General features: G+C 47.0%; 1 long non-coding RNA gene across 1 annotated transcript; it reads right to left on the reverse strand.

Annotated features, from left to right (window-relative positions):
• Nucleotides 1-5288: 5288 nt before the first annotated feature.
• Nucleotides 5289-59000, reverse strand: LOC116840120 (uncharacterized). The gene is made up of 4 exons (XR_004377309.2): nucleotides 58866-59000; nucleotides 46759-46828; nucleotides 40281-40626; nucleotides 5289-5336 (listed from the first exon to the last, which is right to left on the reverse strand). It is a non-coding gene; the product is annotated as an uncharacterized LOC116840120 (long non-coding RNA).
• Between the last annotated feature and the right edge of the window lie 1948 nt (nucleotides 59001-60948).

Genomic DNA, 60948 nt, shown 5'->3' on the forward strand with positions numbered 1-60948 from the left:
GCAAACCTCGCAGATCGCCTTATTCCTGCGTCCCGCCCCCGCCCTAGGCTCGGATGGCTCAGCGGGGAGAGTCGGGTTTGTCTAAGCAGAGGGGTTTTCGAGAACGCTGCTCACTGACATGTCCGGGGGGGGCTTGCACCAAGACTAAAGCTGCGCTGGGCTCCCCCGACACCCCCGGGTAACCTCGCCGCCTTCCAACGGACACCGGTCTTCGTTCAAACAAGCTCAGCTCCCTCTTTCCCCTCGCTGGCTGCGCGTATGTCCCCAGGACAGTCCTGACAGCTGCGGCTGCTGCCCGGGGTGGTCACCTCCTAACCAGGGGGGCTTCTGATGGGAAGACAGAAGTAGTCTCTGCGCTACCAGCTCTAAGTACGCAGGGGTAGGGCTGAGAGCACCAAGCGCCCTGGGAACCTGGCATTGCCACGTGTACTTGCTACCGAGCGCTCCGAATTGCAAGGACCCGGCTCCCTTTTGCAGCCAGAGGCGTCGTGTGCCCCTAACGTGTGTCTCGCCTGCTCTCCTGCCCCGCTCTTCCTTCCCCTGGAAGTGGCTAGCTGCCCCGGACCCGTCAGGAGTGGCGCGGTGACACCAGCCTCTTGTAAGGTGACTGGCTGAACCCAAGGGGTGAGAACTTTTTTTTGTAGCCGCTGCCTTTGTGTTACCAAGACACTTCATTATTAGAGCATCAACTCGCGAGCCCCGGCTCCGTGAGTTGGTCCCAGGTCAAAGTGTGACACTTAACCAAATAGCAACCGCCAGTGACTTTTGATTTATGCAAAACGGGTGCATTGCCTGCCGCTTAAGGGGGAGGGGACCCCCGGCCCCAGAAACAGCCCCAGAGACCGTAAAGTGCAAACCTGTCATCGCTAAGCCAGGCTGCAGCTCAGAAAATGTGGCATCAACAAAATCAAAATAAAAGACAAGTAAATGCAAAGTTCTTCTTACCTGAGCGCAGTCCCGGGTCTGCCTTGGTTTTGGGAAGCCCCGGAGAGAAACGCTGCTGAATCTTTCGTGCTTATTCTCTCCTTCTGTTAGCACGGTGTCTTACAGACTTCAGCAGCAAGTTGTCTCTAGGTGCTTTGGAAGCTTAACTTTGAGAGCAAGCCCCTGAGTTCCCGTGTGAAGGGACTCTGTGTCTTGCACTAGGGGCCAGGAATGGCACCCCCGAGCCCTTGCAGCAGGGAGATGCGCACTCCCCGGGAAATGTATATATGTAGAAAGAAGGGTAATTTGAGTGCTTATACCAAGAACCAGGATTGTTAAGTTTGCAGTCAGTCTGCTAAACGGTGCCAAGTACAGAAGGGCGGGCGGCCGGGCGGGCAGGCGGGGGTAGGGGGAATAAAGAGCAATTGTCAGAGGCGAACAAAAGGCGGAGGTGGAAAGGAGCTGAGAATCCCATGGCAAAACCCGTCAGCGCGGACTTGAACTTGGGACTTTGTCTGACAAGCCGGGGGAACGCTCTGAGCCTGAGAACCTCGCTGGGACCAGGGCACATGGGGGTGCTCTGTCTGCCTGTGCTGGGGGGGGGGGCGGGGGCGAGAGTCACTCTGGCTCACAGCCCCCTGGCAGCGTGTAAGGCTTAAAGCACTGAGAGACACTCACCCTAAAGTCATGGCGTGGGGAACAGTGGCCCTTCTCCCAAAGCAGCTTCTACTGGGGGCGGAGGGAGACCTCCACCACCACTACCCCGGTCGATTTCCACACCCTTCTCTCCCCACCCTCCCATCTCCGCCTGATTCAGGATCACTGGCTGGTGTGAAAAGTGGGGCCGACTCAGCTGAACCCTCCAGCGCGCTAGACCCATTGTCCCTTTCCAAGGCGCCTCTCCTGGGGAGTGGGGGGTACTCTGGCCCCGGAACCCAGCCTTGGGGTGCTGGCTTTTGAACCTGGGCAGAAGCGATTGTGTGAGGGAGTCTCCCTGTAGTCGCAGGACACAGAATGTAGCCCGTAGGTTTGCTAAGACAGACAAGCACATGCCTGGCCTCTGGGGGGCTAAGGCGAGACTCGGTTCTTGGGGCAGGGGAGGGGGGTTAGTACTGTAAAAAGCTGCCGGGGCTGAGCTGGCCTCTGGTTCTCACAGTCTGAGTCCCAGGCTGGATTCTCTTCACGTCCCAGTCTGCTCACCCATTGCAGCTATTCAGCTCTTAATTGAACGTTAATGGCAGCTGCGGGTGAGGTCATCGGAGCCGGCTTTTCTCACACATTTTTCATGCAAATCCGCTAAACTCTAAACAAATTTGAATAAAACCTCTTTGTGCGGGCCCTGTATGGGCCGCGCCGCGTGGTTTTTTTGTTTTGTTTTCTTTTTCCATGGGCCAGTCGTGCCTGTCTCAGCAAAGCTCGGCCAACTTTATTTGAGGAGCCGGAGCATGTCAGCGCGGATTGTTGCGTATCATCTTTTTTTCCCAGGAGAAAAGGGATGTCTGGAGCCGGCTGCAAACTGCCTTTCGCGATGAGCCGCGCAATGGGGGGTGACGGGTGGGGGGGGATTTGGCTATAAATAGTGGAAGGGGTTTGAATCGCTGCCATGGGCCTCGTTAGGATCCCTCAGAGGAAGCCAGGCAGCGAGCAGGAAACATGTCCAACAGCGGCGGGGCTTGTTTGGCAGCTGGGTGAGGGGAGGCGCGGGGCTGTCAGGGGTCGTTTGGTGGTGTCGCTTGACGCCCCGTAGCCTAAACTCCACGAGGGCAAAGCAGGCCGGCTCCACCCTCCCCGGCCCTCGGCCAGCCTCGACTCTACCAGCTCAGCCATCCAGCCAAACGCCGGCCAGTTTCCCGAAGCCCCCGCGAGCTGGCTCCAGGCTTTCCCGCGGGTCTGAAATAGTGGAGACTATTCACTGGGGCTCGCCCTGACTTCCCCTGTCCCCGGGGCACCCCGCGCCCGTCTCCTGCTGGGGCCACGCTGGGTCTCCGCTGGCTCCATCCCGGGGCTGGATCCCACAGCCATGCCCGGAAAGGGGGTGTGCCCCTGCCTGCCCTAGCAGGGCGAGTAGGCCTGTAGCAGGGAACCGGGACTGGTTCTGTTTATGGCACAGCCCTCCCCAGAGAGAGGGCCCCAGCGTGAGCTGGCAGCGGGCACTGGGCGAAGGGGCAGGGCTCGGTTCTGGCCGCTCTCGTTCACCCCTGTTGAGTCCGGGACAAACCGACCGAGTGGCAGCGCTGGGCAGCCCCGCAGACCTGGAGAAAGGCTGGGTGAAAAGCAAGGCAGATGCAGCCATGTTCCAAGGCCGGGGGAGGGGACTCTAGCCCCTAGGGCCCCCATGGGACAGCTCCCATGTGGCCACATCTTCATAGCTTCCCTGAGCAGCCTCTGACCGCTACCTTCCTCCCCGCCAGACGCAGTGCCAAGGATCCCGGCTAGGCGCTGCACCCCAGCAGCGGAGGCCTTCGGGGGTGGCGCAGGCCCCTGAACAATCCGGCTTTCCAAGGGGCAGCGCTGTCACCAAAGGGCTCGATTCGGGGCTGGCGATTCTCAGATTCCCCAAGCGCACTTGGGGGTGGCTCCCCCATGCCCTGTAGAGCCACTGAAGGCAGGTCGCGGGGTGGGGGCGGGAGTTAGCACGCCCAACCCTCCCTGCTGCAGGCAGGACTCGTCTGTATTTGGCCGGGTTTTTGCTTCAGAAGCCAGACTCAGGCCCCACCCCGGCACACAAGGCCGCGTGACTGCAGGTCGCCTCCCGTCCCTCCCCCCTGGGGAAGGCCAGGAGTGAACAACAAGAGGTTAAAAATATAGAGAACCCGTGTTAGCTAGAAATCACCTTCTTCATGTAAGGGGGAGGGGGGCTAAGGAGCCCCAGGGAGGCAGGTCAGCAGCCCTCCCACCCCCCAATTCCTCTTTCACGCGCTGCTCGGGGAACACAGCCGAGGGGCTGCTGGGCTCGCACAGAACAATCTCAGGCGTGTTTTCCAGGGTCCTCTGCCAGGCCCCAGCACAATGCAACGCAGATTAGCCTGTCTTCAACCCCCGCCCCCAACCCAGCCTTGAACTTGGCCTTGCTGCGCCCCTTCGGCGTGTGCTGGCGGGGGTCATCGTGGGTGTGGGCCCGATGCTTTGGGTTTAGGGTTTCACCTGGGAAATCTGCCATCTCCGGCAGGACGGCGAGAACATGCCTGAAATCGGCCCCATAGGGGAAACCCGCGGCTGTAAGGCGGAAGGGCTTGGAATCGTTGTAATGACCTTCGTTATAGTCTTTCCTGGGGACTGTTTGCACTGGGTTTAACAGCTGTTTTCCAGCCACTCAGAACGGGTCCAGAGCGAACCCTGATTATTTAGCAGCCAGGATTTCGTTCGTTCTTGGGGACGGGGCTACTTTTGTGTGTGGGATCGTGCAGAACATGGGAAGGGGGGCGGTTCGATTCTGATACTACATTCACCGCGCTTCTGTGGCTGGATTTATTTGTGGGGGGGGACCCCGCCCGTTATATTCCTCCCGTTGCTCGACTGGATGAAAACACACGAATCACCATGACAAGTGAATTGTTTATTTTAACCATCGCTTTGTTTAAACAAGTGGTGGTGGTGGGGGAGCGAATGTGTCTTTTACAAGAACAAAGACATCTGAAGCACATCAGCCGGGATCTACACAACCACAGGTGGGCATGTCTGCACCTAAGAATAAGTTTGCCTTGAAGAATCAGTATCTATTCAAAAACAAACAAAAAGAGGGATGAAATAGGCTGGAGGAGGTGGGGGACAGGCACGCTTCCCTCAAGCCTTAGTGAAAATACTGCCCCACATACACAGTTTATTCTATAATGACTGGGAAGCTTGCAACAATAGACAACACCGTTTTTACAAACACACAGAAGGTACCGTTGTCTCGGGGGCATTAATACGGTGCCATTCTCAGTGCAGCAAAGTAGGCCAAACTTTTCCACATTGAGTCCAGTGGTGCTTTCTCAGTACTTCACACGCCTACCGTCAGACATACAATAGATTTGTTTTTTCCAGTCGAGGCATTTGCTTTCCGGTCTCTCCCAAGCTAGGCCAGGCAGTCTGAACAGGAGCGAGGAGGACTGTGATATCCAGGGGTTACAGAGCAGCAAAGGGGACCACAAAAGATTCACCAGAGATGCATTCATTGTACAGTTGACAGCAAGTTAAAGTTTTCTGCTGCTCCACAGATCTCACCCTCTTCAACTGCAATCCCGAAAGCCCTCGATGGCCAGTGTCCAAGCAGCCTCTTCTCTGGGCCATTTGTAAAATAGTTGCCTGGTACATTGATCGATGAGTAGTTGTATGTGAAGCGAAAAGTCCCTGGCGGGTTTCAGCTGTGGTGAAGTTTAACAAAGAAACGGAAGGCGTCCAACCAGTTGCCAGTCGCCAGTCACAGGAATCTACAACAAAGCAAACAAACCCCCCAACATTATTTCCCACACCAATAAAATCTTCACACCTAAAATCACATCAGCAAGGAAGTAAGCCAGCTGCGCCTGAAGCCTCTCAGCCATGGATGAAGCCAATGCCAAAGCACAGTGATTGTTTCACTGAAACACTCTCCGTGCCAAGGAACAACACCCACTCCCGCAAAATGTTTGCCATGGCCAGAGTTTACACATTCAGCCCAGTTCTGCTGCTTCGAGCCTTTTGCTTTATAGGGTGAGCAACAAGGCCCCTGTGCTACTGAAATTCTGGGCTCCCCTCAGGCCCTGTGGCTGGCTCTTTCTCACTGTCACTTTCTTGGTGAATCTCCCCACCTCTCTCTGAGAGGGGCTGAGGAGCTCTGAGCTCAGAGATCCTGCATGTGGCCAGTCAGTGGGAGGGGTCACTGTGTGGCCTTCCTCCTAAGGCTTTGGGGCATGGGATTACTCTGCATGTCAGAGCCTCTAAAGAACCAGCCCTCTGATGTTTTAATCTTCATGTTAACATTCCCTGGTTTCTAAGCCCTTGTCTTTGACAGGCCCTTCTGTAAAGTGATATAGAACTATTTAGGCTGGATCAAAAGCCATTATGGTCAGGAAAAAGGTAATTTGAGCTATTTTCCCTGTTCTTTCTTATCCGTCTCACTTCTTTCGCGTTGTTATTTTCTGCCAGTCACAAGCCCCTAGCTACTGGGACTGCCTGCAAATCCAGTTCCTTTCCTTTGCCAATTTCTCTTGGTAGGCCACATCACACTGGTGATGTAACCCGTGGTTGTAAAGCCAGGTTAGGAGCAGAGCTGGGTCAATAATTAACAAAGAACTATAATTCAGCTAGTTTCAGCTCATTTCTTCACCAGCTCACAATTTCTTAAAATATTCAGAATTACCCATAAACTAATTTTTGTGAATAATTCTTGCTATATGTCTCTTTTGTGAGTTACCGGAGAGAATTCGGTCTTTCATTGGACACCTAGAGAACATTTTTGTTCCTTGAGTGGATGAGCAAGTGTAATTGTTTGATTGAATCATGTGAACACCCAACATTTATGAAGCCAGAGTCTGATTTCCAGGGACCTTCACTTGAAAATCACTCTGTCCAGGAACATCCCCTGCTCCTAAACACCTTTGCTAGAATATTCATTATGAACCAGATTGAAAGTTCATTGGCATCAATGGAAAGATTCCTCTTCACTTTAATGGGGTTTGGGTCAGGCCCAAATTAATTCTACATTAAAACCTGAAGGCTGGTGGAAAGTCTTTGGTACTGGCCTACCTTTGCTCAGAGGTAGAGTGGTAATAAAACAGGTGTGAGCAATGCAGCGTAACTCACACCCATCTGACATGCAGATCCCCCTGAAATCACTGGGCAGAACCTGCTTACTCCATTCTGCACTGGGCCCACTGTCTCTCACTCCAAGCAGTCCAAACAGGGGCTTGATTCAGAGCCCACTGAAATCAATGGGCATCTTTCCACTGACTGCAAAGGACTATGGATGGGGTCCTAGGTGCTCAGTTCAGCTGGTGATCCCTGATCCCCTTCCCTGCTCCTCCCAGTGGGCATCTGTTTGTGGACATGGCTCCACATTGATTTGGATTTTGCTCCATTTCCCATGTAGTTACGTTAAGCTCTTACTAAGCAGAGCGAGCAGCTTCGTTTACTCTCTTGCCTCTTTAAAATTTCGTGCTTGCTGTGCACCCAGGGCAGCTGGGGATTGCCACTAAAACTGAACAACTCACTAAAGAGGTCATTTTCAAAAGAGAAAAAAAAAAGGGGGCGGGGGGAGAGTCTGCACCTTAGTGGTCAGCCGGGAAGAATTTAGGCAGCCCAGCCAGAAGATTCCAATCTCCACCTTAGGTGGAGGCACCACTCTGCTCCCCCTCCAACCGAAGCAGGCAGGAGCAAACACAGGACTGATGTTCTATGTTCCTTTGCCCCTCCACCTTGGCGGTCGGCCTCAGTCTGCTGCAGCCTGCAGGGCTCATCTATTGTGCAAATAGAGGAGGCACTTACTGGTAGGGGATAGAAACCCACTCCTGAAAGCCGCAATGCCATCTGCTGCTATCCGCCATCTTGAGTAATGTGAACCTTTGTGCATCTAATACATGTGTGTGTGGGTGGGGAGATTGGACAGACTCCTCTGATTTCAACCCCCATTTCTTCCAAGGGGCTTTAGAAAAGCTGAGGTCTATTGCAAATACTCTGTCCCTGCACATTATTCAGTGCCATGAACCTTTGGCTATCTATATCAAGAAAACACGCGAAAAAGAAACTGCATGGTACATTTCCAGTACAGGCCTGGGACTCTTACTAACCGGTGTTGGGAAACAAAAAAATTCACTAGGGACCTGATCCCAAACCAGTCAGGTTTTTCCACTTGCCTCAGTGGGTTTTGGATCAGGCAGTAGGTCAGGGTTGAAAAATAGCTTTGTTTTTCCATAAAAATTCACAATTACTGTTCCACTCCCTGCGTTAGCCTGGGACTGTGGGAGACAGCCAGGGACCTGCTTCTGTTACTTTCTATTGTTATAAATCAGCTGAATGTTCTGCTAACGTTTGTGGTTCTTTACAAAAAGAAAAGCACCTTCTCCATTGATGAGGCCCCAGCATTGCTGGTAACATTGCTGGGCACAAACCCCAAACTAACAACAAATAAAATGCAGGGCTTACCTGCCTAATCAGATTTTTTTTCCTTTGTCAATTTCCTATTCATGCCCTTTGGAAGGATGGACTCTGCCCCTCCCCTTCACCTCACCCCATCGCCCAATTCATAGACTCATAGGGAGAAACTTTCTGGACAATTTAATCTCGCTGGGGTGTTACTTAGCAAAACCCTTTTCACTGTCAATTTTTTTTCACTCTGCTTCCCCTGCCCCTTATTTTCCTTCCAACCTCGATTGAATTTTGAAAGCCCCTTATATCTTTCTTTTTGTACAGACACATGCTGCTTATGCAAATAAGAGTCTTTCATACTGGCTCCCTGGCTCAAGCCCTCCAACTTGAATGTGACCAAAAGCTGTGTTCTCCCCTGCTAACTCCTTAGCACAATTACACCTCCATTCTGCTCCAGGGGTCTGGGGAGGGAGAAACCATTTTAAACTAATAACACGTGCTGTTTGCCTTGGATAATTACAAGGGAGCTTCAGCTTCTAAGAGCTATGAAATATTCCATTCAATGGGGTAAGAAGGGAGGCTGCGAGTGTTATGGCTACACAGCTTGTTTTATCTTGTGCACTAGAGGTGTGTGTGTGTGTGTGTGTGTGTGTGCACATGTGTGTAAAAAGACATTCTCTGACTTGCTAACTTGTCCTGTCCTCATGTGCCTAGGCGATCATTTATATTTTATAAGAAGGAACTTTTCTGCACTTTGGGCTGTTTGAGACACAGAAATGCAGCTGACATTTTCTTATCTTAAATGACAACTTCCTGCAAATATCAAGATAATAAGACTATCGGTGATCTGACATCCAAGTCAAATGACAGCAGGGTGTCTCTCCACACACACACACGCAGTCACACACACGTTGGGGAAGAAGAACCCAGCAAGGGACCCAACCAGCAAACACCAAGTGATCTAGCCAGTCTGACCGGGCCCCTGGTTTGAATAGACATCCTGCAGTCATTGTTCCTCTCCCTGCCTGGTCTCCTGGGGAAGTCTATGCAGAGGCGAGGAGGCGGAGGGGAGCTTTCACCAAAGGCACCCAGGAATGTGTCAAAAGAGGGATAGAAAAAAGAAGAAGAAGAAGGGAGACAGAGAGTGGGAACGTCAAGGACCCCTGACTAATGAATAGCAAGTTTGCCCTTGAACCTCACTGGGCTTTGCCATTCCCAGGCTTCAAACAAGGGCTGAGGCATGCCTGAGCCCAGCTGCGGGGGGACTGGGCTATGGTTCATCTCAGACACTTTGACAGGCCAGGTCTTTTCCCTGCATAGCTCAGACTTGCCTAACTGCTCCCCTAGCAACAGCTCAGTGCAGGAACGTAGGCAGAGGCCCTGTCTGCTGCATACAGAAGCAACGAAGAGGAGGGGAGCTGGCTTGCAGAAATTAGCTGGAGACTGTGTTAACCCATCACATGCTGAGCACCCTTCATCATAAACCTAAGTGTCCTCCCTCTCAATATGAGATATATTTATTTCCACCACACGAGGCTGCGTGGCTGAACATTATTGGAATGGTGGCTGTTCTTTATTGGAATCAGGGCTGCCAGTCTAGCAGGATAGTAGGAAAGGAAGAGATGGGCCAGCTGATGATAGGAGACCATGGCATTAACCCACACCTGGGGGGAGAAGGATTGCCCCTGCCGCTTAATGGCTTGGTGCTAGGTGAAGTCACATTAGGTATTTGGGTGTCAAGTGGATCAGTCTAAAGTTGAAGCTTCTCACATCATTGTAGCCAGAATTGTACAAAGCAGCCAGTGGCCACTCTCCCCTTAACTAGTGATGTATGGACTGTAGAGATGATAAATGTCAACATGTGCTGCTCCAGCAGCCAGACTACTTAAGTCAAAATGACACTTGGCAGTCTGGATCTAGTCACCTGTGGAGGCCACCCCATCATATTAGAGACAGGAGCAGGTGAGGCCTGCTTCCTGCCGTGCAGACTAGATGATCCCTCAGATTCCTGGCCAAGCTCTTGGTTGGACAAAATGTGGGTGCCTGCCTCTGCTCTTACCCTAATTTGGATGCACAGCTGATACTCAGCTCTGGCATCTGCCACGTGGCACTGAGAGAGGGAGTTCTTTCACTAGCAGAAAGGAAGAGTCAAGCTGGGTAAGAGATGTTTTGACTTGCCAAGGCCATAAATTCAGGAAAAGAGACTGAGATCAAAGAAATGGAAAGTGGAAATGTTAGCCTCAGGGATCCTAACTCAATCTCAGTCCATTGGTGGCGAGCGCAGGCATTGCAAGCAGTGGCAAATGTCCAAAATAGAACCTCAATAACCACCCTCGTAATGATCCCATTCAGGCCACTGGTAAATCAATGACATGGGGGAAAAGGCTTGGTAATGTTCTATATTTTATAGAGTGTCTTTCCTATGCAGACCAGGAGAGCAATGCTTTGCAGAGTTAGTTACAGAGACTCATACAGGCAGAAAGGGTGAAGCTTTGTACGAGGAGGAGACAAAAGGAAGAGGATGCTGAAAATGGAAAATTATGCAAATAAGTATCAAACAGCGTAGTTTCAGTGAGTGGGGTGGGAGGAGACAGCAAAGGGAGGGAAGGAAAAGGCAGTGATGAGGAAGGTGAGTGTGGGCATGTGTCACAGAGAGGAGGGATGCAAGGAGGCCAAACACAATGGGATTCCAGTCTCAGCTGCGGCCTCTAAGCACTACTCAGATATTAATAGTAAAGAAAGAGAAAGGTTTTAAGATGAGAGGATTCAAACTTTAGCACTCAAGTGAATTAGATCCATGGCTTCTCCCCTCAGTGACTCTCATTACTGCTTCTTCAGTTTGCTTAGGCAGGGTGTCCCTCTCCTGCATCCAGGTGAACGTCTCCATCTGATCCTGCTTTGCAGCCCTGCTTAGCATTTCCTGTATAACCCCACTGCTGAAGTCATGTTTCCCTATGGCTAGCAGGAGAATGCATTCGTTCCTCTCAGATTAGCCGATTGTTAACTCCATGGTTGACGAAGATGCTTTTCCTGAGGCTAACCATGAAACCCATGCTGAAGTTTCATTTAGCACAGTATGCAGGATCTCAGAACAAAAGTAGGCTGGTGAGAGCATATCACACCTAGGCTAAACTCTGGAGGCTGGCCAACCCCTGGCTGAAATTCCAGGTGATGGTGACTATCTACAAAGCCCTAAATGACTTACGGACCAGCTACTTTAAAGTCCAGCTCTTCCTGTCTCACCTGCAGCATCCATGCTGGTCCAGAACATTTAACCCACCTGCCCCAAGGCTGAACCTCAAGGGAGATGGGTGAGGCCTTTCTTGGGAGAAGGTCCTTCGGTCTGAAATTCATTTCCACTAGAAATAATTCAGAGCCTGCGGTGGGCTCCATTAGAAAGCATTGCAAGAGGCAGCCATTTGTCCAGGGTTTTTGTGATTTGTGGCAGAATTTGGAGCAGCCAGCGTATTGACTATGTCTCCCCCAGTTCTGTGGTATTTGAAGGGAAGGATGGTCTCAGGGCTAAGATGCTGAAGCGGGATTCAGGATGCGTGCCCACTTCTCAGCTTTGCTACAGACTGTTTGTGTGATCTTTGTGCCTCAGTCCCTTTTCTATGCAATGGGGACAGTGGCACTTTCTTACTTCATAGGGAACGCAGATCCTATGGTGATAAGGGTCAGATAAACATACATGTTTTTGTCAAGGTTTTAATCAATGAAAAATAGACTCACATTCCATGGAGAAGGGGGCCTTATAATAAATGTTTGTAATAATAATAATTAGTCTTCTGAATGGTCTCAAAGTCCCTTCAATATAAATGGTACATCAGCCTTCCCTTGTCCATCAGTATGGCTTTGGTCCACAGCCATCCTACCTTGGGCTATCACTTCAAACTGAGCAGAATCAGTACGTGTCTGAGACCAAAGTAAAACTCAGGGTGCTTCAGGAATAGGCAGGGTTGACTGTGTAGGTGTTCCAGCTGAGTCAGAACTGACTTGATAACCAAGTACAATGTGGGGCGTTAGGCTGGCTTTCTGCAATGGATCATGAAGGCTCTTGTCACTTGTGGTGATTCAGTGGGTGTTAATCCCAGTGTACTGGCCCCATTCCAGTCTGGGAGATTACATTCTAACCACTTAAACTCCATCCTGTCCCTTCAACTGGAGATGGCAATTTTCACTTTTCATCCTGAAAAGCTGCTGTGTCATGCTGCTGGTGGAGAATGGCTGCTGCTTCCACTCCAGAGCTGGCTGCTTTTCAACAATGGGTGATCAATCCTTCATGCTGAAATGTGTGGAGCCCTTTACGCCTATACATGCAGAGTTATTTTCCAAGAGGTTTTGAATACATCTTCTATAAGCTCTTCATATCTTTGCCTCTTCCTTCAAAATCTTGGGTGGATCCTAACTGAACTCGATGCCAACTCTGCCCACATATCTACACCAGCGACACTATCACAGGACCTAACCAGATCAGCCACACCATCACCGGTTCATTCACCTGCACGTCCACCAATGTAATATACGCCATCATATGCCAGCAATGCCCCTCTGCTATGTACATCGGCCAAACTGGACAGTCACTACGGAAAAGGATAAATGGACACAAATCAGATATCAGGAATGGCAATATACAAAAACCTGTAGGAGAGCACTTCAACCTCCCTGGCCACACTATAGCAGACCTTAAGGTGGCCATCCTGCAGCAAAAAAACTTCAGGACCAGACTTCAAAGAGAAACTGCTGAGCTTCAGTTCATCTGCAAATTTGACACCATCAGCTCTGGACTAAACAAAGACTGTGAATGGCTTGCCAATTACAGAACCAGTTTCTCCTCCCTTGGTTTTCACACCTCAACTGCTAGAACAGGGCCTCATCCTCCCTGATTGAACTAACCTCTTTATCTCTAGCTTGCTTGCTAGCATATGTATACCTGCCCCTGGAAATTTCCACTACATGCATCCGATGAAGTGGGTATTCACCCACAAAAGCTCATGCTCCAAAACGTCTGTTAGTCTATAAGGTGCCACAGGATTCTCTGCTACTTTTACAGATCCAGACTAACACAGCTACCCCTCTGATACTTAACTGAACCTGCTCTTTCTTCTGCTGTGATCCTGATTCCTTCACTGAAAATCTTGCATCAGTTCCTGGCCTGAGGACTCTATGCACCTCCTGAAACCGAGCTAACCATTTCATTGATTGGGCTTTGCCTTCCCCTTCATCTCTGAAAATCTTCCCTTCACTCTTTCTAGGAAAACATTCACGAATTTCTTGTTTATGCATCAATCAATAATACGTATTGGTTATCTTCCATGCTCATTCAACTTTCCCTTTCAGATCCCTTCTCTGTCTTATGGACTGGACCTCATCTATAACTCTGCCTGTCTCCTGAATTCCCTTTGCCAATCATCCATTTATCTTTGTAAGAATTGGAGTGTTCAGTGCTCATTGCTGGATGGCCTTCAGGACCCTCACTGGAGAGAGAATGGTTCATCTTTGTCCTCTTTGTCCATTCACTCAGTTGTTTTAATCAACTCAAATTCACTCAGTCCTCTCTGCAGACTTCCAAAATACCCTTGCCTGAAAGGCAGCATCTTTATTTCACCCTTATTTGGTGTCATCCAAGTCCCAAATACAAACATTGTTCTGGCTGCCATTCCTGAGCTGCTGCCCCGTCTGTGCCTTCAGTGAACACGTCCTCTTGGCACTCTCCAAACAGAAGTGGCTCAGTTATCCTTCTAGCTCTCTCTTCTGTATGTCATGTCAGGAAACCATCCTCTACCAGGTCACCAAATGGATCACTCCGTTAACCCCTTCCCCTCCATTTTCCTGTCTTTACTTTAGCCCAGGAAGGTGAGAAAAGCTTTTCATACAGTTAGATTCTCATAGTCATTGCTTCAGATGCTCATTCTGATCAGGCATGGCAGAGAAAACAACCATCTATGCACTGACTTTTAGTGATAATTTCAAACCATGAGCTTCCTGACTCACCAGTTAATTCCACCAGAGTCTCCTTCCTCCAGTAAGGTGTACAATAAAATCCTTTGCACTGATGTAATGACTTGGATATAAGAAATTAAGGCACTTTACAAAGGGCAGGTTTATGTCATACTTGGAGAAACTGAGGCACAGAGCACTGCAAGGAATTGGCCCAAGGTCACAGGTTGGTGCAAGGGGGCCCCATGCTAGTCACCTTAATAAAGTTGCAGCTACTTACATTAGTGTTGAATTTGACCCAGTGAATCAGTGGAAGAGTTGAGACTAAGAATACAGCTGTTCTAACTCCTAGTCCCCTGGTCTAACTAGGAGGACTCACTGACTTCCTCTACACTTTAATTTACCACACAAACTCCTGGTACATGCCCTGAAATTAATAGGAACAACTTGGAGGGAGACATTTTCATCTTTTGCTTGCAATTCAAACTTTAACACTTTCTCTAGGAGCTCACACCAGTTTTAAGAGATTTCTAAGAACAGAGAGTGACCTCTCCTACCCATTTCCCCCCCCACACACACACACGTTCGTACACAGAGTCATACATCCACACAAATGTATGAATACACAAACTGATGTGTAACTACATAGGCAAATATATGTACGTGACCATTACACACATGCACAAATGCAAATACACACATGGCGGCTATGTCTCCATTCTCTTTCTAATGAATGTGGGATTGCACAAGTCTCCAGAGAAATATGTCATTGTCCCCTGTTTCATTTTGTAGCTCAGTTCCTTCAGAACATGTAACATGGCTTGATCAGCCTTAATTGTAGATCAATAGAAGAGTTTAATGTTTTGCAAGGCGCTTGCCCGTTGGCTAGGCTTCAAATCTTTGTTCCAGACTCGGCACAGGCAATCTAAATTTGGGAGGGATAGAAGCTTAGCGCAGCAATTTGGCTGCCCTAGCAGCTAAAGAATGGGTAACATTTCACAGAAGGGAGACCATAGACAAATTTGAAAAAAATTGGGCATTTTAGTAACCTTTGATTAATTCTTAGTGGCTGTAAACAGATATGTCATGCTCCTTTCCCCTCTCTGCACCTCTTCCCTCCCTTCCATTCCCAGTTCTTTACTTTTCACTTTTTAATCTTTTTTTCCATTCTCCAAACATTTTTTGTTAAAGAAAATCAATAATATTATATGTGTATGTTCTGAATCCAAAACTTTTGTCCAGTATTTCACAGTCACTAGGAGAAAATGTGGTCCTGTGTCCACCTTATTGTTCCTCATGCAATACACTGGAGCAAGGCTACACATCTGGGGCCACAGTCTCACCAAAGCACTGCAGTGTGCCATAGGCATGAAAAGGAGGGCTCAGGCAAGCAATTTACCAATTCAGCTAGCAAGCTAGCAGCACGCTGGGGTGCAGTGGGGAAGACAGCTCTTCCATCCATATAAGGACTGGTTGCATGACACTCCATAAACATGCAAAGGCAGTGTGAGTAATAGTTAAGAGCTTGCTTTTCAGAATTATGCACTTGCAACTCCTTACCTAATTTGCTTATTTAGTCCCCAGGATTATATACACCAACTGGATACTGGTCCATGCAAATAACATATGTGCCCAAACATGGTCGTTGCATGCAAAAATCAAGCATACAATTGCACATACAAACATCCACATGCAGTTGCAAGTACACAGTTTGAAAACAGCTCCTAGGAGTCGCTACTGGTGGAAGCCAGTTGAGCTGTCCCTATAGATCATTGGGCAAAACCGTCATGGGGGAACACACATTCCAATTCTCCCACCTCTTCCCTGGACATCTGATACATGAATTGCCTCCGATGCACAGTAGGCTGATTTTAGGATGCACAACAGCCTTGACAGCCTGCGGTGTGGAGGAAAGAAAATGTCACTGGATCACCATGCAGGGAAACCAGTGCATCTCTACAAGCAGCCTCAGCTGAGAGACCTGCTGAGTTTTCACTGCAAATTCCCATCAGATAAAACTAGAGATAGCCAAAAGTAGATCCTTGAATCCAACCTTCTTTGAATTTTGGCTAGGTTCAGGTTCAACCTGCCAGACTGGAAACTGCCCAACAATTTTCATCCCAGGTTGGGTCCCAAACTGGGAAGGGCTATTTCTCATTTCAGTGAGGATACAGCCAGAATTTCATGAGAACCACTAACAAGGTAGCAGCTATCAAAGCTGCCCCCTAGTCCTGATCTGATCTGAACCCAAACTCCAGTCCCCGTCTTCACCCTAATCCTGATCCATTCACCTTCTCCTTGGCCCATCTCTCTCAAAACACTCCTACCATAAACCCAAACAAAAGCAAAGGAATCCCGATCGCAGAGATAAACCTTTCAAGTAAAGGCCTTTCTGTGTGGCAGGCTGACTTTGTGGGAGAAGATCTTCTATGACCACCCCCACGTATTTAATGGAAGTGCTATGTCCCCCAGCTACATAAGGCTCCACCATGCTATTGGATTATCCATCCTATATAAATACTAAGCATTACTACATTTCCTCTGTGACTCCCTAGCCTCACTTGCCCCACTTCCAGCAACCCATCCTCTGGACAGGGATGTGGCTCCTTTCGAAGCCAGTCAGAGCTGCCCCAAGCACTGGAGGGTGATGTGCTTCCTCTCCCATGGGGGCTGAACGTGCTGCTCTTACAGTGCTTGCCTAGGGAGCAAGCTTGCTACTTGAACTTGCGCCACAAGAGTGCCTAGAACATTTGATTGGGAACTGGTTCCGCAGAGGCCAGTCATCTAGCTGTCCCAACACAATGATCCATGTGCGGGAGAGTGCAGAGCAAGTGCACAAAGCCTGGAAATGGAAATCTACCAACCCCAATTCTGTAGCTACACAAACTTATTTCTAATGCACCAGATGCCATCATTCTCTCTGACTCCTAATAATGCCACATGACTGGTTGTGGCCAAGGCTTTATAATTATTAAACAGCATCAACCTGGCATCACTACCGGTCAGAGGGGAGGATTCACGATTCCAGGGCCTGATCTGGAGTGAGTGACCGGTGCTGGGGCAGAATCAGGTCCTCTTCAGAATCAGCTGACGAAGAAAAATCTTTTTTGGATTTGTATTTTGGAGCCCACGCCGAGTCTTTAGTCCAGTCCTGGACACTTCAAATTAAAACATATTCCTGCTGGCGTTACCAGAGACTAGCATGGCCTTGGCCCACAGTAACCAAGTGTTTTCCATGTGGATGGGAGAACTGAGGTAAGCTGGATAATTGTTTGGCCACCCTTGAGAAGTCAGGTAGAGAGAGCACCTATCACTGTGCCTGCAGCCTTTTCTCATCATTAGTGCGCTAGGTGCTGTGCAAACATAAACGAAGGCATAGCCCTGGCCTCTCCTTGCCCCTTTCCATGCTCAGTGACCTGTACATCATACCCACAATCTATCGGGTGAGACCTGGGGATGCAATACCCCCAGGAGAGGGCAGGCCATTTTCAATTATTCTGTTGGAAGGAGGAAACCTTGGCATCAGCTCATTAGCTCTTTGCTCAGCCACGCACTGTGCTGCCCTAGCACTGCACTCAGAGTGAAATCCTCCTACACAGAAGTCAACAGCAAAACTGCCCCCTGACTTCAGTGGGCCCAAGACTTCAACCTCAATCTTATAATTCAGGGACAAAGTAGAAACATTTCCAGCAGGAGCATGACATAGAAGCTTGTTTGTTCAGGGATGTCACCATTTTCCTTGGGCATGGGAAAGGGCGTTCTTTGAAAAGGAAAACATGCACCTAAATTCCCCAGCTGAACTCTCCAGCACCGCTCTCCCCAGTGCACCCCCTGCCATGGGACATAGAGGTTAGCACAGCATCAGGGACACATATTTTGGGGGGGAGTCTCTGGTGAAATTATTGACATCACTTCAGTACTCCCCCCCCAAACCCATCCAAAGACCCCCCTCACCCCAGCAAACCACGTTCACACTAAATGGACATCGAGGATCTTAGCCTTCACCCCATGTAGGCTCTTGTCTTTAAACAGGTGAGAAGCTATCATCTGATGGCCTGATCCTGCAGCCCCAGTGATTTCATTGACTTATGACTTATGAGGAAAGGCTGAGGGAACTGGGATTGTTTAGTCTGCAGAAGAGAAGAATGAGGGGAGATTTGCTAGCTGCTTTCAACTACCTGAAAGGGGGTTCCAAAGAGGATGGATCTAGACTGTTCTCAGTGGTACCAGACAACAGAACAAGGACCAATAGTCTCAAGTTGCAGTGGGGGAGGTTTAGGTTGGATATTAGGAAAAACTTTTTCACTAGAAGGGTGGTGAAGCACTGGAATGGGTTACATAGGGAGGTGGTGGAATCTCCTGCCTTAGGGGTTTTTAAGGTCACGCTTGGCTAAGCCCTGGCTGGGATGATTTAGTTGGGTATTGGTCCTGTTCTGAGCAGGGGGTTGGACTAGATGACCCCCTGAGGTCCCTTCCAACCCTAATATTCTATGATTCTATGATTGCAGGACCAGGTCTAAAGGCAGCCCTGGAATTATGCCAGGTCTCACAACGGGAACATTCAAGCTGAACAAATGAGTCCCAGAAGTGGAAGGAAAAGCCCCATTGCCACTTGTGAAGACATACCAAATGAAAAGGAAGTGGGGTTCCATCTTAGCTACTGAACCACCCTCCTCCCAATGATCAAGTCCCATTGGCTGTGGCGCGGATCAGCCACCCAAGACAGGTAGCAATAACTGCAGCCTGACCCCCAAATCAATATCTAAGGCCCTACAACCTGCAGCGGTTGGCTCCCAGTTTCCCAAATCCAAATTTTTTAAGGGCTCGCTTTGCTGCCAGTGAAGAATGCTGGCTTCCCCACCCTAGAGGCTGAAGACCTCTCTCCACAGAAGTACAGCATGGGCAGTGGCAGTGCAAGCTTCCCAAATGAATTACCCTCCACCACTGTGCCACTGTCCAATACTGGCCTCTGATTTTGGCCTCTCCATTGAGCCTTTCAACAGGGTCAGTTAGTATGAGAGGTGGCAGTGGTGGGTTTTCCAATGCAGATACCTGGCCTGCTAAGAGACAGGCCAAGAGTCTGAGCATTGGACACATTTTATGCAGGCCAAACAGATGTCACCCAATAACAGCACTGAGTAGCTACTAACTTGGGCAGCATTCAGGCTAATGATCCAGAAGGGGAACATTCCAGATCTCCCTGCCAATTCCCTGCACCATCTCAGTCGCCTTCCAGAACAATAACTTTGCCTTTGTGTGGTTTCAGGGCAATGGGTTTCGTTTGGTTGGGAGACAGAGGAATTGGGGCCACTAAACAACTCATTTGCAATGAAGAGAACTATCAGCAGAGCTGGCGAGATGCAAGGAACCAAATTTAGCCATGGTGTGAGCATAGTGAAGTCAACGAGAGTCCGAGCCACTTAGATCAGGGCTCACACCGGCCCATCCTCTTTATTCAATGCCGCTTTCTGCAACTCTGCTGTGGTTGTGAAATGGGCTAGTGAATCTGGATTTTGTTCCCCCTGCTTTTCCGCACCATAAGCAAAGTCCTAATAAAGCTCCCATCCCCACTGCCAGCCCTGCACCATGCTCCCAGCAGAAAAGAGATGCAAAGCCACGCTTGGAATCTGATTCCCCGGCTTTAAACGCTGCTCTGCCAGCAAAGTGCGACTTGAAAGCTCCCCTGTCACAGTTACAAAGCTCAGAACAGCCCTTCTTCGGATAATCACGCTTATCTCCAGATTAAGAAAGAGAGAGCTGCAGCTGAGGCTGGTCACATGGGCTGGGATGTGGGCAAATCTCTTTTAAACGATCCCCATATAGCTGTGACCTCCACCACAGCCAAAATATACAGCCCCTAGTTCCCACTTGAATATCCAGCTCTGGAGACATGAAAGAGTGAGTGTGAGGGAGGCGTGTGCAGGGCAATTTGGGGCGGGGGGGCAACACAGGAGAGCAGGGGAGAGACAGACTGCAAGAGGAAGGAGAAGAAGAGGGTAAAGAAAGAGATGGAGAACAAGACTAAGTAAGAGGAATATTGGGGTTAGGGGGAGGCAGCGAGTGAAAGAGATGGAGAAATGGATAGAAGGAGATGAGGAAGATGAAAAAAGGTGTCTGTGTGTGTGCCTGGGCGAGGAACGGGGAGAGGCTAGATGAGAATGAAGGGAGAGAGAGAGAGAGAATTGTGCTATGCTTCATGCACACGGATTAGTAGCCCCCAGTTTAACTCTTCCTGCTCTGTCCCTTGCTGGCACACTAGTCTGGTTACGTGACTCGAGCTGTGCCAAGCAGCCTTGGCGAGGAGAGCACGTTACCCACTTTGCTGCCACAGATTCATTAAGAGGCTTTGCTCGTATGGAAATATTTCTCCCAACAGGAAGACTCTTCTGCAGATCAACCCGGCAAAGAATTTTGACAAAGCAAATTTGTATTTCGCTGTGGGGTGGTGAGGGGCTTGAATTAAGCAGAGGCTGGATGGGTGACCGATGCAGCAAAAGAGGAAAAGTGGGGCAGGCAGGAGGAGAGGGCTCTGTTGGGACAAGTGTCCAGAGGGGTATCAGCTCTGAGGCTAGGCACAGGCAGAGGGAGGAGGTTTCCAGTTCTTTGCAGGATATTTTTCCTCTGTCAGGCCAAGTTCTTCCGTGCATTTAGAACTGAAGCATTAACGGGTAAATTCAGAACCTGGCCATTCCAGAGGGCAAGACAAACTTTATATCCACCATTTTAAGTCAGATACAGCTTGGTCATTAGCTGCACCCTGGCTCTGAGCCCAACATAGCGTATCAGTTTTTCCTATCCACTATTAGATGTCACCAGACTCTACTGGAGTTTGGAATTAAGGGTCACTTCACCTTGGGCATTAAAAAGACCAAATGTCAAGGGATCCAAAACCCATCGGTAGATGATGCAGAGTTCCTGCATAAGACACGGGTATACTGGATCTAAGTGTGGCTGGAGCCAAAAGCCACATTCCTGCAGCAATTTGAGGGCCAGTTCCCCTGAACCTATTTGAGCTTTTCATTGTGAATTTTTGTATCTGCAACCTGAGAGGAAGAACTGAGCAGGCTTAATTGGTATTTCCCTGGCTTGTCTGGTGGAGCACAGCCACCAGAGAAAGCGTGCCTGGCTTCCAAAGGGTTGGCATGCTGCTGTTGAGAGGTGGGCACAACTAGTGAGGACAGAAGCCAGACTGGAGCCAAGTGCCTTTCTCTATGCCCAGGGATGAAACTGAGGTACAGAGACATTCAAAGAGTCCTTTGTTGGACTCATGTAACCCAGCACCCTCATCTCCTGCCCTGGCCTTGACTTCTTCTACCTGAGACATCATGGACATCTGATCCAAATTCTACCGTAGCTCAGTCATGGCCCTTAGCATGTGCTGCTGATCATTCTCATGGCTGTAGTCTGATATGCCCAAGACGGCATCCTGACAGGCGGAGGGCAACATGTGAGAGCAGAACCCAAAGAAAATGGCTTCTGAATTTTCTTGGACTGAGTTCCAGCTCTGACCTGAGAACTGGTCAAAATCATGCAAGTCAATGGCAAGCTAGGCACGACCCTGCAGAACCTGGGAATGTGGGGTGGGAGGGTATCACCTTTCTGTTTGCTTAGGCAGGTCTGTTGGTAGATTCCCCGAGGCCACTGCTTGCAGGCACTGGGGGATCTGGTGTCTGCATGGCTCTCAGTAAAATTCAGAAGCCATTTTCTTTGGGTTCTGCTCTCACATGTTGCCCTCCGCCTGTCAGGATGCTATGACCTAGGCAGGTGGGCTGGAGGTGCCAGGAAGACAGGGGCGGCTCTAGGCATCAGCAAAACAAGCACCTGCTTGGGGCAGCCCATTTGCAGGGGCGGCATGGGAGCTGAGAACCAATAGGAGGTTCTGGGAGCTGTAGTTCCTTGGTTAGCTCCCTGCCTATAGAGCCAGCCCTGGAGCAGGGAAAGAACTACATTTCCCAGCATTCCCTTGGTCACTACCAACTGGAAAGGAAGGAGGGGGACTTCATGCAGCAGCATGCTGTGAGTGCTGTGAATGGTAGGAAGACCATATTTTAACATTAAAAAAACAGAACACTCCAGGGGGAGGGAAGCCCCACCCTGCCACCATCCACTCCCTCCGACTGCCCCCCACAGAAACCCCAACCCATCCAACTGCCCGCCTGCTCCCTGTCCCCTGATCACCCCCTCTCGAGACCCCTGCCCCTAACTGCCCCCCAGGACCCCATCCCCTACCTGTCTCCTGACAAACCCCTGGGACTCCCATGCCTATCCAACCGCTGCCTGTCCCCTGACTACTCCCCCGAACCTCTGCCCTATCCAACTCCCCTTCTCCCTGCCCCTGACTGCCCCCCCCCAAACCTCCGCCCCATCCAACCCCATCCTGCTCCCTGTCCCTTGACTGCCCCCCGGAACCCCTACCCCCTTCTCCAACCCCCTTACTGTGCCACTCAGACCAGCGTGTCTGGCTCCACGCAGTTCCAGACGTGCTGTTACATACATGCTGCTGTGCTCCCCCGCAGAGCCCACAGCCCCCCTCCTCTCCCCACCTCCCTAGCACTTGCCTTCCAGATTTGAACACCTCAAAATTCAGGAATGCTCAAGCTCAGTTTGGGCATCTGTTACTTCATTTCTCCCAAATCAAATATACTGATCCACTGTAACTTGCTGTAGAAAAAGTAGGATAAAATTGAGCAAGAAATGCTCACTAGTATGTATCAAGGACTGGAAATTGCTATGTTCAACCAGCCATTGACCTTGTTGTTTGTTTAAAAGGAAGTAGATGTGAAGATTGCAATTGGCAAATTCCCCATAGAAAGAAAGAGTGGACACAAAAGAATAAATAAAGACACCTCAAATTTCCCGTCATTTATGGAAGACAGTCCTTATAAATAGGCATCCAAAATCCTTCAATCACACAAGACTAAAATGTTCCACTTACGCAGGGCGGGCTGTAACGCATAGGGGAACCAAGTCCGTCCTGTGGTTGGTGCAACATCCAAAAGTTCCTGGGGAATGGACCTGCCCTGGGACATAGTTACCAGTGACCCAGGGCTGCGGCAGAAGGAGGGAAAGGTGTGGGGGGGGGGGAAAGCCCAGGGCGGGCAGGAAGGTGTAAGGGACTGGGGAGGAGGAAGCCCAGCGCTGGGGCAGCAGGGTTGGGAGGGGGAGAGCCCAGGGTTGGGACAGGGGGCAGCCAAAATTTTTTTGCTTGGGGGAGCAAAAAACCTTGAGCCGGCCCTGGGGGAAGGTTCTGACCTAAAAGTAAAGACATACTCACCATGCCAGCTTAAAATAAGCTATGAGTCAGTCCTTCAAATCACACTGCCTGACACCTGGGAATAAAGAGTAATAATAACCTGTCCCTTCCCTAACACCTTGCAGCCAAAGACCTCAGGGCAATTGACAAACACCGGGCCAAGGCCTTGAATCCTTACTCAGGCAAAGCTCTCACTGATTTTGCCTGGGAAAGGGAGGCGTTAAGACTGACATCCTGATTCATCCCTTGTATGAGCCAGGTGAACTTGGCAAGGAGTCAGGGCAGACTACGGTCTGGGTGAGGACAGCTGGATTTGTCTTATGAGTGAATTAAGATTCACAACTAGGGCTGGGTGAATTAGTCACTTGGAACCATTTATCTGATTGATTTTAACTTCTTTCGGTTCCCAAACAGCTTGTAACTTGCAAAGTTGTTCAGTATTCCAGTGTTGCCATCGCTTATGATTTTATCACAAGTCTTGTGATACTTGGTGTTTTTCTTTCAGCCTCAGATCCTGGAATCTGGTGATTAAAGAAGAATCTTTATAAAGTGGTTGTGAAGAAAAGATTGAAAATGTAACCCGAGTGCATCTAAAGGCACAGAAGACCAAAGACAAATATAAAGAATCCTACATTTAGTATTTTTTTAAAAATCTCGTGATTTTTTGCCCGTCTCATAACTTTTGGGACCTGACTAAAATTTTTGAGCCCATGGGATTGCAGTACAGATATTCACTAAACAGTTTGCTCAAACATGTGCTGGACTATGCTGGGTCATTATTCATACCATATGATTGGTCACCTATCAGTAAGTCACATGGTATTGGGGAAAGACTGGCCAAGCAGCAGTTCTTCAGAAAAAGACCTGGGGATTACAGTGGATGAGAAGCTGGATACGAGTCAACACTGTGCCCTTGTTGCCAAGAAGGCTAACGGCATTTTGGCCTGCATTAGTAGGAGCATTGTTAGCAGATCGAGGGAAGTGATTATTCCCCTCTATTCAAAACTGGGTGAGGCCACATCTGGAATATTGTGTCCAGTTTTGTCTCCCCCGCCCTGAAAGGATGTGGACAAATTGGAGAAAGTCCAGTGGAGGGCAACAAAAATGATTATGGTGCTGGGACACGACTTATGAGGAGAGGCTGAAGGAACTGGGCTTATTTAGTCTGCAAACGAGAAGAGTGAGAGGGGATTAGATAGCAGCCTTCGACTACCTATTGGAGGGATTCGAAAGAGGATGCAGTTAGGCTGTTCTCAGTGGTGGCAGATGATGGAACAAGGAGCAATGGTCTCAAGTTGCAGTGGGAAGGTCTAGGTTGGATATTAGGAAAAACTATTTCACTAGGAGGGTGGAGAAGCACTGGAATGAGTTACCTAGGGAGGTAGTGGAATCTCCTTCCTTAGAGGTTTTTAAGGCCTGGCTTGACAAATCCCTGGCTGGGATGATTTAGTTGATGTTGATCCTGCTCTGAGCAGGGGTTGGACTAGGTGACCTCCTGAGATCTCTTCCAACCCTAATCTTCTATGATTCTATGATTGCTTTAGGGTTCTCTGATTTGATGACCCATGCTTTCTAAACGGAGGAATCCCCTTTTCTGATCACAAATTATCCACAGACTTTCATGGTTTTGCAGTGAGTCTAGTGAGCAAACAGCAGAGAAAGTTTTGAAAAGAACTTTTCACGATGGCCATGAGAGAAAAAAATGTGCACATGCTCTATGCATTCACATGCAGATAGTGGCTCATACACACCCACTACCAAACTGCTACTGGCTCACATGACCACTCATGACCACGTGTACTCACAGTCACTCTCAGTGACTTCTCTAAATGCACAATAAAGCTCCCAATCCCCACAGTCATTGCCTGCATTGCTAGGAATATCTCAGCTCTCTTTCTCCCATCCTCTTGCATTACAGGTGACTGGGATGCCTGGAGAATTTCCCTGATTGACTGGTTGCTCTAATAGATTCTCACTATTTCATAGGGGGCACAACTTCCAACCAAAACACCCAGACTCTTGTTACAATAGAAAGGGACAAATAAAATCCCTGGCTAATCACAAAAGCATTCATGTAAAAAGAAGGTTATTTGACTACCAAGGTGACTTAGAAATATACCCTAGCAAGTACAGCCTCACAGTATCAAAAAGACTGCCCTTTGATTCTTAGCAATCTAAATGCCTGGACCCAGGGTATTATGAGGGTTAAACATAGGAGGAGGGAAGCTGCTGTGTGTGTATAGCACCCCTGCTTCGGTACACAGCCATTGCTGCTGCAGCTGGCAGCAGGGATACAGGAAACATCACCGAGAGCACAGCACACACAGGGGGATAGAGTCAGCTCAGCCCTACCCTGCCAACCTCCTCTAGACAAGCACACCATATTTCAGTGGAAATTGACCTCAGTGGACTTTGGATCAGCCCCTCAGTCCTGCACTGCCTCTTCTTCTGTATTACCAAAATCCACCCTTTCTCTTTCCCTACTGCTGAAACCTGGGTCATCTCTCGACTTGATCACTGCAACCTTCTCCCATCATCTACCTCAGACTGGTGAATGGAGTCGCCTCTCTCTCTTGCCACTGTAGTCATATCACTCACCCACCTCCAACCTCATCATCGCCTTTCTGTCCATCACTGCACCAAGCTTCCCAACCTCACCCCTCAGCCCCCCTTCTCCACCACCCCTGCCTTGCTGATCCATTCATCTCCTTCTCCAGCTCTCAGCTTTATCCTTTCTCTCATGCTGCTCCCTTACCTGGAACAGTCTCTGAGTCAGAGCCAGGATTCGGTGAGTGCAAAGAGATGGAGAGAGAAAGAGGCAAAACACCCATGAACAAGGGGTGAAATCCTGGCCTCACTGAAGTCAATGGCAAAACGCCCATCAACTTCGATAGGGTCAGGGTTTCAGCCCAGGAGTCTAACTTAGGCTGCAGCAGGACGGCTCAGGAACACCTTTAGCTTCATACCTGACATTTGGTCAGTCATTGTTCAGCCATGGAAGTCCCTTCTCTCTAGCTCATTAAAGAGGGTTTCTTTTAAATTTACTCATTAAAGAAGTGTGTACCGTTGGACTCAGGGTACTAACAGTGCCTGACACTATAGGTGTAGAGATGCAAAAATTATGAGCAATAAAAATATGTATGTAATTCTCTAACGGTTCCTAAAATGCTAAATATTATTAAGTCTGTGTCATAGACAGCCTAAATGTTAGGGCAGGAGAAAGGGCACTGGTGCTTAATGAGACTAGTCCAAACAAATGCCAATAAAACCTTTAGACCACACCAAATATTCTCTCTATTTCTCTGTTTGTCTGGTTATTTTCTCTTCTACCCTCTCCCCCAGCCTCATCTGATCTCCTGTAAAATATGCTCACTATTGCCAGTGGATTTTTCACACATCTCTTCCGTGTACAAGCTGGGTGTTTGCTGCTGTTAATGTTTTGTGTGTATATAAAAGTGTGTTAAAATCCACTGGAAATAAACCTCTTTTAAAGGAGTTGTGGGATATATGTGGGGCAGCGAGGAAGAAAGCCTGACAGACAAGCAGGCAGAGAAACAGAAAAGACGTAGGGAGAAGGAGACCAAGCAAATAAAAGTGGCTGCAATTTTTTGTAACCTCTCCCGCATTAGCACCTCATATGTCAGATCACATTTCCACAACTCGTAAGTCCTAAGATGCAACCTACACGCCCCTCTGAGAACTAAGGAGTCACTTTAAACCTCACCCCTTCTTTTTGTGGCTGCTAATTATCCAAGTCTGCCAGGCTGCCTCCAGCACACATCCACACTCCACCTCCAAAGTTCCCCTCCCCCTCCCCCACCATTAGAACAGCTTTTGCCAGTAGAAGGCGGACAAACATATTCATTGGCACCTTATCAGACATGCATGCAAAACTAATTAACATGGGGAGACATGCAAGCTGCCATCCAGCCACACGCAGCCGTGTGCGCGCGCGCGCACACACACAAGGCAGCCCTTGTCTGCTGGGGACATTCAAAAGGCTTTGTTGCTAATTTAGGCATCTGTCTCAGTCTGGTCTGGTCCTCCTGCCTGGGGGAGGGTTGTGGTTTTCCCCCCACCACCTCATTTGACAATGCTGGGAACATGCCTGGAGACCCCTCATTCAAATCACCCCTTGACAATGGTCTCATTGTGCGAGCATCTAGACAAGGGAGAGGATGGGGGGGGAGAAGACAGGGAGGGGGAGGGGGAATTAAAATGTAAACCCAAGAGAGTGTTTACTAACACCACCCTGCAGCTGCCCCATCTCCCCTCCCTCCCCAGCCTTAAGAGCCACAGAGAATCAGAGCGAGGGGCTGGGGAGATGGGGTGATTAGAGGCTTATGATGATGGGGAGATTACATGCTTGGGGGGGTTGGAACAAGGTGTTGATAGGCAAAGAGGGGTTATATACGCTCCAGAAGGGAGGCTGGAGGTTAGGGGTTCTTGAGAGGGGTGGAGCTTGGTGCTCCAGAGGAGAGCAATGTTATGGGATCAGAAAGGATGGGCTGGGGGTGGTTATAAGTTCAGGGAGGAGAGCACAGCATTGAGGGAGCAATAGGCTCAGCCATGCTGGTATTCTGCAGATAAAATAACATTTGCTTAAACCTGGCCTTGTGGATCAATGTCACAGCAACAAATCAAACACTCAGCATTGGGATTTTTTTGTAATCACTGCTTCTGGTTAATGCAGAGCGGGAGCAGGCAGGAAGGGAAAATCGGGGAAGGCCACTGTGGCTCCTGTAGGGCTGCACAAGGGAACAAGCTTCAGAGGTTTGTTTTCTTCCTCTTTCCAGCTAATCGGTTACAGGAGAACTTGTTAGAAAAATGCCCCATTTCCCTATGGAGGAGTCACATCTGTGATGGTTAAGTAGACAGATCTTAGCAAGGCAACCTTACTACACCTGGTGGGAGGGGTAGTGTGTGAGATATTGTTCATTGGGAAATACCCAGGGCTCTGCAGAGCCAAGGAAAAACGGGGGAGAAAGTGGGGGGGGCAAAGTTTTCCAAATAAGGAAATACACACAGAGAGAGCCAGACAAAGAGACCTCCATGGAGGGAAGGGGCCAGACAGATAGACATCCACATGGGCTGTGCATTCTATTTCTCCTAAAACCCACACAAAGCCAAATATCTCTCTACTTGTGTTTATGTTTCCATTTTCATTGCTCCAGGAAACTACTTATGGGGTTTGCACAGCACGAGATTTGGAGCTTCTCATAGAACTTCCACCCTCCAGGATCTGAAATACCATCAGACCAACAGGGGTATTAAACAAATCCAGCAAAACCCATAAACACAAACATCCCAGACATAAATAAAAATACCCCTCCTACGCAAGTGTGCTCACATTAGAGGTGAGCAAGCTATTCTTGTAGAGTACTTTTTCCTATTAATCAGCCTCCGTTTTCTCTCAATTCTCCATGAAGGGACTTTGATTGGTTATTCATGGTATGTGATTGGGCACTTGTATCAAATGATATTATTTCTGCACCTGGATTTGATGACTGAAACTTTTATAAAGAGGAGGTAAATCAAAGAGATTTCAAGATGGCTGCTTGAACAGGCTGGGGCAAATCTTCACACAAACATGTATGAATGTGCATGAGAATTTGTGAGACTTGTTTCCCATGAACATTCTTGTGAACAAAAAAAGAGGGGGGCTGGGGAAATCACATGCACAAATGTTTGTGGAATACAAATCAAAAGGGAAGCTAATGCCAAGGAAGCATGCCCGTAATATTCAAAAATGATTTTATTGACATATTTCCTCAGTTCTAACCCAGAGATAAACACATAGACATACACTGATGCACACATGGGAACAGAGATATATTAGTAATTAATGCAACACAGACACTGCATTAAACCGATAGAGATCAGGATATACTGCACAAGGAACCAAGAAAAACAAAATAATTCAATACTAAAGAAAGACAATTACAGCCATAATTATATAGGACCACATTCTGCTCCCATTTCCATGGGTGAACATTACAACAATTCTATTGACGTCAATAGAGTGATATAGGATTTAAACTGGAGTAGGTGAGAACAGAATTTGGTCCATTTGGGTCCCAATCCTGAACCCCTCCTCACATGAATATTCCTACTGAGCCAAGCGGGAACCGGGAGTACCTGAAAAGCAGCATACTTTTATTTAGATGCCTAACTATGGTTTTAAGTGCCTACATTTAGGCATCCATGTTTGAAAATGTTAGTCACAGTATCTGCAGCCCAGATTCTCAAAGGTATTGAAGTGCCTAACGCCTACTGATTTCCATCAGAATTATGTACGTCACTACCTTTGAGGTCCTGGGTATACAAAGATAGACTGACGGACAGATAAAGCCCAGATCTACCAACAATTTACACTGGTGCAGCTTCCACTGGCTTCATCGAGAGAAGAATTGGGCCTGCGTTACAAAAATTATCTCACTCTTCAGCAGACATGGCCATTTCAGAGTCTTTTCCATTCAGATTTCTGCACTTCTCTCCTGAGCCAGAGAATTCACTGCCCTGGCTCCTCCTTCCCCCAGACCAGTGTTTCCCATACTTGGGATGCTGCTTGTGTAGGGAAAGCCCCTGGCGGGTCGGGTCGGTTTGTTTACCTGCCGCATCCACAGGTCCAGCCGATCGTGGTTTCCACTGGCCGCGGTTCGCTGCCCCAGGCCAAAGGGAGCTGCTGGAAGTGATGCGGGCCTAGAGACGTACTGGCAAACACTTCTAGCAGCTCCCATTGGCCTGGAGCAGCAAACCACGGCCAGTGGAAGCTGTGAAAAGCCGGACCCGCGGACTGGGCTGGTAAACAAACCCACCTGGCCCGCCAAGGGCTTTCCCTACACAAGCAGAGTCCCAAGTTTGGGAAACATTGCCCCAGACCCTTGGTTATCCAGGAAAGTCAGTTCCAATCTCTCTGTGAGCTTACTGCAAACAGGAAACAGGTGTGCCATTTCTCCCAAACACCAAAAGATTCACAGTTCTAAAGCTGAGTTTTATACACTCCCGAAATACTTTTAAAAAAATTAGTTACTCTTTTCAAAATACTGTTTAAGATCCCACCTTAGTAATATACTATTTAGACTATTTTAAAGCTGCCCCTGATTTTTAAGGCAAAGTTTTTGAAAGTCTCTTTTAATGATCAGCAAAGAACCAAGTTCAGATTCTAGGTTTCCAAGGCAACAGGTAGCAAAAATCCTAGCTTACTTGCACCATTTTAGGCAAGAGTGAGATCATCAGCTGCTGCAGGATACAAATGGAGAATCCTGAATTCAGACCTGGCAAGCTCAAAGCTCTTCTGTTCCCTTTAAAAAGTAAAATATATTTCTCTCCTTCTAAGACCTTGTCCTGTAGAAATCTCAACATCTGCATTATTCTAGCCCTTCAAATCACGTAAAATACACGTGCATTATAGAATAAAATTTCCAATGGCCTCTATAATTGAGCATATGATTTTGTGTTTGGGCATGACTTGCATTTATTTCTAGACAGTTCGATGGCTCGCTTCCTTACTGGAGCACAAACACAGGCAAAATTCTAAAGGATGGGTTGAGACTATTTGGAAAATAGTCACTAAGGGTATATCTATACATGCTAATACAGAGAATCCTTAGACTGTAAACTCTTCAAGGCAGGACTAACGTTTACTGTGTTGGAACAGTGCTTAACACAATGCGTGTTAGTGCCTGTTTGTGTGTCTATACACACAATTGATCGTACACTTCATTCACCACTCTGAGTACAAGTTTAAACCATTCTGATCCCACTGATTTTTGTGTAATTCAGCGGTTCTCAGACTGTGGGTCGGGAGATGGAATTACAGAGAAATCAATAATCCATTCCCGCACCCCCTCCCCTGGCTGCTATGGTATTTGCTTCTAAGAACTTGGAAGGAGATGAGCTTTCCCATCCTCAGACATGAGCTCTGGACTCTCTAGGATTGAGTGTGAAAAGTAAAGCCTAGCAGCTGATCACTGCCCCAGACTTGCCATCAGATTGGTGCCATTAATCCAGTGCAAATCAATTAAATCTGCAGCCAAAATAAGTGTCACTCCAGCAGCAATGTTTTCAGCAACAAGGCTCAGCCCTGACCGTTAGGCCTTCAGGACCTGACTTTTGCTTTAGGCATGCAGCATAAACAGAACCCCACGTTTACCAGGGAATTACCATTGGCAGGTCTTTCATGTTCTCTAGTAATCAAGGCAGCTGCTTTCCTCACAGCCCACTGCCATGGTTTGGTTTGGCAGCTGATCACATCTGACATGACTAGAAGCCCATGTGGATTCTCCTTTCAATTCCTGACAGAAATGTGTCACCAACAGCAAAAGAAGAAAATAGCAAAGGCTACGGGCCAGATCCTCGGCTGCGGGCGAGATGCAGAAAGCATAAGTCAGGCTGTCGTGCAGCCTGGGTCTCCTCATTACTAGAGTGGCAATGTGAATGCTCATCCATGGGGACTTCCCTGGCAATGTGAATGCTCATCCATGGGGACTTCCCTTCTCCCTGCGTTGAGAGGCCTTGCAAACTTTTGTCCAGTTCTAAACCCCCTTTTCAAAGCAAAGCTGATGAAGAAATGGCAATAAAGAGGCTCTAGTGCCACCTGCCAGTACCCTGGATCCCTCCCCCTCCAGCTTCAGGACAGAGACAGCACTTGTTGCTCTGGTGAACGACCTGTTCCTGTTCATAGATAATGGGAGTATGTCCGTCCTTATGCCACTGGGCCTGTCTGTGGCATTTAATGCGGTTGATCGGGTCCCACCTCCACAGGCTGCTGGGGTTAGCAATAATGCCTAGAAACAATTCAACTCCTTTCTCTCAGACTGAGCCCAGGGAGTTGTCATGGGCAACAGCTCCTCTGCTTCCAAAATCCCTCACCTCTCCAGTCCCACAAGGCTCCCTTCTCCCATATCTATGTGAAGCCATCGGGAGAGCTACTGAAATGACACAGGCTTAAATGCCAGCAGAATACAGGCATCACACTGCTCCCCGAATCCTTAGCATGGACTGCAAACAGCATCATCTCCCATTCTTCTCCAGGAGTTGGCCAAAATCAGCAGCGAGGTGGAGGGCAACTGGCTCACACTGAACCCATGCAAGACTGAGATGATGCTGGCAGGAAAAGATTCACCTTTTGAGGAATTTGCCTCCTCTGTAACACCATCTCCCCTGCCACCGAATTAAATCTGTCTAGGGCTTGTGGGGTTCCTCCAGATTCCTCAGGGCTGTTGGGAGCCCAAAGGGCTGTGGTGGCAAAAATCCCACTTCCATCTCTGATGACCGGAAAATTGCATCCCATCCTATCAGACACAGAAGTGGCCAGGAATGAACCCCCTCGTACCTTGAAAGCTCCAGCTGCCACAAAATACAGTCACACAGGACATACATCCACTCCCTGCACTCGTGCTTCACTGAATACAGAGCCTTAGTCAAGGCTTCTCTCCTGATACTCAAAGCCCCTCATTGACCTGGCTCCTGTTAGGAGTAATCACCTCGCTCTCCATGACTGTGACTTCCGACAGCAACTAAATTCCACTGGAGTAATGTGGCCCAACAGGCAGGGGCGGCTCCAGGCACCAGCACGCCAAGTGCGTGCCTGGGGCGACAAGCCACAGGTGGAGCTCTGCCGGTTGCCGTGAGGGTGGCAGGCAGGCTACCTTTGGTGGCATGCCTGCGGAGGGTCCGCTGGTCCCGTGGCTTCGGTGGACCTCCTGCAGATGTGCCGCCGAATCCACGGGACCAGGGACCTCCCGCAGGCAAGCCGCCGAAGCAGCCTGCCTGCCGTGCTTGGGGTGGCAAAATACCTAGAGCCGCCCCTACCAATAGGAGGAGTCTTGTAAGTTCAGGGGATGGAACTAGACTTTGGAACTCACTCCCACAAGAAAGACGAATGAGCACAAACCACCTCATGTTCAGAACTGAAAGCAAAACTCCTTTCTTCATCTTAGTTCTCGATCAACAAGTCATTCACACACAGAGCTGGCTTTGAGGGCCCACCAAAGCTGTGACCACGGTCCATCTGGAGAACCAAAGAATTTAAAGGAGAATCTTAGTTTTCATTTTTTAAGAAAGCAGACTTCCAGCCCTTTTCCTTGCAAAGATGGTCTTGAAAATGCAAGCCAGTCCTACAGTCCAAAAGCTTGTCACTGATTTTCCTTAAAAACACAAGGTATTCACAGCTCCATTACAATCACTTAAGACTGACCTTTGAGAGCTCTTGCCAGATACAGGCCCATTGATCTGGGATCTTCCCAAACAGCAAGTTCACAGTTGGGGGGGCAGTGCCATCCAGGGGGGCCGTCAATGAACTACTCCCCTCCCTTTCGACTGCCTGTGGCCAGGCCTGCGTCTCTGCTAAGCAGCTAATGTGACCTTTGATCACAAGGATGGGTGGCTTGATAGCATGGTCTCAATGAGAGGCAGCATGGTCTAGTGGACTAATCCCAGTTTCAACCCTGACTCCCTTTGCTACGTCACATAGACAAAAGTTTACAAACTTGCGTGCTCAAAGTTAGAGATCTAAGTCTTGAGGTACAGATTCAGGTGAGTAACGGTATATACCCATGTTTTTAAATTTGAGCCTCTGAGCCAGTTTCCACTTCTATAAACTGGGGATACCAATGCTTCCCTACCTCTCATTGTGACAATTAGAGAATTGATTTGTGTCACATTTATAGGTCCCAAAATTCATCTGAATGTCTATAAAGCCCTTCAGTGGCTGGGGACCCTAGCAGCACCCAGCTTAAGTGGACAACTATCCCTGGCACATTTTCTCTAAATGTTGGCATCTACCCACAAGCAGCTGGACTGTGAGGCTCTTGGAGAAGCTAAGGAAGTCATGTGGGGGAGACCACAAGAGCCCATTACACACAATGTGCATCAGTTATAAATAATGCTGGAGAAATATTATAGTAGCACCTGCAATATGCCTACGCATAAAATAAAACACTGTCCCTTCCCTGAAGAGGCCAGGGGTGCTGCCAATCAGGGGTGCTGCCAGTCAGGATTGGGATGCAGTGGTAGAGATGGGGGAGGGATGAAGTTTGCACAAGGCCCGACTCTAGTGCGTGCTATTAGCCCTTCATTTGCATGAGCTACAAATTCACTTCTCTACACCTTCATTTAAAAACACAGTAAAAGCAGTGGACAGTAGGGGCAATGGTAAGACGTATACAATGGATCGTGGCGATGCAACCAGGGAACAGCTAAAAGAACCCTCAGGCAGCGTATAGGGGATTTGGGGGGTGCAAGAGCCCGATTAACATGCTAACCTGACACACAGTTGTATTAACCAAGGAGAATTCCTCACCAGTGCCTTGAGGATAACACTGTCTTTGTTCAGCAACTGCGTCTCCACTCCTGTCTCTCACACAGAGCCTATTGCTGGCTCTGCACAGGCTATCCTCACCCACTGCTCTGAGCATAACGCATCACAGTCAAAGCAGGGCCCACGTAAAACAAGAAAGCAGAGGTCTTCTGGGTCCTGGCAATAGGAACCCTGGCTCCATGCTCAGGTGCCATGACCTTGCAGGGCCTCTACTGCCCTGGCTCAGGAGACCACGAAGAGTGGTGGTGGCAAAATCTGAAACATTAGTGCACATGTGGAATTGCTTGGAGACATGTGTGCACTCATGCCTCCGCACATTCAAGCATGCATCCGCACACTCCCCCTGCTTCTTCTCTTACAAAGGGGAGTCCCAGCGACCAACAGCAAGAACCACTCTGCTAAATAAGAAAATGAACACAAAAGCCACCTCCCCCTTCACAACCCTTTGCCTGCAAGTTTCATAGGAATAACCCCAGAGAAGCTGAAACTTGCAAGCAAAGGGTTGTGGAGAGGGGTGTGTGGCTTTTGTGTTGATAATTTAGAGAGTGTGTGCGCGCACGGGGTCAGGGTGGGGATGTAATAAGCAGCACTTCTTGGGAAGAAATACAGCAATTCCTTCCCTTAGGGGCCAGCCCATGCCACGTGCCCCAGGCTCCTATTAACCAGAGAACTGTCTATGGTACTGGCCTTCCCAAGAACACAACTCTGGGCTTCTCCTCCAATGTGCTGGGAAGGGAGGAGCTGGGAGTCGCTGGTTCAGGAGCTAGTAAAACACAAGATGAAGCATTGTGGCATCAGTTTGCTGCCGTAGTCTCCTTCCCATCACTCTCTGCTAGAGAAAGGGAAGGGAACCCTGGCCTCTATCTCTTATGTCCCCTCTCTACTACCTCCTATCCCCCCAAAAAACTACAAAGGCAGCTCCAAGGGGAGTTTGCCACAGAGTTCCTGGTGCTGGTGATTTCTTTTGCACCAGATCATGCAGCTAGTAAAATCCCAGCCTCTGCCCAAATTCCCCTGAACCCAACAAGCTAGACACACACACACATGCATACACTGTAATTTGGGGAGGCCTCCCACCCGTCATGGGCTAAGTTACCTAGTAACTGCCTTGTGATTGTGTCACAGCAGATATTCACAACCCTTCACTTCATCTCTGTTGGCAGCTGCATGAGAGACTCATGGGAATCATAAGCATGTCTGAGTGACAGGGACAGGAGACGTGCGCCCCCCCCACCTCCTCCTGCCCCATGTATATTTGGGCACTCACTTAACTTAAACCTGTTCTGCACATCCATTGTATAACTGAAAGACAGCCCAGTGCAGGCTGCATGAATGGCTGGCACTGACAATTGTTAATGTCTTTGTCCTGGCCACATTCTGAGTTGGATAAATTCTATTCTACCTCCCTAAACTCCAGGTGTGGTTTGACTGGATGCAGGATTCTCCTTTACTCCCTGTTCCAAACAGTTGTGCAGTGTTCAGTATGGCCAACCTCAAGCTTTCAAAAATCATGAGTCAGGCTACAAAAAATTATGATATTTTTTTAAATTCTATATTTGGGTTTTGGTTTTTTTTTAATTTTTCTTCCTAGTGTCTAAGGCTTTATTGTACACTCATTTCATGTTTGCAAGCTTTTCTCTGCAACTATGACAGCTAGACCCTTAAAAAAAAGGATGCAATTGCTTGCTTCCAGGGGCTGGGGCTTTAAGAAATACACCTAAAATGACAAGACTCATGATAAAAAAGCGAGGGTTACCAGCACTGAGCATTGCTGAGTGTTTGGGAGTTGCTGTGGTCCATCCTAAAGGTGTCTGCATATCAGTGCTGGCTGGAGGGATGCCTGTGTGTGTATGTCCTGTCTAGAGATGTAGCTACACAGAATGGAAGGTGATCTGCACATGCGGGTGTGAACAGGCGAACAAAGTGTTTCCAGAATTTACAAACAACCACCCGGCTGTGGAACAGCCAATGAGTGGTGAGATTTCATCAGAGCACATCTGTCTGTCTCCTGATTAGGCCAGGTATTCCTCACTCATTCACCTGTGTATAATTAGCAACACAACCTCTAAAAGAGATAAGGGATATGCCCCTGCTGTGTAAGATATGCCAGACGGAGGTTTTACATTAAACAGGAGCGGACAGGAACAACTATACTAGGTAGTTAACATTGGGAAGCATTTTGACTTGGCTCTGAGTGGAGAACTCACAGGGGCTAGAGAAAATGATGAGCATAGGCTGAGTCCTGACTTTCCCAAGTCCCACTTTCATTCCCCTTCCTCGCCAAGGAAAGTCCCTTGCAGGCAAATCTCCCTAGTAGGCAAGGTTAGGTCCAGAGATGGGTTCTGACAGACAGCTGTGGAGAGGAAAGTCCTTAATTTAACTCAGAACTAGCAAGCAGTGCAAGCTGCTCCCTGCAAACACACAAATCAATGTGCCTCAGCCCAAAGGCATAAGGGGAGTTCTGTCTCTATGGTTCATTCAATCCTGAAAATGATTGCCCATAAGGGAGGTCCAGCCAGTTGTGATGGTATTCATCATGACCTGGATATCTGCCCACTAGAACTGGGACTTTGGACACCCATCTCATTGGTGCAATTTGGCTATACAAACTCCCTGGCTCTTTAAAAAGGCACCATCCTTAGCAGAGCCCAAGGGAAGATTCCCTCCATTCCGCAATCCCCACCAATAACAGCAAGCAGAAAATATTAGACACAGAGTAAAGCAAACACCAATGCCTAAAACATGTGCACAAACTCAGGTGGAGATGCACTGACACTTGTCATATATATGTTCTCACATGCACAGACCTCACACATGAACCTGCTCAGGTGCACACCCAACACTTATCACAAAACACAACATACATGCATGTTCACATGCTCACAAAAGAACTACCCCCAAAATCCATGCCAAATGATGCCAAGAAAAATAATGGATTGCTGGGCATGCATTAGAAATATTAGACAATGAAGACTGTGAAGCCAGCAGCAAGCCAGCTAGGCACCTGTCCCGCCTGGGAGTCTATATATTCCCTATTTAGTTCATTTTCACCCTGCTAGAGAGACAGCCAAAGCCTTGGTAACCCAGAACCAGGCACACATGCTCGCCCATATGATTTGAGCATCCGGGAACCACCATGACACAGACTGTGGATGCATGGGGAGGAATGAAGGGGGTGATCATTATTCATCATATAGAGCCTCATCTCTCTCACAAGAGCATTACTCGCTCTTTAATTGGTTCCATTCATGGCCGTCCTTCAATGCCTTCCATAAGTGTAATTATGCCAGGTTCTCTCCATCTGTCTGGAGTCAGGAAGAGCAGTTCTTTATACTGTTTATATTTTGAATCAGTATTTCTGTAGCTAGATTTATTATTAATTATTATTATTATTATTATTATTATTCCTGGACTGTTTTGAGCTCTCAGGCACGAATTCTCTCCTCACTGATACCCACTGCAACTCCCATTGACTTTAATGGGAGTTGAAATCCTGTAATAAGAGCAGGACTTGGCCCTGTCTCTCTCCTGTCTGGGATCTCCCTGGCATTGTTCATAGGAAGAGCCCAATACTTTATCAGTCACTCTTGACAGCTGCCTCACTGACACATGTGTAGGCAGGTTTCTTCACAGGGACATGGAAGACATCTGCGAGGATAGAAAATAGAGAGGTGCTTCAAACCCCACCCACCCCCCGCAAACTGCAAATCCAAGGTAACATCAGAATCATCTTTAAAAGTGCACTCAGCTGGAGTCTCTATGGTGGGGGAATGCAAGTTCAGATGGGTTGAGGCCCAGCTTCATGTGAGGGCACAACTTATACCTACAAAACTCAGGCCCATAGTTTTGTACCCGCAAACATAAATTGAGGGAACAAATCTAAGTCCATGCACCACCAGATCTGCATCCTTTGTTGGGCAACCAGAGGCCCAAACACTTATGTCTGCATCTCACATGGCCAATGAAGTCCTGCTGCCTGAAGATGTTTCCCTTGCACAATAGGTTATCTGAGTTCACTATGTTTTTCTTAGAGAGCAGAGGTAGATCTTCGTGGACCCTAACACGAAGCTGTTTGCTGGCTTTCAGAAAGGAGGAACCCACAAACAGGAATGCTGGGCAACTAAGCACCATCTGGTCAATGACGGCTCCTGAAACAATGGCTCGTGTTGGCATGTTTATGATGCAGACCAGAGGCATATTCTCATTATCCCCATCAGATACTGTTATGTGGGATTCAGAACAAGACACAACAAGAAGCAGATGGGGAGGCAGAGAAGAAAAGAAAACGGGTGAGACAGATCGACAGATTTATCTGAAGCTTAAGTCTATACCCATAAACATGGACTGATAGGTAAATAGCCACACAAGTATGAAACAAAATGATGAGAGCCCACAGTATCCAATAATCATTATTGTACCATTTTCAGCTCCTTTATAGTTTATCATCAGCATTTTTAAATGAAACATTTCTACCGATATGTTACACATTTGTATATTGTAATTCTAGCAAACCTGGTGAATATCTGAATGACTTGACCAAACAATGTGTTTTTATCGTTATCTTTTGGATTCCTAGTTTTGTGGAATGCTGTCTCTCTGTGTTGGGTGGTATGCCCCTGAAATGTATTTACAATTCACAGCATTTGTATTCTGTATTACATACTTAGGTCATGGCTTTCAGTTTCCTCCACATAAAAAACAGCACAATATTTGGAAGCCCCATCCTCTAGAACCCATAACATTATTGCTGCATTTTCAGTGTATTACGGCAAAATACTGTCATATTTTTTAACATAAAGCACAGAAAAGCGATCATCATGGATATTTGGCCCCATTAAGAAGGAAAGGGGGGGATATGTACTTTGTATGACAGCAAATGAAAAAAAATTGTTTTCTAAAATCGTAACTACAAATATGATGTGGTTTAAACAAAGAGAGAAGATGAGGAGGGCGGTTCTCTTCCTGGCTTGATTGCTCTTTAGCAAAGGGACAAATATCTTTAGAAATAAAAAGCATGGCCTACTTCCCGGGTGCAGAGCTCAGCACTTTCGATTTAATGATATGTATTTAAGTTCCTTTTAGGGGAAAGCCTTCTGAAGTCACTGGGGGGAAAAATAAACAATAAATTGGTTTTAAAGGCTTTTGTCCTTGTTGCATGTGAGTCTAATGGAGGGGCTCTCTCTGTCACCGAAGCGCTGGCTGGGCTGTCGGAGACAACTTAGACAGTGAAAAATCACGTGCGGCCTGTTAAGAGGAGCACAAAACAGCAGAATATTGGTGGTCTCTCCCCCTCCCTCAGCACAAAATAAATAACTAAATAAGTGAACACAAGGAAAATGGATATTTTAATCTGCCAATAAAACAGCAGCAGAGATGGTTTATCTCAGAATATTGTGAGGTCTGTGTGCCAAATCCCCGACGGGTTGTTGTTCCACCCACCCCACCCCTGTTATATGTCATTAAGGATTTTTCGCATGCAGCCGAATGGGCAAATGGAGATAAAGCATTTGTTCCTTTCCTACCAGCTGGGTGAGTACAACAAGGAGGATGGGAGCAGGCGCACAAAAAAACGCAGGGCAAATTAGGAAGTATGTTAATTCAATTAATATCACAGAGGGGCTGGAGGGAGGGTGTACGTGCAGATTTTCCGCCTGAGAAAGGTGGTGGCAGAGAAAGAACTGGGGCATGCCAGCTCCAGTTATTGTTCTGCCTTCATTGGAAATTAGCAAGATAACAAGGAGACGGACGTGAGGAAGGTAGCACGGTAAAGATTTAGGCAGCTCTGCAACCTACCTCGTGCCAATGCGGCCATCTTACAAACAGCACTTGATTCCATCAAAATGGCTTCCTGGCACCTAGCAGCCTACAAACTGCAGCAAAAATGGCCTGGTGTGGCAGAGTATGTCTTCGCAGGGGCTGCCCTTCTCCCTCTTTCTGCCTCTCTTTTTATCCTCCTCCTCCAGCTCTTGCTTGTTGAGGGCCCCTCGCTGAGTTGATGGTCTCGGGGAGAGGGGAGAATACCAGAGGGGACTGGGAAGGGGAGGTTAACCGGGGAGGAGCGACTCTCCACCTTTCTCTCCTGTGCTCCTTGTGCCGCATGGGAAGTTTCTTATCTTTGCTGCAGAACGTCACACAGGCTCTATGCAGGAGAGAATAAGGCACAGCCATTACTCACCGAGAACTGTACATGGGCATAATGCCATGGTTACACACAGAAAGGACAAAATAGATAATCCCTGTTAACTGATTGATCACTGTACTGCACCCCATGGCTGCAGCTCCTCAGCATATGGGGTTGGGGCAAAAGTGTAGCCCATTTGTGACTGGCTCGTCCTTCCCACCAACGCTCTCCTCTAAGGCAGAAATGCAGAGCATTTTCCTTGTTTTGCTTAGACTTAAGGATGAATGAAACTCCAAAGCACCTGTTTAAACTGCTGTTTATCTCCGGGCACATGACTCCACTAAAGCCCTAGCACTCAGGATATTTACAACAAGACTGGACAAAGCACTAGGAAATGTCCTGTATGGAACAATCCTGCAGTGGTCATTGAGGAGGGAATACATAACCTGAGCGCTTCGCATTGCTAATGCCTTGGCAACAGCCTACTGAAGGTATAAAGACGCAGACATCTCTTGCAGCATGCAATACATCTAAGTGCTTGTTGAGCCTGAAGACCCAGGCAGGAAACCTTGGCAAGTACCACACGCTATGCCCTTACTGCAAGAATTAGTGTTGGGATCTGTCCCTGTGACATACAAAAAGTATGTTTAAAACATAGACCTAGGGCCTGAATGTGCAGTTCCTGTGCTGTCCAAACTCCCAGTGCAGGCCATGCATAAAGACTGCAGGATAAGGCTATGCATGTGTGTGGCATAAACACTGTACCATAGATCCAGACATACTTAATGCTATTCTGCACAGCACCATCTCTCTAAACATTTTTATACAGTAGCAAGTCCAGCTGTAGGGTAAAGAGGTAGAACTGAGAGTTGTCCAGCAGGTCATTACAACATTTTCTGGGCAAGACTGTGGTCAAAAGAAAGAGGAGTTCACATTTCTATTATTTTTGGAACGTAAAACTCTGCCCCCTGTGGTTTCAAGGCTAGGCCTACAGAAATGATGGCTGGTTATGTCAGCGTAACTCTCTTCTAGGGTCAAATCCCATAGCCCCTTGTTTTCACTCAGTCCTTACCCAGATACAACTCCTGCTGATGCCCAAGGATTTAGCTCACAGTGAAATTAGGTTTTTCAACGCACACTTTCACTCTGAGTAAAATTCACCCCACTGCCAAGGGTCCTTAAACCCCATGTAAGTTCTTAGCATGTCATGGGGGTGGTGTATTTGCACAAACTCTTTGATATGCGATGAATTTTACCCTCTCCCTGAAATTTTCACTGCATCTGGAATCACAATTCAGTATAAGTGGGAGCAGGATCAGCTTCCTATGTATGTATATGGGTCAGCATTTTCAGCATGCTGCAGAATTTGTGAAGTCATTTAGAATGGGTAATGACAAGTTCCACAACCAGCTTGTGCAGGCATTTGCCAGTTTTACAATCCAAGATGTGGGATTTTCACATGTAGAAGGATGCACCTATACATTTACAAATTCAGCTGATCCATGTTCAGAGACCAGAAAAGAATCTGAGCTCTGCTCTGTGGATGGATTTAATATTATTAAGTACATGCAAATTCTCTCTTTTTCTTTTCCTTTAAAAACCAAGGAAATTAAATACAGTCCACCCCCAGCCCTATGTTACTGCAATGCTAGAGCCAAAAAAAAAAAAAAAAAAGTCAGAAAATGCAAATGTTAAGGTTACACCAGCAACACTGACTCAGTCACCTTGCACTTCCTGGAGATTTGATCATGTAGTCAGGTGTTCCTAAACTTTGAGGGGGGCGGGAGGGAAGGTTTTAAATAACACAGACTTTATCTTAAAGAAAGAGTGTCTCCTAAACACGTCCCCTCCCATTCAAGATTGAATACCACCCCCAAGACAATTCACAACAAGAGCTTATGTGAAAGACGACATTAGAGAAATGTTTAATGTATTTTTAGCTTCCGCAGGACATCTGATGTGTGGAAAGTTAGGCACCTGCTTATGTATCATGCTGAATTAGGGTCTTAATATGTGCACAGCTGATAGTTCTGTAAGGGAGTGGGGATATAGACGTAGGGAGTTCTGTGCCATATACGCAACTTTATTAGGCAGTTAAACAAAAGGGGCAGATGGCTAGCTCCTAAACCCTGGGCTTGTCTACACAGGAATTTAAACGGCTATAATTATACCAATATGGTTAAACTGCTAGAACTCTGTGTGGACACTCTTAGTCCAGAATAAGAATGGATTTTTCTGGTTTAGCTTAAACTGCTTTTAAAAGCAGTATGAGCTAAACCAGAAATGGGCCCTCATCTGCTGGAATAAGTGTCCCCTTGGGGAGTCCTATCAGCATAACTATAACCTTTTAAATTCACATCCGCCCTTATGCCAGTGGACCTGCCAATGTAGGCACGCTTTTTGAGTCACCTTGCTGTACTTAATATAACTCTGGCACTTTCACTGTGCCGAGAAATACTGTCACCCCCGCTTTCTGTTGATGCTAGTCAGAGCAGGTCTGCCAACCCATAGGAGTACATAGACAATGGCTTGGCATTTTGATTACACAATGATCTGTTAGAACCTTCTTTTAAAGACTAGTTTACTGTGTGCGCAAATTTTGCGAGGATGTAGGGGAATCTTCATTTTTCAGAATGAAAATGGAGGCTAAAGTGTTGAAGTATTCCTAAGGCTGTAATTGATCTCTAAATGTAGACAGGGGAGGGGACATACCTCACTTCCTAGAAGAGTCATGACCTGCATTCTCACCTGAGGACAAGTATGTCACTGAACTGGGAATGCAATGGTGGCTGCGTGTCTCTCCAAATTTGTGTGAGCATGTGTTCACACATGTATTTATGGCTATGCGTGCTCACATACATAAGTAGCATATACCTCACATTAATGCAAACATCGGCATTCATATGCAAATGAAAATACAGCCCTGTTCTGTTCCATGCTCTGTCCAAGCCTCTGACATTCGGAGATTTCTGAGTAGTACAACTAAACCTCAGATCAAACATTAGCCCTAAGGGGTTCCCTTCAGGGAAGGAGCTGCAGCATGACAGGTCTCTTTCCCCTGTTCCACCCATGTTTCCAAGTCCAGCATCCCTCAGGTTTTCTGATCCAGCAGACAAAGGGCACACACAAACACAAAAAATCTTCTTTCCAGGCGGCTTTGGGAATGGAGCTCAATTTCTTTCTCATTCTAAATCAATTGTCATAAAATATATTTGATTTTTAACAAAGCGAGGGAAGACAACTCTGCTCACAGCCCTTCCCTCTCCCTTGGCCCCCTTCCTTTACCAATACCAAGCACCTGCCATGTGTCCTCAGATGCTTGGAGAATGGGGTGGGGGCAGCAGGGGTTGGAGATGGGGGGTGAAAGCAGGTCCTGAGGATGTTGCTTCCTGATGCTGCTGCCTTTCTCTTATCTTTCTGCCATGGTCTGTCACTGGTCCATCTTCCCTAGCACTTTTGCAATCCCCTTTCCTATTTTTTCTTGTTATTAAGCTGTTATTTTTTTTGGAACAGAAATACAGTGGGATGAGTGGTGTTGCTGGTTGGTACAGAGCTCTAGACTCCAGCATGCTGTACTCACCTTGCCCAGGGCACCCCAGAACAGTGTGAGCTCCTCAGTCCCCCCGGAAACCACACCCCTCAACTGTCCCTCATAACATACATCCACATTTTGCCTCCAGCAAAACAAAACTGGGTTTCTCTTACTGTTCTAACAGAGACAGAGGATACAGACATAAAGGATATCGGAAATGCTGCACCAGAAATCTGAAGGCCAGTGTGACTCATGTTACAGATATTAAGCCATGTTATTTTAAACTGTGTCTGCTGCTGAAGTTATGTTTGCCCATTTTAGTCTGGCCATCCAGACTACTAGGCATATTTATGCCCTTCAGATGAAATGGTTTCTTCCCCTCCCTGACCCACCCGCACAGTGACACTCAAGGATGCCACATTGGTCAAGGACTCAAGTGATCATGAGGAATTTATGGATGAAGCCCAAAAGAGTAACTGGAAGGACAGCTACAGAGTGAGACACAGGGTCAGACGGTAGCCAAAGGAGGATGAGGAAGGTGGAGAAAATGTGCCTCAAGATGAAGGCTCACAAAGGGCTGGTTTCATTAGTAAAACATTCCCACTCTGTCTCCTGATTTTGGAGACAGAGTTAACCCTGTGTGGGCAATGCTGCATAACCTACACAACCTACAATTGTAGCCATCTTTTCTCAGTTGCTCTGCATCTCTTGCACACTTTGATCAGCTCTCTTAAATCCTTTCCAAGCTACTCCAATACATTATCTCAACTTCCCAGCATCTGCCTGAATTCTGCTCAGATGAGGAGATCCACCTTCCACCCCCCTCCACCTGCCACAAGAAAGATCAGACTAAGTGAAAGGAGACTTAGTGAAAAGGGTCTTTCACTATAGATCACACACCTCCCCCCCTCCCCCCGCCCACATACACACACCCTGAAAGATTAAAAAAAACCCACAACAAACTCTGATAACCTCCAAGGCTCGCTGACTTGTACCCTCCATTTTCCATTCCAGGCCTCCCACATAAAGCGAGATCATTCAGGTAGCAAGATGTATTTTTTTCCTCAATTCCTTATCTAAATGTTTAAGAAACACTAAATTTTATGACCTATTTGAACCGATGGCCCCTTACTCCTTCCAGAGGTGCATTTTATTGAGGGAAATCTCTTCCAAAAAGGAGGGGGAAATACTACACACAAATGAAATATCTAGAGGGTTGCCAAGGGCTGGAGTAGTCGTTTGTACACATAAGAGGACGTAACTCCAAAATACTCCAGGTTTTGCCTCCTGAGAGTTATAGCTCTACCCTTCAAGAGCAGAATAAATGCTCTATCCCATTGCTCCCTGCAGTGATTCTATCTAGATGGATTGATTCCACCTATTGTTTTTAATAAATCCTGGTGCATGAAAAAACCCACTGTATGGTCATCTTTCCTTTCCTGTTCTACCTTGCAGAAGTAATAACAGTGATTAGAACCATGGTGAAAGGCCTATACCGAATGTGGTGCTTTCCTGGATTTAGTGAGCTTCATATAAGATTGAGAGGCATGGTCTGGCTGGATCCCAATCAATGTATCTTCTTGGGCTATGTCTAAACTGGTGAAAATGGGACCCATCTTTCGCTACAAAAGCCACTGTGTATTTCCACCCAGTAGCAGCATAGTACAGACAGGGCTCAGGTATTTTTATTATGTAGCCTAACTCTGCTCTAAACAGGAACACCTGAGTCCTATCTACACTTCAGCTTCCATCGTTGCTACCACATGTGGAGCTGCCTCAAAAGAACCAGTGGTCCTTCTTTTGACAGGGCAGACAGAGCCTCGCTCTGTACAAAATGGTTGCTTCCATTTGACATCTGCCCTGCGGCCTATGGAAAATGAGTTGGTGATCTCTGCCCACTACTTAGCAGGCAGATGCCCAAATCTCAAACACTAGCATTAAGCAGCCCCTTTGTCTTCTCTGCTGATCGCATCCACAGGAATCAGCTGAATCTGCCGCTCTCTCTCCCGGCTGGGAGTGCTGACTCCAGGTCAGAGGAAAGGTATGTTGCTGGAGAGATATGAGAAAACTTGCTCTGCAGATGCCCGTATCACACAAACCAGTGAATAAACAGAGCAATTTAGAGTTCACGGCTTGGAATAACTCAATAAAAACAACATTTCAAATCTTCAGGTTTTGTTAATCAGAATTTAAAAGGAGGCTCTGCCTCCCCACATGCATTTTCTTTCTGTGCAGATTACAATCATTTTCTTTCAGAAAATACAAAAATTCTGCAAGCTGCTTTTCTTCCCAGTTCCCAAGAAAGTAAGAGATGCACTGCTATGCTTCAGAAGGCAGATGGCTGCCTCCTGACCTGCCTTTGATTCCCACTTCCCAGTCTATTTAGGGTAATCGGAATTATTGCTTCCTGTCTTACATAGCAGCAGCAAACATCAGCTGGCCCAGTTTCAAAAGACTAGCCGGGGAGGTTTGGCTGGCTGGCTGGTGTGTGTGTGTGTGTGTGTGTGTGTGTGTGTGTGAACGGAGAGAGAAGAAGAGTCGACGAAAGAGAGAGAGAGGATCTGGCCTCCAGAGCTAAGTTCAACTTATTCCTCTAACAACTACGTTCATTGACTCACCTCTCCTTGCTCACCCAGAGATGGCCTGTCTCTCCCCATTGCATCCCACTCCATGAATTTTCAGTCACGTCTGATTAAAGAAGAGAGAATTCATCTCAGTTAGAAAGATGTCCCCCCACACATGGACGGACGGGTGTCAAGTAATTACTGAATGTCACCCCCAGAGAAATGGCTGTAAAACAGATCTCCTATTTGAGACTACACACAAAGACACATTTCTATTATATACACCTACATGTGCACACACATAATTGTGTGTATGTTATGTACTTACATGCATGCTTCATAGCACACCTCATGCAAATGCTTTTGGATACCGGTCCCTAGTTGAAACACATGCGGCCATGTAAAAGACAGCAAGACACTATCATTTTCACTAAGAAGGAAATAAAGCAAAGTGGATCTGTATAGCCAGAGCCCAGAAAACAACACTGTCTCTTTAATTTTCTCTCTGGCTAACTCATCCTTTGCACAAATCTTTTCCTCCCCATGGCTTCTTCCAGCCTGGTGGGCAAAGTGGGAAAACATCATTAGGGAGGAAAAATAATTTAGTTTGTTAATCAGTATCCAATGGTGGGAAACTAGAGGCAGAGAGCAGGGCTGGCAGTTGGAGCTCAGGAAAGGCCAGCACAAAGCCACCATTCATGACGTGCGGGGCTGGGGTTCTCATTGAATTAAACAGACACAAAGAGCAGAGGCATTTCATGCTCTCTCCACAAGAATTATCATATCTTCCTGGTGCTAAGAAACGTCCAGCATGAGAGAGAGAGAAAATGAGGCAGGCTGGCTAGAAAGATGGTCCAAGGTACAAAAGACTTTGTTCTGGGGTTGGATTTATGGATGGGGTGCAGCAGAGGCCTTTGCTGGGGGTGACTGGCCTTTGCACACTGGATTTAATAAGACTTGGCTAATGTGAAACAGAGGGCCCAGCGTACCACGTAGCAGGGAAACCCTGCTCTGAAAACAAGCAGCATAACTTTGCATTTCACAGCTGTGGAAGAGTTCTTAGGCCAGCAGAAAATGTGTCCTCTGTGTGTGTGTGTGCGCGCGCGCTCGTGCACATGTCCACATGTTTTGGGGGCAGAGAAAGGGGAGGGTGCAGAAAAAAGACGAGGCAACATAGTTCAGTCATGAAAGTTAATTAGCTAATGTGCAAACCCCGGCTGCCTATGCCTCCTGCCCTGCAAGTGTCCCCACCAAGTTGCGCTGTCTGCGGACTGTGACTGCAAATAGCGGGAGCAGATTAAGACAGGCTCCTTGGGATCCAGGCCTGGCAATGTGAAGGGGCCTGACACAGCAGTGAGAAACCAAGAGTCCATGCATAAGGAATGAGAATGGAAGATCAAGGATATGGGTCAGGGAGGAGTCCAGGGTACGGGCTGAGAGGAAATCTCTATCCAGAAGTGTGCAGGGAAGGGGTGTATATTTATTGCAAGCCCAGATGTTTTGTTGGGTCTCAGCCCCATCTAGTTTTAATCAGCTTCCAGTGGGCTGTGCCAGTTGTAGTGAGAACCAGGAAGCCTAGGCTTTTTTACACAGTAAGCTCTCTGGGGCAGGAGCTGTCATTCCCTAGATGTTTGCACAGCCCCTCGCAGGGTGGAGGCCTGACCTAGTTGGCCTCTAGGTGCTATCACAATAAAAATGTTCAATAATAACAGTTCAATAACTGAGAACCGTGAGCCGGGCATGTGTCTTCCTCATGCCAACACTGTCCACTGGGCTGGCGACACCACACTGAGCCCTCATTCCCATGCCCTGCTTATAAAACAATGCCACAGCATCAGTGCTATTGGGGGGTTGTTACTGCAGCACACAGTAGTGTTTGATGCAAGAGGGTTATACCCTATCCCCTGCAGGCTGCAAGAAGCTCCTGGGTTTCAGATACCTTTGCTCCAGGGATAACTTCTCTCTGGAAGGCCCTCAAACACTGTGATGCTGGGGGTCATATAAGCATCTAGAAAACAGACACATAGGGGAACGAGCGAAAAGAAGAAACAAGCAGGTGCATTGGTGTCCCTGGAACCATCCAATCTAGACGTGCTCTGTTGACCAGAAATGAATGTTTGCCAATCATTGCTCATGGATAGGAGACTGTTTATGCCCTTATATGGTACCCATCACCGTGGTAGCTGATCTTGCTATAGTACCAAGCCCACTCCCCCCAGCAGACGGAGGTCACTTTTGCTGTGGGTGGCCTTATGAAGCACAGGATCAGTACAGAAACTACTGAGAGTGTGAGGATAGGGAGAAGAGAAAAGTGATACCTAAAGAACACTGTATGAACCCAAGGGGAGGGGAGGAATGACTCGGGAAATAAATGATGCCTTCACTTATTCACTAATGGATTAATCTGTGTGAAGAGAAACAAACTGAAAACAAAGGGATCTAAGCTTAGGGGAAAAGCTGGGTTGGAGATCTTGGTGCACATGTAGGTAAAAGTTGAAAAGGAAGCACTAATTAGCGCTGGGTCCATCACGTTCCATTAATAGCTTGTCACTGTTTCCTTGATGTTGCTGAAGGCAGGAAAGTTCGTATGTGTGATGCTTACCTGTCTCTATCTCATTAACAGAAGGCAGGGTGAGAACAGACATTTTTTGCCTGCATCACAGATAGAGACAGGTTCCTTTTGCTCAGTCTAATTATTGGATTGACTTTTGTGGAGGTAGGGAGGGGGGAGATATTTAAAACATGCACAACATGTATACACATACACCATGGACACACAAACATTCTGTACACACACACCAAGAGACACTGATGTTAGGGTTTTAGAACTATCTTGGGGGGAAATATGGTTTCAATTTACCACAGATATTTTTACCAACATCAAATACACTGCAGGCCACAGAAAACTCTTTTGGCTCAGAAAAGCACACGCAGAACTGTTTTAGTTTTTTTTAATTGTCCAATGAGTAACAGAAATATCAGCTACTTCCCTGCACATTAACAAAAACAAAAACTAACTACATAAAAAAAAATTGCTCAACTAGAGTCCAATTTGCTGCAAGAGGGGGGATAATCTGATTATCTGTTCACTGACATCAGAACCCAAATTATGGAATTTCTGCATAAAGAAAGACAGAAAAAGGCCATTCCAAGCACAGATAAATCTGCATTGCATCTAATCATTTCCAAAGTAAAATATGGGCCATTTTTCTAGCAGTTAAAAAAGATTAGCTCTCCTGCATAATATACACGGCCTCCCTTCTCCTCTCAACACATGGAACAGCCTCCATTAGCGACAGTGGAAAGAACAAGCATGCAAATCAAGGAAAGAATGCAAGGGCAGCAAATATTTGGGAGTGTGCAATGTGTATCTGTATGGCATAATTACAGGGGAGTGTGTGTATGTGTGTGTGTGTGTATGTGTGTGTGTGTGCATGCACACAGCACAAACATCCCCGTGGGCATCTATATTTTTCTTGAGTGTGGACTTTCAATAAACAAGCTGAAAATTCCTCAAGATAAGGAGCCAAAATGTCCATCAGAAACAAGAACTGTGCAGAACTGAAGGCCAAGAAAACATTAAGGTTGTTTCTCTGGGAACAAAGATATGTCCCCTTCAGCATGGCTATGTCTTCTTGCTTTTTGGCTAAGATCAAGTGTAGAATCAGTTTAAATTTGGGATATTTACTGAGAGGCAACCTATCCTAAATCTCAATTACTGACGGACAATCTATACTCGTTGCTATAGCTGCTTTCCACAACCTACTCTTAGTATAACCTCTTATGAGTGATATACTCAAATATTTGGATGTTAATATTTTAACAGTATCGCTGGATTTACTAACCTTAGTTTGGGATATTGCAGATTATGTACTATATGCTTTTTAAGAATTTTTAACCAAACTTTGTACTTGTGGATAATGTAAGCATTATACCCAGATGTGTAGATACTCTTTCCTTAACACATGTATGAGGTAATCTTAACATTAGCTTTAATTAAAAAAATTAAACCTGTTCTTATCAGTTTATTCTCCCCATTTGGACAATTGTGGTTTGTATTATTTTCATTTCTTTTGTTATTCTTTTTTTAAATATGTGAACCAACATGCCTCAGGTATTTGTAATATGTATTCAGCAATTTTTGTGTTTTATAATTGTAAATATTTTCTAATGCAAGTTTTAATCAATGTACGACTAAATAACCTAGCAAATCATTTTCCATCTCTAGCTTCTATGTTCCTATATTTGCTGCTACCTGACAATGTAGATTATATTCCATACAAAAATACTGCATTAAAAGAACATTTTTAGATTGCAAAATCAAGCACTCAAAAGCTAGGAAATGCAAGATTTAAAATGGCTCATGCAACCTTAATTCAGCCCCCTTGTGCATCCATCCTTGGCTCTGAACCAGGCTTGTGATCATGTAATTAAAGACTGGATCATAATGCATATGCACAACAAGGCCGAATTAAGATTACATGGACAATCTTAGACCTGGCATTTCCTAACTTTAATGCTTGATTTTACAACCTAAATAACGTGTATTATATCTATCGATATCTATATATATCATTTCCTAGATTTTTTAAAAGAGGGTTAAAACAAATTGTATGCTGTGCAATTGTAACAACCCTGCTCCTCCTTCCCCCCCTTCCCCACATCCTACATTGCAAGCAGAATTTCAAACCTGAAACTTCAGCACAGACTTCCACCACTTGAACTATGGGATTAACATTAGCTGACAGCAGGAGAAGGCTGATATCCCGGGGAATGTGCATGCAGGGGGGAAGAGAAACTGGCCACAGGGTCCATATGCTGAGGAGGAGGGGAAGGGGAGGAAGTAGCCGAAATCTACCCTCACAGTTCCCTCACCTGCTACAACTCTTCCAGGAGCCCCCAGGCATTCCCAGCGCAGTGTCTGATAATGATATTGCATTGTTGGAGGTGTTTGGAATGTTTGTGGCTAGTTATTATTTTGGCAGGATGTCACATTTTTCCTTAGGTACACAAGCAACAGAAGGGTGATTTGTAATGCTTTGTAACTCAGCTAAACCTGAATGGAATTTCACGGGACAAAGGAAAGGCCGGACCTTCCCTCTGCTGAATTTCAAGGGCCTGCACAAACAACGGTAGTGTCAGAGTATCTTCCAAAAAAAGGTTACAAGACTCTCATTATAAAAAGGTGTTAAGCAACCCACATACAGTGGTCACTACCTGCTCTTCTACAATAAATGATAAGAATAAATTGCTTTATTAGGCATTTCATGCAGTATCTAAGCTCAGTGCTAACTATACTTCTCTCCCATATTCTGAACATAAGAAAAAAACTGTAATCTGTTAATTATAACAGAGATGTGGAGTGTAAAGAGACCCTTGATAAGTAATTCCTTTATTTCTCATTTCCTACAGGCTGCATTCTGCATTTCTCTCAAGGTGTCCAAAAATGTGTCCTAAAGGGGATAGGGTCAAGAAATTGTGCTCCCATAAGTTGTCCATGCTTCCAGGCCATGCTTTGCAGCTCCACAATGAAGCAACTTTTACTGATATAGGAGAGAAAAAGGTCACTGACCTATTGGACACAATTCCACCAAAATTCAACATAGAAAAGAAAAGAAAAGAATTCAGAATTATTGGGTCCAGTTCTGTTTTTACACCAGTTATACAGCAGTGTTATTCTGGTCCCACCTGATTTGCACTCATTGTATCATCAAGATATCTTGTGTGGAAAAATAAATAAATGAATAAATAAATAAACAAAGATACAGTTGTACTAATCATGTAATGACTTTCCTCACAGTCCGTGGAGGCAGCACATCTGGGAGTTAAGCTTTTAAAGCTTGTGGTCAGATACTGACTCAGCCCAAAGCAGGTGGGCTTCTGTGTCATTACTTGAGTTCACCTACTAAGCCATCTTGTTCACTCTTCCCCACCCTGTACCCCCCACCATTCCCCTGAAGAGCAGGGATCTGGCGTGGGAAAGACATCTTTGGGCTTTTCACAAATCCAGTATCCCCTTGAACCAAAACCAATTAGCCCGGCCCAAGGTCCTGCCATTGAAGGACTGTCCCTGCTTTTCAAACCCCTGCAGTCTCAATTGCTCTAAGAAGCCTGGATGTGAATGAGCAGAGCCCACTTAAAGTGGTGCTTAAGCCAGGACCAGGGTGAAGGGAATGAGAAAATCTCTATAGGAACAGCAATCTGGGTTTCTAAGAGACAACTGACCAAGATTGTGTTCAAATCTTTTTCCCCCACCCCTTGAGTTTTGAGACAGACGGCCCTAACAAAACCTGAGCCAGTGAATAAACACAGCCAGCAACACCTGGAATTGTGATTCCTCTTAAATAGACCTAGAGCCAGATCCTCAGCTGTTGTAAACTGCTCTAGCTTCATTGAAGTCAATGGTGCTATGCAGATTTGCACCACCCCAGGATCTGGTCCATAAATTCAAATTAGGGTCACAGGCCCAGCTACAGCTAACGTGCTAAACAGTTCAAATAAACCATTCTGCTGCCTAGATCCTTGGACAGCAAATACTCTCAAGGTAATTTGGCTCAGAAAAGAATAGAAGAGAAAACAAGGACAACAAAAACCCAAAGCCACAAACAAGCCTGAAAACAGTGACTCCCTTAAGCCACATGGTGCAGAGAGAGCCAGGAAGGCAGCCATCTTACATACACTACATCTTACATACATACTACACCTGCAGGGACCTCATGGAGGTTCAGGACAATAAAATGCACATTTTGCAGGAATTTGTGAGGCCCTCAGAAGATGAAAATAGGGTATTGGGGCCCAATCTCTACTCATCCCCCACTTATGAATGTGCTGAGCTTTGCATACGTACCATCATTTGGTGCAAACACGTGAGCTCACACTTTAATCATTCTCACACCTGCATGTTGCAAGGCTTACAACCTGCACCCACAGAGGCATTGTTCCCGGGGGGATCTAGAGAGGCAAATTCTAACATGTGCACACATAAAGGTGTGTTTGCACTTCTGGAGGCCAGAGGCTGATGACTTACCCCATTATGTCAAACAATGCCCCATCACTCGAGCATTTAAAACTAGATTGGATGAATTACTGGAAAAATGCAAGATAGAGAACACTCCTGCACTGGCCACCATCAAGTGGGTGGAGGGACCCAATAGATCTTTTTCATCTCTAGCGTCTATGATTTTATGGACAAAGCTAGACAAGAGAGGTAATAGTATAGAGGGCAAACTAGGTCACCTGGCATCATGACCTCAAGAAGGGGACAAACACAAGTAAAACAAATCATGGGCACTGCTAACAATCTTGATTCCCAACAGATTTTGGACCAAAGCTTACAGCTTGTTTAAACACCAGGAAGCAAACAGTCTCCAATCCACCCTGGGGGACCTCAGTGTTTTAGCTAGTCCTACAACCTGATGCAAGCCTTGATCTAGACTGAATGGTGGATTGAAAGGTTAGAACATCAGGAAGTAAGAAAAGAGATTGGGACCAGAGTATGGCAGTGCAAGCACACCCGCCGGGGGTGAAGGTGTAAGTGATGGTTCACTCTCCTTTCCTCCAATACACTTTTTTTTCAGATCATTCTTTCCTCATGTTTTCAGCTAGTATATGCCTCCCTGCCTTCACCTGCCCACTCCCAGCACTGCCTGAAGGACAAAGACATAGAAGCCTTGGCTATAACTTTAAGGAAAATCTCATATCCAAATTGCCTGTGATGAATATTGAAGAAAATCCACCAAGTGTGGAAAGGAACTAAAGAATCCCACAGAGGAGAGAAAGCAAAGGGGAAACCTAGTAAATGCCCAGCCTATTATCTTGTTCTGATCTATTCTTTTCAGCTTCCTATATCACTTCCATCACTGTGGAATCTGATCACTCTGTCTGCATCTGACCCATATAAGATAAGGATAAGGAGCACTCATAAACTTTAAAAGACTAGGACATGCCCTTACTTGTAGGTTTTAGCCCAGATGTGCCACACACAATTTCACTGAAGCCAACAAGAATTTGGGGAAAATAAGAGCTGAGGACTGGACCTTGAATGGACTTTTGTGGGCCTGGCGCTTCTTACAATCATGTTGCACCTTGCCAAAATCTGTGTCCTGATCGAGGACAGATCATACGAGATGCTGATACAGGCATCTCATTTTAGGAAAAGTTGCAAGAAGAGATGCAGTGAATACAACTGATCCTACAGTTGAATGGTAACCCTGTGATGGGGTTGTCGCTTCTGTCAATTGTGCAAACAACCAACAATAGCTGCAGAGGGAGAGGAGAGTGAAGAGCTAGAGGACTTTGAGCATTGTTTCTTTCTCCTCCAAATGGACTATCATTCGATCTGTGGACAGATTTTGACACATAGTAGTGCAGAGAAAAGCCTCTCCTTTTATTTTCTTTTGGGAAATGACAAATTAACAAAAGATTTGTAAAATCTGTCCCACAAGGCATGACAATTGGGAGCTAAATGGTGAAGTGTTTAGCCCCTTTGTCCAGATTTGCATCTCCAATTTTGCATGTGAAACTGACCACATCTATCCACTTGGGCAGGCATCTGTTCTGGGTATGCAAACAAACACTTGCATGCAAAAAACACGGAGCTGAGCATCCACCCACTTGATCAAAATGTGTACAGAATAGGCCTAGCTTCAATTTTCCATGTGTATCTGCCAAGCTGCATGCCCAAATTCAGAGTCCGATTGAAAACAGCTCCAAATATTAGATTTGGACAAGAGCCTTATGAATCCAGGAATTTTAAAAACTGGCCAGATATCAATATGAAAGTACTGTACGTGCATTAGATTCTTTCTACGAGTTTGACATGTGGATACCAATTTCTCCACTCTATTTTTTTATTTAGAAATATTACATATTTGATTTTGTGTGTTTGTCAACACGCACACACACACACACACACAGAGTTCATCTCTTTAAACTGCCACCTTCATCCAATTATAGAAGTTAGAGATGGAAGAGATCAGCTAGCTAATCTCCCTGGCAGTGCAGAATTGTTCCCAACAGAATACATATTCTCCAGCTCAGCTGGTCGAATAATTCCTTGTGAATAATATTTGTTGTGAATTTGGCATTTTCCAACAAATGAATAAAGTGTTTGTTAGCAGTGCAGTTCTGTTCTCCATTGCTTTGTTCAGTCCTGTTTTAAAGCACCTCATATTATGCAGTTTCCATAAGGATCGATTTTACTATTTAAAAAAGTGCTGTTGCACATTAGCATGGACTCAGCACTGGAAAATTATTTCTTAATAATAAAATAAAGAAAGGAGGGAAACTGCTAAATTCTATTCTCACTACCTCCACTCTCTTCCAGATTTTCTGGGATTGCATCAAGAACACATATTTCAGATGGTTTGGAGAGAAGAAAGTTGGACTCTTAATGACACCTTTTTTTGCTGTGTTTGAAATGAATGATTCATCCTGATCTTGCCCAGACTTTGTGCCACAGTTGAGTTCCATTTCTAGAAAATCCGTTTCTTTAATTCTGGCTCTGCGTGTGGGACCCAGCAAATCATGGAATTACTGCTGTAACTTCGGATTAGTAACGCTTTCTAAATGATAGTCTAATTCCAGGCCTTCATGCTTTTCAGCGTTCAAACTCACACAGCCTTTTCCCTGGGAGGCCTCCTGTGGAATTAGTGCAGGCGTCTTCTTCTTCCTCTGCCCTTTTTAATTTCTCCTACGATTTCTTACTAGAATATAAAATAATGAGAACTCCTCAAAACTTTTTTCTTGCTGTATAGTCACAGATTTACTCTAGATCCTCCTCCCTTTATTATTAATTATTATTATGACTCCAGGTTTTTTCATCCTCAGTTACAAGATTGGGGAGCACATTGCTATATCTTGGGAAATATGTGGATTCTGCCACAAATGTAAGGTGGAATGGAAATTCGAAAAGGCCACAACAAAAAATCGCCAGGGTTTCCCAACTCTCCTGGTCCTTTTCAGCCTGTTGATGTAAACTAAACGCTTGCACCAGCAAAGCCCTTCTCTCATGGGACTTTGGCATTGCATGAGTTTGCCCACACCCGCCAGCACACTATAAAGAAGATTTGGATTGGAAGAACGTTCAGTGGCGAGGCGGGCGCTGTCTGAGAAATAATGAAGAGTTCTTGCTCCCAGAGTGACCTACTTACTTAATATTCAGGAAAAGAGTTTTAAACTCAATGGAGAGGTTCTAGTGTAGCCAAACACAGCAAACAACGCCTATCCCAGAGTTAAAGCCAACACTTCATACTGAACTGCCCACAGCAGAGCGCACAGCCCACGTTGCCCAGACAGGCAGAGCATTATATGATCAAGAAAGGAACAGGGGATGGAGGCAGGGAGGGCAGGGAAAGGAAGTTTGAAGAGGAGGGAAGGCCCCACAAAAGCTAATAAACACATTGGTCAAAATGGCCACAGTGCTTACTCAAGCCAAACTGCTATTGAAATCAATGGGAGACTTTGCATTGGACAAGGAACACATAAAGGCCATATGATGGGGCACCAAACCAAAGACCCCAGAGAAAGAGAAGACAAGAACAGCCCATTGCATGCTGAGCCCTAATGCCCTCTAGGGACCTGGTAACATGCTATGCCTCCCAAGAGCAAACACAGCAAAAAAAAAAAAAATAAACACAACCAGGCTGCAAAATTGGGAAAGGGAACAAAAAGAGGAAGATTGCTCTTGTAAATCTTATTGTAGCTCTCAGTGTGGGATGCCTTCAGAGAATTCCCAGCAGCATGGGTAAGATCTCCGGAGTAGCAGAGGTAAGGATAGCGTAAGGAGATTCTGGGATGAGATACGGAGCTGTGGAGTGCCTGGGACCTGTGCACCGTGGATTGCTGATTGTTCATACCCACACACAGCTACATTCAAAATACACCACACTGGAACTGTGCAATGAAGAACTGTGTGTATCCTAAGAGAAACAGCCCTGTCTGGGCGGCGGGGAGGGTGCCTGCTTACAGCTACTGCCGGCCATCTCTTTCCAGCTCCCAGGCAAGCCCCAGAGAGAGCAGGGTGCGCTGGCTAGGTGGCTGGCCTTGATCTGAAGCAGCAAGAATGTTCGAAGTCCACCTGCTGCTCAGGAAAACGAATCCAACCGAAGCCTTCTCCCCTTTTAAAGAAATGCAATGCCACCCTCACCTCAAATGGAAGCACCCTCACTCCCTGCCTGTCCGGGCTGAGCACCCAAAGGCACCCAGGGAAATGGGTTTAATGTTTCAGCGGAGCCCCTCAGCCTGGCACCCTCCCCCTTCATTCCTGCTCCCTGGTTGGGGTTCGCTTCAGCCAAGTAAGGCTGAGAAGCTGGGTTGCCTCAAACCGGCTGCCAAAATGTGCCAGAAGAGACTTAGCAGCGTGCATGGGGCTTTGTGTTACCATGGGAACGGAATGCAGATTTCCCAATTGCTTTTTCATTTGCTAGACGGTGTCATATATATTATGTTTCAACTTCTAGGGTTTGCGGTGGAGGTAAGGGATCCGTTCTGAATGTTAACCATTCAGGCGACGTGGAGAGAGAAAGTGCCAACAGTTAAAGCAGGTAGTTTGTATGCAGGCAGAGTCTCAATGTTAAGGCCTGCCCCTAGGATCCAGCCCCCTTCCTATTGAGAATACACCCCCGCCCTTTATTTCTGCTCCAGTTCACTCTGCACAGAGACCCCCAACTACACACAAAAGCAGCTGCCAAGGCCCATGAAAAGTGATCAAATTATCAAGAACTTGACCTCTCGGAGGGGCAAAGCTTTGGGAGGCTTGAATCAAACCCAGACCAACAAAATCCGAATGCTAATATGCGCTTCGGGGTTTTGACTCGCCGAATAAATTTGATCAAGGGCCATTGTTAGAAGGAGTTGAGTCTAAGGCAGCCCGTCCCCGCCTCTCCTTTAGGCTGGCTCACACGAGAGCCGATTTACATCCCCTGATCCGGGAGCGAATTCCAGGGCACAGACTGGGGCGAAATGATGTATTGGGCGGTAAAAACATTGGCTTCGCAGCTCACCTTTCCTGACCGCTACCTGCCCCCTCGCATCCTGCCCCCTGGCTCCCCGCTGCCCTGGCTGGGGCAATACTCCCGTCATTCCGTTGCCCGGCAGAAAAAAGGCAGAACCTCCCGTAGGGCGTTTCTGAGAGCGCCACAACAGAGACTGCAGAAACGTACCTGGGTCTGGAAGGACTCCGGCGAATCCTTGGCAGAAGATCGGAGATGATCTGAGGTTAATCTTGTTCTGCTCCAGGGTCAGTGCTGCGTCTGGCTCCACGTCCCTCCTGCTCCATTGGCTTCCCAGCTCCAGGAAGGGTTGGAAGTCATTTCTACTTTCGGTTATCTAGCTTTATGATGGCTTAATAACACTCATACAGCTAGATAACCAAAGACAGAAACAGCCCTCCTTCTCAAGGGCCGCCAGTGGCTGGAGAGCTCTCGGGCTGGGGAAGGACCCGGGACCGGCTGGGGTGTTCTTCTGTCTGCCACCAGAGGAGAGGGGGAGAGAGAAAGAGAGAGAGAAACCCATGAACGCAATTCATTCAATGGACAGACAGGGGCATGCTCTGCTCTGCAGGCTCTCGCTGGGATGGGGCATCTCTGAAGCCCACCCATCGCTTCATGGAGGTGAGACACGCTAGGGGAACTAGCTGGTGTGCATGGCAGTCATGCACTGAGGTGCTCAGATGCCGGACAAGGAGAGAGCTTCTTTCTCACTCCCTGCAGACCAACTTCAACTCTTTTCTAACGTTAATCACCCCTCTGGGAAGTGACATCACCGCGAGCAGAGCCAATGAGAGGCCTTGCATTCAAATCAGGGCTCCTTCCCGCTCTTTTTTCCCCTCTCCCAACCATTATTTCAACTAAACTTTTGCAAACTGCACGTTCTCAGCCACATCAACAAATGTTTCCATCCTCCCCACCAAAGAGATTCTCTGCGTCTAGACCAGGGAGGTTAGGTCTCTCTGAAGGAAGTGGGGACAGTTGTAGGACAAACTACAATATCCGTGCACCTGTTTGGCACAGGGGATGGGGAAAGCTCAGGCTATCCCCCATCTCCCTAACTATGGTCTGGATTTAGCCAACCTTGTCTATTAATGTATTTCATTGTGATGGGGGTGGCGGGTGGGACTCGAAGGAAGTGGAAATTTAGTGCGAAGGTCTCAACGTTACCTGTCAATTTGTCTTGGCTGGAGCCCTGGCAAAGCCGAGGGTACAAGGGAAAAGCAGCCACTGGCTCATTCACTGGTTCAGATGGAATAGGATGGGTTGTGGCTACAGGGCTGTTGGTTTTTGTTTTTTTTTTAATTTGGGATCTAATCAAGCCATTCTTTTAAAATCTTGCCATTTCACCCAGAGCGCCGTTCTCTGTAATGTGAGGGCGGGGATGATACTGGACACGGGACATTTTCAGAGAGGGGAAATAACACCACCCACGCACTGTACACGGGCACCCGAAACACTCAAGCGTGCACGCGCTCCCCTCCCCCTCAAAAAGGACTGGGGATCAGACGGAGGAACTCAGCTTCACTTCGCTAAACATGAGCCCAACCGTCCAGTGTGACTCGCCTACCAGGACTAACTGGGACGCTGCTACACCACTTCTAATATAAATACCATCCGACAGGGAAATTAATCTAAAGCGACGTCTTTACCAACATGCAATTCCCTTTCTTCTCTGCTACTTCCCAGCAGCTCTGCTCTGTGTTCCGAATACAGGCTTTTAACGCGGTAGATATGAAGCGGCGTAGAACACACACGTGAGAAATACACGAGGTAAATGTGATTCTCTTGGGTCACCTGACCTAAACCCAACAACAAATACGTAACCTCCCTCCATTTCTAGCTCCCTTAGATCTGACGGGGAGGCAAAATGTGACCTTTCTGCAAAACAGAGAATATGTAAAAACGAGCAGATTACAGAGATAAAAACCACTGGCTGAGCACAAGCATCCAGATTCCCAGCAGTTCTAGGCTGAGAGTTTCATTCCCCCCACCCCCGCTTCGCTTCAGAAATAAACTGGAAACTCAATCAGGTTAAAAGCTAAAAGATCATCTCTATCCGCTCACATTTAGAGACGCTGGAACAATGAGGGCTCGGCGCTGGGTTTGGACATTTCTCAATGAAATAATTTGGTGTCTTTAAGCACAACGTTTTGCAATACTCCGGTTACTTCTCTCTTTCTTGTGCAAAAGCCAATCCGATTTTCCCTCGTTCAAATTTCTAAAGGGAGCACAATTCTATGACCAGTTAATTCAG

This window comes from Chelonoidis abingdonii, chromosome 9, assembly GCF_003597395.2.
Source record: "Chelonoidis abingdonii isolate Lonesome George chromosome 9, CheloAbing_2.0, whole genome shotgun sequence".
NCBI lineage: Eukaryota > Metazoa > Chordata > Testudines > Testudinidae > Chelonoidis > Chelonoidis abingdonii.